Source organism: Mesoplodon densirostris, chromosome 14 (assembly GCF_025265405.1).
Source record: "Mesoplodon densirostris isolate mMesDen1 chromosome 14, mMesDen1 primary haplotype, whole genome shotgun sequence".
NCBI lineage: Eukaryota > Metazoa > Chordata > Mammalia > Artiodactyla > Ziphiidae > Mesoplodon > Mesoplodon densirostris.
In genome coordinates this window covers 30,127,718-30,199,806 of record NC_082674.1, presented here as the reverse complement: position 1 = coordinate 30,199,806, position 72,089 = coordinate 30,127,718, and the positions used below count along the sequence as shown (strand labels likewise).

The 72,089-nt window shown below is 41.1% G+C and overlaps 1 protein-coding gene and 1 long non-coding RNA gene across 2 annotated transcripts; one reads left to right on the top strand and one right to left on the bottom strand.

The window, feature by feature from the left end:
* Nucleotides 1-2,258: 2,258 nt before the first annotated feature.
* LOC132502148 (uncharacterized) lies at nucleotides 2,259-8,130 on the top strand. Its single transcript, XR_009534401.1, has 3 exons — nucleotides 2,259-2,341; nucleotides 6,763-6,888; nucleotides 7,599-8,130. It is a non-coding gene; the product is annotated as an uncharacterized LOC132502148 (long non-coding RNA).
* A 30,748-nt stretch (nucleotides 8,131-38,878) lies between these two features.
* Nucleotides 38,879-66,669, bottom strand: QPCT (glutaminyl-peptide cyclotransferase). The gene is made up of 7 exons (XM_060117263.1): nucleotides 66,435-66,669; nucleotides 58,367-58,513; nucleotides 51,759-52,037; nucleotides 46,595-46,771; nucleotides 44,303-44,402; nucleotides 40,997-41,113; nucleotides 38,879-39,517 (listed from the first exon to the last, which is right to left on the bottom strand). Exons 1-7 carry the CDS (start codon nucleotides 66,552-66,554, stop codon nucleotides 39,372-39,374), a joined length of 1,086 nt encoding a protein of 361 aa, XP_059973246.1. The 5' UTR covers nucleotides 66,555-66,669; the 3' UTR covers nucleotides 38,879-39,371.
* Between the last annotated feature and the right edge of the window lie 5,420 nt (nucleotides 66,670-72,089).

The window sequence follows — 72,089 nt, the reverse complement described above, 5'->3', positions numbered from 1 at the left end:
AGGAGTCCACATCTGAAAAAAGGCAGTGTCACTTACTGGTTTTGCCAATGGAAGCAGGCACCCAACACCTGGGAAATACCTCCATCCCTACCACAGTACACACACACACACACACACACACACACACACACACACACCACCCCTACAGCAAGCTTAAGAACAAGGAGCAATTTACTTCTCTTCTCTAGGTCTCAGCTTCTCTATCTCCAAAATAAGGTGGTTCTACCTGAAATGATCTCTAATGTCCCAGCCATTCCTGACATTCTGTGCTGAAATAAGCATTCTTTGAAGCAGAGGGTTAAAGCCGGACATAGAGTTACTCCTGTGGAAAACTACACAACTGGGCTTCCCTGGTGGTGCGGTGGTTGAGAGTCCGCCTGCCGATGCAGGGGACGCGGGTTCGTGCCCCAGTCCGGGAAGATCCCACATGCCGTGGAGCGGCTAGGCCCATGAGCCATGGCCGCTGAGCCTGTGCGTCCGGAGCCTGTGCTCCGCAACGGGAGGGGCCACAGCAGTGAGAGGCCTGCGTACTGCAAAAAAAAATAATAATAATAAGAAGAAAACTACACAACTGTAGGACAGCCCGTGCCCCATCTTGTGCCTCCACTGGCTGGAGTGAAGACAGAGCCCCAGGATCTGCACTGGCTTCTTCTCTCTGTTTACACTCACCACCTTGGTGATCTCATCAGGCTTGTAACTGTACATACCTCCTCTCTTTGGCAAAGCATAAATTATCTCTAGCCCAGACCTGTCCCCTGAACTCCAGACTTGTATAAAATAGCCATCACCACTTAGATGTCAAATAAACGTCTCGAACTAACACGTGCTGAGCTAAGCTTCTGCTATTTGCCCCCAAGGCTGCTCCTCCACATTCTTCCCCATGTCAGTTAACATCCATTCAGCAACTTACAAAATGTATCCAGAATCCAACTGTTTGTCACCACCTCCACTGCTACCACCTTGGTCCAAGTCACCATCGTCTGCCATTCGGGGTATTACCATAAGCTTCTAAGTTATCTCCTTACTTCTGCCCTGGACCCCCTCTGCTCTTTTCTCAGCAGAGCACGTAGCTTTATTCTCCTAAGACAAAAGTCAGAACATGTCATTCCCCTGCCCAAATCTTACAATTGCTCCCTTAGGAAAAGCCAAGGTCAATCTGGCCTCTCTGACCTCACCTCCCTCCGTTTGCCTCTCCTCACTCTCCCCTGTGCAGTGCCCTCCAGGATCCTTCTTGAATATGCTAAACAAGCCCTGCCTCAATGCCTTTGCGCTTTGCCCTTCCCTCAACTCTTCCCCAAATGAATCACCTCCATGAGGTGTCTCGCTATTGAAAACTGCAACCTCACACCTACCCAGAGCCATCCTCTCCCCCTCCCCCTCTTGTCCTTTTTAAATTTTCTACATCACACTTATCATCTAACATACTAGACATTTAACTGACTGAATGATCGATTCTGTCTCTCTTACACTCATACACACACACACACACACGAATGTAAGCTCCACAGTGGCTTGCATTTTTTTAAAAAGAACACTTTACTGAGATATAATTGACGCGTACAATGGCTTACATTTTAGCTCATTGCTATAGCTCCAGTACCTAGAGCTGTGCCTGACACATAACAGGTTTATAATACTTGCTAAATGAATTACTTGAGATGAGCAGTATACTTCCAAATTATGGGTAATAAGTTGGGAGAAGTGAGTAACTACCCAAGTGTCTGATAACAATATGCATATCCAGTGTGTACTTACAGGTCTTCTTGATTGAACATCTCTGTGATTGGCAGCTAGACACATTGTTCTAGATTGCATGTGGCTGACCTGTCCAGTCACTGGTCCCTGTGAACTCTAAGGGAGAGGTTGCATTCACACCAAGTCTCTGAGAACACTACTCCTGAGTCACCGTGGGTCTAGGGTAATTCATTTGGGCCACTATAGAAGGCTAGGTGGATAAGCTAAGCCCAGCTCATCTGGGAACTCTGTAGCTGGGGGAGCCAAATCCTGTTGGCTCCCCAGGGATCCTCATATCTGGCACAGAACAGGGACTCCAGATCCAGGGTTACTTGAGGTTGAATCCACCAGGGTGTGAGTAGCTCCTCCTCTATGTCTCTCCAACACTGGAGGCAGCCAAGAATGTGGTGTGAGCCTTGCGTGTTACTGGGAGTATGTGTGGGTTTGGTTTGCACGCAGATTTGATTTCCTCATCTGGGCCATTTTCACACAGCCTAGAAACACCACCAGGATATTGACTCTGAATGAAGACTAAGCAGCCGAGATTCAGTACAATGTGTTCTGGAAGAGCTGGTGCCTCTAGCCTGTGAGTTCTCAGGAGTGAGAGGTGGGTGTGAATTGGATGGGATGCGGGTATTAAACAGGATTTCAAGTTTATTTATCACACAAAGTGTAGCTCTTTGTTTTCATGTATTTGTCATGATCATGATCTCCTGCAGAACAGGGACTGGGCCTGGCTTATTTTTCCTTCCTCGGCACCTGGTCCTGTGCCTGGCACATGGCACAGCTCAGTAAATCTGCTGCACCACACTTAACTGCACACAGCTCTCGGAAGGAATCCTCTTCCCCTTTTGAAATTAGGAATAATAACCATGTGCATATTCTTTGTGCTTATCATTTCAAAATTGGTTACAACAAACAAGGATTGATTTTTCACTAAGGAAGAAAAAAGTCGTTGTTTTTGCCTCTTTCTTTGACAGCATAGTTCAGCCTCTGTTTCTCTCCGGCGCAGCAAATGTCATCAGACAACTGAAGTTTTTTGTAGCATAAGGAAGTATGTGGTGTGGTAGAAATGAATTACAGAGGCAAAATATTAAAAGTACAATTTCATGATAGTCATCTTAACTGAGTTTTAAAGTACTGCTTCTGAAGCAAGAAACTATTCTGAGAGCCACTCTCAGGGAATAAAGCACAACGGCTAGGAGTCAGCCTGTGGCATTAGCCAATGTGGTTCCAAACCCTGGCCCTGATGCTTTCGAGCTGTGTGATCCTCAAAAAGTTACTTAACCTCCCCGAGCCTCAGCGTCTTCATCCCAGAAGTGGAGATAAAAAATGGTGCCCAGGGCTTCCCTGGTGGCGCAGTGGTTGAGAGTCCGCCTGCCAATGCGCAGGGGACACGGGTTCATGCCCCGGTCCGGGAAGATCCCACATGCCGCGGAGCGGCTGGGCTCGTGAGCCATGGCCGCTGAGCCTGCGCGTCCGGAGCCTGTGCTCCACAACGGGAGAGGCCACAACAGTGAGAGGCCCACGTACCGCAAAAAAAAAAAAAAAAGAAAAAAGTGGTGCCCACTGTGTTGGGTTGTTAAGGAAAGTAAATAAAATAATGACTGTAAAGGGCTTACTTAACACAGTAGAGTAGGTGCTTAATAAGTAACAGTTACTAGTGGCATTATTGTTGTTAACCGGACCCTCACACATTTAACCTTAGTCTTCTCCTTAGATCTAGCTCCTATTCAATCTCACAGGATGATGGTCTTTTTTTTTTTTTTTTTTTTGGTGATGGTCTTTTTTGATGCCAGATGCAAGTTCTCTTCTCCAAATGCACTGACTTTGTTGCCCTCCCAGCTTCCTTGATCCAGTGGAAATTCTGACCACCGTTACATTTTCTCTCCTGCCAAGAGTATGTTCTACTTTCTCTCTTCAAGGCGCTGAGAAACTTCTCTCCTTCTTTCTTTCCACCTTCCACTCAACTAGACTTAACTTGTTAGCTCTAGACAGGGGCTCTTTGCTTTCCCACAAGCTTCTCTTTCCTTCTTCTCCTTCTGTCTCCTTCTTTCTTTTCTTCCTCTTCTCCTTCTTTTTCTTCTCTCTCTCTCTCCCTCTATCTGTCTCTTTAACTAATAGACTCTATTGGAGAGGATGTTTTAGGTTTACAGAAAAATTGGAGAAAAGTACAGAGTTCCCACATACCTGCCTCCCCTGTTTTCCCTATTATTAACTTTTTGCATACATTTGTTCCTACAGATAAACCCATACTGATACACAGTTTAAAGCAGACCTCACTCCTGGAGGTGTACATTCTTCCCTCACCTCTCTTTTACCTGTTCTTTCCACAGATCTCTCTAATTCCTGACCTAGTCCCTCTTGCACTTGAAGGCCCTGCCCTGCTCCATCATTTGCCAAAACTACGTCAAGTCCCTAATGCCTTTGCCTCATCCCCTCTGCTTCACAGTACAGTCGCTGTTTTCCAAGCAATGTCTTTCTACATTTTAAAATAGTTAGGTGGCCATGGCAAGTACATTTAACACAAGCCTTCCTTGTCCCAGCTGATACTCTCTCCCCTCTCAGAGGGAATCTTCCCTCTGCAGACCCACCCACGGATTCCCAGTCCACCAGCCTACACTTGTTGCCCAAGTCCAGGGAAGAAACCATCAGGGGAGAGTGAAAGACACTGCTTTCCTCACTCCGCCCTAAGATGTGGGGTCCCTGGCCACTTACCACCAGTCCTGCCCTCAGCAGACCAGAAAAAAAAGAAAATGAAATGAATACCTAGAGCCTCTGGCCCCCACCTTCCTTCCTTCCCAGAGCCCCTTAATTAGCATAACTAATTAGTTTATGAGAGAACATGTGTTAAACTCCCTGGGCTTGAAAGGAAAGGCCCATAGTATAAGGTGCCGGTGGTGGTGCTATCACCAGAAGCTGACCTCCCATTCTTCTCAATTTCTCTGCCATACCTGGTTATTAACACTCCAGGAGTCCACCCTCAGGCTCAGAGATGTCCTCCTAGCAACAGCCCTATTGGCAACACTTAACTCGGGTTTGTCACCAACACCAACAAAACCAGAAACTCAATACCTACTGGAGTCATAATAAGAAGCTGATATTTGGAGAATGCATATTGCTTTATTAAAGACTTTCACATCCAATTTACTGACTGAGTTTCAGACCAATGGCGCATTTAGGCTGCATCAATATAAATCAGTTTGACTGAATTCAGAGAAATATGTGTGCATATAATTCAATCAGATACCTGCATTTTCTTAATTCCCATGATACTGGTGATGGATTTTTCACTCTTTAATCAGTTGGGGGTTTTTTATTATTATTATTTTATTTATTTATTTGTGGCTGTGTTGGGTCTTTGTTGCTGCCTGCGGGCTTTCTCTAGTTGTAGTGAGCAGGGGCTCCTCTTTGTAGTAGTGTGCATGCTTCTCATTGCAGTGGCTTCTTTTGTTGTAGGGCACAGGCTCTAGGCTCACGGGCTTCAGTAGTTGTGGCACGTGGGCTCAGTAGTTGTGATGCACGGGCTTAGTTGCTCCGCAGCATGTGGGATCTTCCCGGACCAGGGCTCGAACCCATGTCTCCTGCATTGGCAGGTGAATTCTTAACCACTGCAACACCAAGGAAACCCTAATCAGTTTTTTTGACAAGTGTACTTATAGATTAAGCTCCCATTTTGTTTTTCCGTTTTATAGGAGCTAGGTTAGAAAAAAAGAAATCTTTTGGCGCAATTTTTAAAATGGTATTTTCAAATCACAGAGGGGATTTGCCATTTCCTCACAAACTAAAATGTCTTTAGGATGCGTATTTAACTGCATTCTCACCCCATCGTGCACTGCACAGAACTTACAAGCCCCGGTGGAGAGTTTGGGGCCAATTTTATCTTTAAATAAGCTCTGGAATGCCCCAGGCAGGATCGTTAACTTGTCTCCACTACAGACTAAATGTCCAAATAGCCACCTCCCTTCTGTGGGCTCCCACAGGGCTCTGGGTGTGCTCCATAGTCCACCCCCTGGCATGAGGAGACAATTGGGCCATTATATTGGTACCAAGAACAAGCAGCCAGCTCAGTTCAGCTCTATACACAGGGATGCCAAAAAAAAAAAAAAAAGGCACCATACATAGAGCACTGGGACAATTTGTCTTAAGAGTGTTTAAGACACACAAGCAAGCCCCAGAAGGTTATAAATGGTCAGCTTTGTACAATTACCACACAAGTCTGAAGAGTATTCTATGTGGATTCTGCTTAGAAACCCTGTAGTGGGTCACACCACGTAGGTGGCCACGACAAGAGTCTACTCTTTTCATCCAAGAAAACCCGGGAGATGACTTCCCTGGTGGTGCAGTGGTTGAGAATCTGCCTGCTAATTCAGGGGACACGGGTTCGAGCCCTGGTCTGGGAAGATCCCACATATCGTGGAGAACTAGGCCCGTGAGCCACAGCTACTGAGCCTGTGCGTCTGGAGCCTGTGCTCTGCAACAAGATCGCGCACTGCGATGAAGAGTGGCCCCCGCTTGCCACAACTAGAGAAAGCCCTTGCACAGAAACGAAGACCCAACACAGCAAAAATAATAAACTCCTACCCCCAACATCTAAAAAAAAAAAAAGAAAAAAAAAAGAAAACCCGGGAGATTAAAGACCCCCCCATACACCCTTCTCCACTTTGTGCTTTTAAAGATTTGTGTCATTGTCTTACTCAAAAAGTCAGTTTGAAATTTCCATTTTTTCCCAAAAACAAAATGTTAGAATTAACAAGAGTCTTAAAACTTCCAAAAGTTCTTCTTGTCCAAATCTCTAATTTTCAGAAAAGAAACTGGCAGCCAGAATTGTTCATACACCAGTTGAGCCAGCCCTATTCTAATTCTAGCTTTACTACCAACTCACAGTCCAATGTTTTTTTGGGTTACAAAGGTCAGCAAAACTGTTGACTGTAACTGAAATACATACCTGTGTGCCTACAAGCCTATTAGGGAAAAAAAAAAAAAAAGGAAGATTTAAAGTCTGGTTTTCTCATTCCTAATTTATAGATAGAAACACTGGAGGCTCCCCTTCATTGCCCCAGAACCCACTCCTCTCCATCAGAGAGCACCCATTCATCCACAATTCCTGAGGATTTCAACTAACTGGCCTGCCCCTCATCCTCTCCTGGAAAGGTAAACGTGCCACCTCTCCCTGCAGGTCAGCAGTGTATGTTGCAGAAGAGACTCCTGAGACAGTATCATAACCCACCCTAGGAGGAGGTATCCACGGCTCTACCAAACTTTGAATTTCTGGATCACTGTCAGAGTGAAGTCTCCATGCAAAGGCAGCTACTGATGACGACAAAGATGGGGTGGGATGGGAATAAGCGTAAAGGTTGCCTGAGTGACAGCTGTGAGCCTCTCTCTTGAAGACAAGCAGCTAAGGGATAGAACACTAGACAGAGTAAAACAAATTCATACAAACACAGGAATAAGATTATAAGATCATTCAGTGCTGTGTGTCCAGTACTGCCATGGACAAAACAAAAGCAAGGGTGGTAGAAAGGAACCCAAAGCACCTGCCCCTTCCAGGAAGGGATTGCTGCCACCCACTGTTGACCAGGCAGTTCCAAAGCCAGGATGACTCAAACAGGGTTACACTTTTTTGTTCAAGCTGCCCCATCTACCCCAGCTTGCTCTACCCAGCACCCAAAATGAAGGCAATCTCCAATCAGTCCATGACCTAAGCTAGGGTCAAGGTGGCCGTAGCCCACAAGGACCTGGTGATAGGAGGGTCTGCCACCTAGCAGCCTTCTACTTTCCCTCTGTGTTAAGATCCCCTCCTTGTGTCCCCACCAAAAAGCCCCACCTCTTCCTCTTTCTTCCCTCATGGCCCTTTTCAGATGCTGATCCTACAAAACAAAGAATGGGAAAACTCTGGACCAGAAGAATGAACACCAAGTCTAAGCATCTCCTTGAGCCAGCTGGGACCCAGGACAAGTCCCTTAACTGGTCTGACCTCTGTCTGTTGGATCCTCATTTGTCAAGTTGGGATAATAACCAGTAAGCATAGTTTATAGTTCAACCCTTTTATACTTAAGGGGTCGGAGCTCTGGGCTCAGAGACCTTGAGTTTAAATTACAGCTCAGCTGCTTACTAGGTGGGTAACTGGGGATAAGTTCCTTGACTTCTCTATGCTTCTGTTTCCTCATCTGCAAAATGGGGATAACAACACTGTTGTGTCAATGAACTGAGACAATGTACATGGGAACTAAATTTAATAAAGTACATAAATTTTTTATCGTGAAGCAAAGTAAAAACACAATAAATGTTAACCATTTGCATTGCCATCATCACCATCCTCTGGTGAAACAGTAAATGGCAAAACAGTATTCCTGTCTCCCTGAAAGGAATCAAGTGCTACACTTATTATTATCCTTATCATAGGGAGTCTGTTTTGCCATTTCCTTCCGTCTATTTCACTAGGTCAAATGAAGGGCAAAACCACTCTTTTTTCACTTTGGGGAGATAATGGGATCTGAGAAATGGATATTTTGCCCTCAGTTTTCAATGGATTTAGAACAAAAGGAACCTGCAAAACTCAGATAAACCTGGAACAAAAAAATCATCTAGCTCTGCTCTCTCTAACTTCCTTGAGTCTTGTGCATCTCCTAGTGGTGATCTCCCAGAATAACTCAGAAAACTCATCCTTCACAAAGAGTAAAGGAGAAACCAGAGGAGTCATTCAGATGTCTAGGGTAGTCTGAGCAACACATCAAGACACTTCACTGGGTTTTTTTGTTTGGTTGGTTCGTTAGTTAGGGGATTTTCTCCAGATTTATTGAGATATAAGTGACATACTGTGTCAGTTTAAGGTGTACAATGTGACAACTTGATACATGTATAGATTGCATAACGTTTACCACAGTAATACATACTTCACCTCACATAATTACCATTTTGTTGTTATTGTTATGGTGAGAACATGAAAGCTCTACTCTCATAGTAGCTTTCAGGTATACAATACAGTATTGTTAACTAAAGCACCATGCTATACATTAGATCCCTGGAACTTATTCATCTTATAATCAAAAGTTTGTACATTTTGATCAGCATCTCCCCTTTTCCCCTACTCCTCAGCCCCTGACAACCACCATTCCACTCTCTGTTTCTATGAGTCCAATATTTTTAGGTTCCAAACATAAGTGAGATCGTATAGTTATCTGTCTTTCTCTTTCTAACTTATTTCACTTAGCATAATGCCCTCAAGGTCCATCTATGTTGTCACCAATGGCAGGATTTCCTTTTTTATGGCTGAATAATATTCCTTTGTGTGTGTGTGTGTGTGTGTGTGTGTGTGTGTGTGTGTGTGTGTGTGTATCTCACATCTTTTTCTATCATCCATTGTTGGACACTTAGGTTGTTTCCAAGTCTTGGCTATTGTAAATAATATTGCAATGTCAAGGAGCATATTCTCTACGTTTTTTTCCTAGGAGTTTTATGGTCTCAGGTCTTATGTTCAAGTCTTTAATTCATTTTCAGTTGAAATTTGTGTATGGTGTATCATAGGGGTACAGTTTCATTCTTTTGCATGAGAATATCCAGTTTTCCCAACACCATTTATTGAAGAGACTATTCTTTCCCTGCTGAGTGAATACTCCCTAGTCAATGTTAGTAAACCATATATGTATGGGTTTATTTCTGGACTCTCAATTGTGTTCCATTGGTCTACATGTCTATTTCTATGCCAGTACCTTACTGTTCTGATTACTGTAGTTTTGTAGTATAGTTTGAAATCAGGAATTGTGATGTCTCCAGCTTTGTTCTTCTTTCCCAGGATTGCTTTGGCTATTTGGTGTCTTCTGTGGTTCCATATGAATTTCAGTATTCTTTTTCCTATTTCTATAAATAATGCCATTGGAATTTTGATAAGGATTGCATTGAATCTATGGATGGTTTGGGATGGTATAGACAGTTTAAGAATACTAACTCTTCTAATCCTATGAACATGGGATATCTTTCCATTTATTTGTGTCTTCTTCAATTTCTTTCACCAATCCAAGACACTTCCCTGTTAAAGGGACAGATAGTAAGTATAGCCTCCTATAAAGAGGTATCAAGGAAATTGAGGGCCACTGAAATCTCACCTCCGGCCTTCTGAGTACAAGAGCCACAAGACACAGTGTGTTTTGTGTGACCCCTATTAAAACTGAAAGAAAATGTTGGTGACTAGTAAACAGTCTCTAGTTCCAGTTTCCTGCCTCTCACCCTAATCCATCCCCAGGTCCCTTCCCAGGCAGGATCAGAGCCCTGAGAAACTTTACCTCTGAAAGTGCTAAGGAACTAGTCTTCACATGTGGGCTCTACCCCACAGTTGGTGTATCCCCTAAGCGACAATGTCTCTCAACATAGATGTATATATTGCCATCAAGTTCTCCAATTATCCCATCTACACTGCACAAGGATGTCCTTGACAGTGTCCACAATTTTGTTTGATGGCAAAATAGGAAAGCAGTTATGTAAGCTATCACACACTCACATAATGGAATATTATGTACCCAGTAGAATGTTTATAAAGAACTTGCTGTAACATGGAAAATGTTTATGCTATAACAAAGTTTATAAGGCAGGAAAAAATTCTGTGTATGCAGTATAATCACAACTATATTAACAATGCAAAGAAAGAAGTCTGGCAAGAAATATACCAAACCATTAAATGTAGTTTTTTATGGATGATAATACTTAGAGTAATTATTTTCTATTTTTCAAGCTTCAAAAATTTCTCTAATTGCAATGTATTAATTTTATAATAAAAATAATAAAATAATAAAAATAAAAGATTCAGAATTTAATAGGAACCAAGATGACAACACAGGAGGCTCCTGAAATTCCCTCCTCCCATGAACACAACCAAATTTACAGCTACACATGGAGGAATTCCCTCAGAGAAAAGTCCAAAAACAAGCAATGGTATGAAACTAGAAATCAATCCTAAGAAGAAAACTGAAAAATTCACAAATATGTCGAGATTAAACAGCACACTCCTGAACAACCAATGGGGTAAAGAAGAAATCAACGTGAAAATCAAAAAACATCTTGATTCAAGTGAAAACAGAAATACAACCTACCAAAACTTAGGGAATGCAGCAAAAGCAGTTCTAAGAAGGAAGTTTATCACAGTAAATGTCTACATTAAAAAAAAAAGAAAAAACCCTCAGACATCTTAACTTTACACCTCAAAGAACTAGAAAAAGAAGAACAAACTAAACCCAGAGTTGGTAGAAGGAAGGAGGTCTAATTTTAAAATAAATTCTAGGGCTTCCCTGGTGGCGCAGTGGTTGAGAGTCCACCTGCCGATGCAGGGGACACGGGTTCACACCCCGGTCCAGGAGGGTCCCACATGCCGCGGAGCGGCTGGGCCCGTGAGCCATGGCCGCTGAGCCTGCGTGTCCGGAGCCTGTGCTCCACAACAGTGAGAGGCCCGCGTATTGCAAAAAAAATAATAAATAAATAAAATAAAATAAATTCTATTAACTCAGAAGCATAAAGATCTTACATGAAATTATACTGGTAAAAATATTATTAAATCAAGCCAATGGGTCTTTTTTTCCCATTGGAAACTAGGTCAGTTTGCCACTGAAGGATAGAAAAACAGGAAGGAAATCAAGAATGGCCCTGGCTTCTCCCAAGTTGCTTGCCTCTGGCGGTAGTATGTGTGAGCATGCCCAAGTGCCATGGTCCCCATGAGGAGAAAATAGCCATATCCTTGCCTGCCAGTTGGCCAGGTGAATTCCAAGCTAAGAAAGCATCCATGAATTAGGGCACTCATCCCAGCTACCCTGACTAAGAGCCTGGAGGACACTCTAGGAAAGGTCAGGCCTGGAGTAAAATAATTTCCCAAATAGAAACAACTCCCTTCCAGTGTTAACCCAGCATGCATGTGCCTGATCCCAAACTCTCCTGCCCACAGCAGGGCCTCCAGCCCTCCCATTGGATAATAAGTACATTCAAATTGCATTATGTAAAAATTAAAATAAAAAATATTAATAGGGCCTCCCTGGTGGCGCAGTGGTTAAGAGTCCGCCTGCCGATGCAGGGGATACGGGTTCGTGCCCCGGTCTGGGAGGATCCCATATGCCGCGGAGCGGCTGGGCCCGTGAGCCATGGCCGCTGGGCCTGCGCATCCGGAGCCTGTGCTCCGCAACGGGAGAGGCCACAACAGTGAGAGGCCCGCATACCGCAAAAAAAAAAAAAAAAAAATATTAATAAAATTTTAAAATAAAAGAAATTAACCTGTTCTCCCATCAAACTACTATAACCTTCCTTTTACCACCAATTTCTTAAAAAAATTTTCTGTGCTGACTCCTCTTCCTCGCTACTTAGAGTGATAATTTATTTAAATAGCTCTTCCCAGGGGTGGTATTTAAAAGATATAACAACTGAAATAGCATCAATCCAAATGGAACACGCACCAAACAGACTGGGCAGCAGACGTGGAGAGGGAGTGTGGCTATGCGGGGGCCACCGGTGAATGGCAGCCCCCACTCAGCTACTCACCCACTTGCAAACAAACCTTCCAGGGCTCCACAAGGTCAGTGAACAAAAACATCCAACTTAATATTAACTTGATGGCTGGTAATGAATGTGGGCAAATTCTCTCTTCCCTAATTCCCCACAGTACTTTTCAGGTTTGCAAGTTCATGTCCTGACTTAGAATGTCTAAGGATCGTCATCCCCACTCCATTCTCATGTTTTATAGTTCACCTCCCACCCACAGCCTAGAAATCCAGAATCACTGCACAATCCCTCCCTCTCTCCTCCCAAGAAACTACAGGACACTCAACAGCTATTATGGGTTGGATTTTGTCCCCCACCCCCCAAAAGATGTATTGAAGTCCTGACACCCAATACTTCAGGATGACTTTATTTGGAAACAGGGTCATCGCAGGTGTAATTAGTTAAGGTGAGGTCACATTGCAGTAGAGTGGACCTCTGATCCAATATAACTGATATCTTTATAAGAAGAGTGAAATTTGAAGAGAGACAGAGGGAAGATAGGAGACAGAGATTGGAGCAATGCTTCCATAAGTCAAGGAACACCTGGGGCTACCAGAAGTTTCAAGAGGCAATGAAGGATCTCTCCATGGAGAGTTCCGATGGAGTATGGCTCTACCAACACCTTGATTTCAGACTTCCAGCCTCCAGAACTTTGAGAGACTAGATTTCCATTGTTTTAAGCCACTCAGCTTGTGGTCCTTTGTTATAGCAGCCCTAGGAAACTAACATAGCAACCGCTGTGAATTCTCTCACACTGCAGAGCCTTTTAAAATTTCACAAAAAGCGTTGAAACTCAGTTCCTTTTCTTCCTTTTATGGCTGGCTTCTTCCCCCTAAACCTACAGAGTTACCTTTTCTCTCCAATGGGAATCACCTCCAGTCTCCCTTGGGTCCTCCCTTCCCCACTTAAAAAGTTGAGATTTATGTTACTCAACATCTTGACCTCAAATAGTGTTTGTTTTGGGTTCTTAGGTGTGAAAGGCAACTTTTGCCCTTCTAAAAAGTAACAGACACTGTAAGTTTTGCATCTCATGTTTGCTTTAAATCAGCTAATAGAAAAAATGTACTGTATATTCATGCAAATAAATTAAGAAGTGAGTCTGAAAAAAAAAAGCTTAAAAGAGAGAACACCTCTTTTGCATAATGAAGACCAAAGTAATCTTTTAAATGAAAGTCTATTTTTAAATTAGGATGCGACATTTGAAAGTTCTATGTGAACCTGTTAGACATTTGAAAGTTCTACGTGAACCTGTTAGAAACACATTTCATACCACGTTGGGATACTTCATTTTAGGGAATAAGTCTTAACAAACCAAAAGTTGTTATTTCTCCTTTGAAATTTAGCTAATATCTCTGAAGAGATTTAGTCCTATCTCATTTCTACTTATGTTTTATTCAGCTTATTTATTCCTACCAAACAATTTAGACATGTTCTGGACATGATTTTACAAAAAACAAAACAAAAATTTGAGTAATAGCTGTTACCAGATATAAATGATATGTAATCTTTGGATCTTATTACTAAAGATGAGTTTTGCCTTTATTAATATACTAGAGTTGATAATGATTAACTCTGCAAGTATAATCTATACCAGTGGTCTCTAAAATTGTTTTAATTACTCTCCCATCAGTTAAAAAAAAAAGTATGTTATGTACTCACAGTACCTGTATTATTTATACAATATATATATATGGATACTGTACTTTAAAATACACTAAATTTAGAATTTTTAAAGGAAGAAATTAAAAACTAAATATAAATAGTAGTTCTTTTGTTTTCACATAGACCATCTTGAGAGCTTCACTTTGGACATAATAGTGCATAAGATATAGGTAAACAGTAAAATCCTGAGTTACTTCAGCAGTAGTATAAGGATGCTTGGAGGTATTTGAGGGGTATCATAGAACTGGGTTAAGGGGAATCCTTTTCAGACTGTATTACTCTTCTCTCACTCATACAAAACCCTTCCCACCATCATAGCAAAAGTTATCAGGTTAACAAAGTATAAGACAGTCAGAACAGAGAATTCACCAAAAGATAGTATATGCAGCCAAGGATAATTGAAGAAGAGCAAACTTAAATTTCAACATGATATGGATCTGCACAAATAGAAATTATAGTAATATAGCCATACACTGGGAGGAAATATAATTGTTAAGGTTCTGGTGTTAGACAAAATTGAGAGGAAGGGGGTGAGTCAAGAATGTTGAAAGTCATCTCTTGATTTTAATTTCTAAAAACAGTGAGTGTATATGATTTGTAATATGCCATACAAAATCCTATGTAAATATCCCTTCGGTCTTTTCTAGATACCAGTGAGCCAGTAATGCACTTACCTCATGAGAGGTTACATTCTAAAGTAATAAGTCTTCATTACAGCTCCGATTTATTGAGTGCTTGATAAGTACCTTACAGACATTATCCCACCCAACTTCTCAAGGTCGGTGTCCTCATCTACAAACAGGAATAACTATCTCCAATAAGTAACTCCAGGGTTGTACAGCCATTAGGTCCCAGAGACAGGATTTTAGGCTAGGGCCAACCAATGCCAGTGGGCTTCAACACTCCTATACTACCTATCAAGAAGAAAGACCTCCTCATTCTACTTGTCATAGAAAAGACATCAAATTGTCTTTTCAACAATGCTAGTTACTCCATTAAATCTTTCCTACTAAGCAAATCAGATAGAGCAAAAAAATCATTAAGCAATTGGTTACCCCATTCCTGCTTTTTTCCTTATCAGCCTTAAATAGGGGAACACATGATAGAGCATCTGAGGAGCATCCAGAATGTCCTCTGCTATCAAAAGAGACATCCTTGAACTCCTCTGCTTGAGTTCAAGACTGACCTCATTGTTGCTGATAACACCCTCCAAACTGATTATATTTTTGATCTTATTTTATTTTATTGCAAGGACACTACTAGACCGTTTCTGGGAGGAGTGAGCCATTGAATGAGGAATGAGCTTGGAGTGCTAAAGATTTTCTCTCAGTTTCATGATTTAAAACTTGGGCTGGGAAATGGGGGGTGGGGTGGGAAGGAAGTCATTTTAAATGTCCTGAGACTGGGCTTCCCTGGTGGCGCAGTGGTTGAGAGTCCGCCTGCTGATGCAGGGGACGCGGGTTCGTGCCCCAGTCCGGGAGGATCCCACATGCCACAGAGTGGCTGGGCCTGTGAGCCATGGCTACTGAGCCTACGCGTCCAGAGCCTGTGCTCCACAACGGGAGAGGCCACAACAGTGAGAGGCCCATGTAACGTGCAAAAAAAAAAAAAAAAAAAATGTCCTGAGACTAACCAAATAATAAAAAAGGATTTATTCTTATCCAATGTTATTATACTGTTGGGTAATATACTTATGAAAAAAACTGTTTGGAGTTTCACACTCTCTCCTCTGCCAGAGTTCTAAATTAATAGAGAGAGACAAAGGAGTAAAGCACATGGAGAGCATATTAACACCTCTATTATTAATAAAGGCTCTGTTGAACAATGACAGTTTTGCCCCCAGAAGGCTCTAAAATAGGCCCTAGGAGTCCACCAAGTAAACTGATCCCAATGCACTTTTCTTTCCTTTCTTTTTTTTTCTACTTTAATTTAATTAATTTATTTATACAGCAAGTTCTTGTTAGTTATTTATTTCATACATATTAGTGTATATATGTCAATCCCAATCTCCCAATTCATCCCACCACCACCACCCCACTCCCCCCTCTTCCCATGCCACTTTTCATCCAAGGGCGAACATTCATACCTTATTCTATTTTCCACTTTAAGCTAGTCCATCCACAGTGTCCAAAATATCTTATCAGCTGTTTTGCAAATAAATAAATAAATAAATAAATAAATAAATAAATAAACACCCTATGTATAAATTTAAGCCTGCTTACCATCATGTTCCTAGAAAGAAATTTAAATCCTCAAATGAAATCTCTTTACAAATTTAAGGTTTAAAAAAGGAAAACTCCAAAGAAATTCACGTTTAATATCAAATTCACATTCCTTTGTATGTTAAAAATTCAAAGCAACCCAGGGAGATTGGTTCAAGATGGCAGAGTAGAAGAATGTGTGCTCACTCCCTCTTGCAAGAGCACCAGAATCACAACTAACTGCTGAACAATCATCAACAGGAAGACACTGGAACTAAACAAAATAGATGATACGCTACATCCAAAGACAAAGGAGAAGCCGCAATGAGACGGTAAGAGGGGTGAAATCACAATAAAATTAAAACCCATAACTGCTGGGTGGGTGACTCAAACTGGAGAACAATTATACCACAGAAGTCCACCCACTGGAGTGAACGTTCTGAGCCCCATGTCAGGCTTCCCAACCTGGGGTTCTGGCAAGAGGAGGAGGAATTCCCAGAGAATCAGACTTTGAAGACTAACAGGATTTGACTGCAGGACATTGTCCTTTGAGTCCACTCTTAGAGGGCACACACAAAGTAGTGGGCACATCAGGACCCAGGAGAAAGGAACAGTGACTCCATAGGAGACTGAACCAGACCTACCTGCTAGCGTTGGAGGGTCTCCTGCAGAGGCAGGAGTGGCTGTGGCTCACCACAGGGGCAAGGACACTGGCAGCAGAACTTCTGGGAAGTACTCCTTGGCATGAGTCCTCCCTGAGTCCACCATTAGCCCCACCAAGGAGCCTGTGGGCTCTGGTGGTGGGTCGCCTCAGGCCAAACAACCAACAGAGTGGGAACTTTGCCCCACCCATCAGCAGACAAGCAGATTAAAGTTTTACTGAGCTCTGCCTGCCAGAGCAACACCCAGCTCTACCCACCACCAGTCCCTCCCATCAGGAAGCTTGCACAAGCCTCCTAGATAGCCTCGTCCACCAGAGGGCAGACAGCAGAAGCAAGGAGAACTACAATCCTGCAGCCTGTGGAATGAAAACCACATTCACAGAAAGACAGACAAAATGAAAAGGCAGAGGGCTAAATACCAGATGAAGGAACAAGATAAAACCCCAGAAAAACAATTAAATGAAGTGGAGATAGGAAACCTTCCAGAAAAAGAATTCAGAATAATGATAGTGAAAATGATCCAGGACCTCAGAAAAAGAATGGAAGCAAAGATCGAGAAGATGCAAGAAATGTTTAAAAAAGACCTAGAAGAATTAAAGAACAAACAAACAGAGATGAACAGTACAATAACTGAAATGAAAACTACACTAGAAGGAATCAATAGCAGAATAACTGAGGCAGAAGAATGGATATGTGACCTGGAAGAGAGAATGGTAGAATTCACTGCTGCAGAACAGAATAAAGAAAAAAGAATGAAAAGAAATGAAGACTGCCTGAGAGACCTCTGGGACAACATTAAACACACCAACATTCACATTATAGGGTTCCCAGAAGGATAAGAGAGAGAGAAAGGACCCAAGAAAATATCTGAAGAGATTATAGTCAAAAACTTCCCTAACATAGGAAAGGAAATAGCCACCCAAGTCCAGGAAGAGCAGAGAGACCCAGGCAGGATAAATCCAAGGAGAAACACACTGAGACACATAGTAATCAAACTGACAAAAATTAAAGACAAAGAAAAATTATTAAAAGCAACAAGGGGAAAAATGACAAATAACATACAAGGGAACTCCCATAAGGTTAAAAGCTGATTTCTCAGCAGAAACTCTACAAGCCAGAAGGGAGTGGCATGGTATATTTAAAGTGATGAAAGGGAAGAAGCTACAACCAAGATTACTCTACATGGCAAGGATCTCATTCTAAGTGGGAAACAGAAGAGAAGAAAAGGACCTACAAAAACTAACCCAAAACAATTAAGAAAATGGTAATAGGAACATACATATAGAAAATCACCTTAAATGTGAATGGATTAAATGCTCCAACCAAAACACACAGGCTTGCTGAATGGATACAAAAACAAGATCCATATATATGCTGTCTACAAGAGACCGAGTTCAGACCTAGGGATACATACAGACTGAAAGTGAGGGGATGGAAAAAGATACTCCATGCAAATGGAAATCAAAAGAAAGCTGGAGTCGCAATACTCATATCAGATAAAATAAACTTTAAAATAAAGAATATTACAAGAGAGGAGGAAGGACACTACATAATGATCAAGGGATCAATCCAAGAAGAAGATATAACAATTGTAAATATTTATGCACCCAACATAGGAGCACCTCAATACATAGGCAAATGTTAACAGCTGTAAAAGAGGAAATTGACAATAACACAATAATAGTGGGGGACTTTAACACCTCACTTCACCAATGGACAGATCATCCAGACAGAAAAGTAATAAGGAAACACAAGCTTTAAATGACACAACAGACCAGATAGATCTAATTGATATTTATAGGACATTCCATCCAAAAACAGCAGATTACACTTCTCAAGTGCACACAGAACATTCTCCAGGATAGATCACATCTTGGGTCACAAATCAAGCCTTGGTAAATTTAAGACAATTGAAATCATATCAAGCACCTTTTCTGACCACAACGCTATGATATTAGAAATAAATTACAGGGAAAAAAACATAAAAAACACAAACACAGGAGGCTAAACAATTTGTTACTAAATAACCAAGAAATCACTGAAAAATCAAAGAGGAAATCAAACAATACCTAGAGAAAAGTGACAATGAAAACACGACGATCCAAAACCTATAGGATGCAGCAAAAGCAGTTCTAAGAGGGAAGTTTATAGCAATACAATCCTACCTCAAGAAACAAGAAAAATCTCAAATAAACAATCTAATCTTACACCTAAAGGAACTAGAGAAAGAAGAACAAACAAAACCCAAAGTTAATATAAGGAAAGAGGCCATAAAGATCAGAGCAGAAATAAATGAAACAGAAACAAAGAAAGCAACAGCAGAGATCAATAAAACTAAAAGCTGGTTCTTTGAGAAGATAAACAAAATTGATAAACCTTTAGCCAAACTCACCAAGAAAAAGAGGGAGAGGACTCAAATCAATAAAATTAGAAATGAAAAAGGAGAAGTTACAACAGACACTGCAGAAATACCAAGCATCATAAGAGACTACTACAAGCAACCCTATGCCAATAAAATGGACAACCTGGAAGAAATGGACAAATTCTTAGAAAAGCACAACCTTCCTAGACTGAACCAGGAAGAAATACAAAACATGAACAGACCAATCACAAGTAATGAAATTGAAGCTGTAATTAAAAATCTTCCAAGAAACAAAAGTCCAGGACCAGATGGCTTCACAGGTGAATTCTATCAAACATTTAGAGAAGAGCTAACGCCCATCCTTCTCAAACTCTTCCAAAAAATTGCAGCAAACTCACTCTATGAGGCCACCATCACCCTAATACCAAAACCAGACAAAGATACTACAAAAAAAGAAAATTACAGACCAATATCACTGATGAATATAGATGTAAAAATCCTCAACAAAATATCAGCAAACAGAATCCAGCAACACATTAAAAGGATCATATACCATGATCAAGTGGGATTTATCCCAGGGATGCAAGGAGTCTTCAACATATGCAAATCAATCAATGTGATACACCATATTAACAAATTGAAGAATAAAAACCATATGATCATCTCAATAGATGCAGAAAAAGTTCTGACAAAATTCAACACCCATTTATGATAAAAACTCTCCATGGGCCTCCCTGGTGGCGCAAGTGGTTGAGAGTCCGCCTGCCGATGCAGGGGATACGGGTTCGTGCCCCGGTCTGGGAGGATCCCATATGCCGCGGAGCGGCTGGGCCCGTGAGCCATGGCCGCTGAGCCTGCGCGTCTGGAGCCTGCGCGTCCAGAGCCTGTGCTCCGCAACGGGGGAGGCCACAACAGTGAGAGGCCCGCATACCGCAAAAAAAAAAAAAAAAAAAAAACTCTCCAGAAAGTTGGCATAGAGGGAACCTACCTCAACATAATAAAGGCCATATACGACAAACCCACAGCAAACATCATTCTCAATGGTGAAAAACCGAAAGCATTTCCTCTAAGATCAGGAACAAAACAAGGATGTCCACTCTTGCCAGTATTATTCAACATTGTTTTGGAAGTCCTAGCCACAGCAATCAGAGAAGAAAAAGAAATAAAAGGAATACAAATCAGAAAAGAAAAAGTAAAACTGTCACTGTTTGCAGATGACATGATACTATACATACATAATCCTTAAGTTGCCACCAGAAAACTACTAGAGCTAATCAATGAATTTGATAAAGTTGCAGGATACAAAATTAATGCACAGAAATCCCTTGCATTCCTATACACTAACAACGAAAGATCAGAAGGAGAAATTAAGGAAACAATCCCATTCACCATTGCAACAAAAAGAATAAAATACCTAGGACTAAGCCTACCTAAGGAAGTGAAAGATCTGTACTCAGAAAACTATAAGACAATGATGAAAGAAATCAAAGATGACACAAACAATTGGAGAGATACACCATGTTCTTGGATTGGAAGAATCAACATTGTGAAAATGACTATACTACCCTAAGCAATCTACAGCGTCAATGCAATCCCTATCAAATTACCAATGGCATGTTTTACAGAACTAGAACAAAAAATCTTAAAATTTGTGTGGAGACACAAAAGACCCTGAATAGCCAAAAACAGTCTTGAGGGAAAAAAACGGAGCTGGAGGAATCAGGCTCCCTGACTTCAGACTATACTACAAAGCTACAGTAATCAAGACAATATGGTACTGCCACAAAAACAGAAATACAGATCAATGGAACAGGATAGAAAGCCCAGACATAAACCCACACACCTACAGTCAACTAATCTATGACACAGGAGGCAAGGATATACAATGGAGAAAAGACAGTCTCTTCAGTAAGTGGTGCTGGGAAAACTGGACAGCTACATGTAAAAGAATGAAATTAGAACACTCCCTAACACCATACATAAAAATAAACTCAAAATGGATTAAAGGCCTAAATGTAAGACCAGACACTCTAAAACTCTTAGAGGAAAACATAGGAAGAACATTCTTTGACATAAATCACAGCAAGATCTCTTTTGCCCCCCCCCCTTAGAGTAATGGAAATAAAAGCAAAAATAAACAAATGTGACCTAATGAAACTTAAAAGCTTTGGCACAGCAAAGGAAACTATAAACAAGATGAAAAGACAACCCTCAGAATGTGAGAAAATATTTGCAAATGAATCAATGGACAAAGGATTAATCTTCAACATATATAAACAGCTCATGCAGCTCAATATTAAAAAATCAAACCACCCAATCCAAAAATGGGCAGAAGACCTAAATAGACATTTCTACAAAGAAGACATACAGATGGGCAAGAGGCACATGAAAAGCTGCTCAACATCACTAATCATTAGAGAAATGCAAATCAAAACTACAATGAGGTATCACCTCACACCAGTTAGAATGGGCATCATCAGAAAATCTACAAACAATAAATGCTAGAGAGGGTATGGAGAAAAGGGAACCTCTTGCACTGTTGGTGGAATGTAAATTAATACAGCCACTATGGAGAACACTATGGAGGTTCCTTAAAAAACTAAAAATAGAATTACCATATGACCCAGCAATCCCACTACTGGGCATATACCCTGAGAAAACCATAATTCAAAAAGAGTCATGTACCACAATGTTCACTGCAGCTCTATTTACAATAGCCAGGACATGGAAGAAACCTAAGTGTCCATCGACAGATGAATGGCTAAAGAAGATGTGGCACAAATATACAATGGAATATTATTCAGCCATAAAAAGGAATAAAATTGGGTCATTTGTAGAGACATGGATGGATCTAGAGACTGTCCTACAGAGTGAAGTAAGTCAGAAAGAGAAAAACAAATACTGTATGCTAACACATATATATGCAATCTAAAAAAAAATGGTTCTGATGAACCTAGGAGCAGGGCAGGAATAAAGTATGGCAGTTCCTCAAAAAATTAAAAATAGGTACCCAGCAGAACTCAAAAGTTATGTCTATACAAAGTCTTATTCCCAAATTTTCATAACAGCATTATTAATAATAGACAAAAAGTAGAAACAACTGAAATGTCCATCAGTTGATGAATGGATAAACAAAAAATTGAATATTCACACAATGGAATATTATTTAGTCATAAAAAGGAATAAAGTACTGATACATGCTACAACATGAATGAACATTGAAAACATTATAGTAAGTGAAAGGAGCTAGTCATGAAAAGCCACATATTGTATGATTCCATTTATAGGAAATGTCCAGAATAGGCAAGTCCGTAAAGTCAAAAAATAGATTTGTATTTGCCAAGGACTAGAGAAGGAGGGAATGGGAAATGATCCTGATGGGTATGGGATTTCCTTTTGTGCTGATGAAAATATTCTTAATTTGTATAGTGGTGATGGTTACATGACTCTATAAATACCACTGAATTGTACAGTTTAAAAGGATGAATTTTTAGTATGTGCACCATATCTCAATAAAACTGTTATTTAAGAAGATAAAAGAGAGCCTAATCAAGCTGTCAGTTGCTAAAAAATTCAAAATATTTTAAATAATATCTAAAATATTTTAATATTATTGGTTGAAGTAGATAAAAGGACCAAAGTCCTGGAAATGAAAGTGGACCATTTCCACACATTTATGCATAAGAAGGGGGTAGCTTTTGCATAGCATCTAGATAAAGACAGGGGACTTGAATCTTAAGTCTTATGTTGATATGCAATCTGAAAATAGTATATATTGAAGATTTTTATACACTTCAACATTTTCTGTGTAAGGCCTTTACATTCTTAGTTATAGGCAAGAGCCCAAGTTTTCTGAGATTCCATAGCCAAACCATCAGTGAAAGAGGAGGAAAAATAATAGCCTATACATTGGGAAGAGTTCAAGAAATTGAGTGACTTGCATATAACAATACTTGATCCACTCTTCTATTTATTTATATGAATAAAGTTTCTTAGCATTTAAAAGTTATAAACATTTGCTCCTTCAAAAAAACTTTATTAATAAAGCCACAAATTAGGAGGGGAAATATTTGCAAATTGTATATCTGGTAAAGGATTTGTGTCTAGGATATGTAGAGAATTCGTAGAACTCAATAAGACAAACAGCTCAATTTCCCCAATTTTTAAATGGGGAAAAGATTTCAGTGGACATTTTGCTAAAGAAAATATACAAATTGCTAAAAAGCACATGAAAAGATAATCAATATTGTTAGTCATTAGAGAAATGAAAATTAAAACCAGAATATAATACCTGTACAAACCCACTGGAATAGCTATAATCAAAAAAAAAAAAAGACAATAACAAATATTGGTGAGATTTTGGAGAAAATACTGGAGTCACGAATGTATAAGCAAAATATAGAATATCCATATAATGGAATTTTATCCACCAGTAAAAAGTAAAGAACTACTGACACACACTACAACATGGGTGAACCTCAAAAACATTATGCTAAGAAGCCAGACAGTAAACACTACATATGGTATGATCTCATTTATATGAAATGTCCAGAAATGGAAAACCTATGGAGACAGAAAGCAGATCAGTAGTTGCCTGAGGCTGGGGGTAACTGATGGAAACAGCAAACAGGTGCGAGGGAATGCTTTGGGGTGATGGAAGCAGTCAAAATCTGGGTTATGGCAATGGTTGCACAACTCAATAAATTTACTAAAAATTATCAAATTATACACTTACAATGGGTGAATTCTCTGGTATGGATGTAAATATACCTCAGTAAAGCTGTTTTTAAATAGCTAGAAAAAAAGTCAGCTATCTATGTTTAAAATAACTTTTTTTTCCTCTCCCTGTTATTTAATCAAATGGTTATATTTTTCCCCTGTTATTTTCTGGTCACCTATTATGAGACAAGTGCTAGTTATCTCACCTCTACTGTTAGTAACATTTAATATTCACTTCAAGTCTATGAAGTCGGTGTAAATACACCCATTTTTCAGACTTCAAGCTTAAGTCACTTGGCCAGGATCAGACAGATCATCAGTAGCAGAGCTAGAATGCAAATCTAAACCTGTTTGAATTAGATGCACAGGCCCAGTCCGTAAGCCACGCTGCTGATCTGCTAAGGAATGCAAAGAGTTTCAAAGAAACTTTTTAGCAAAAGAAAGAAGAGTGGTTGCCCAAGCAATAAAGTTCTCAATTTCAAAGCATATCCTATGCTCTGAGCCAAGCCACCCTAGAGTATTTCAAGACCTTTGCTGCTGACATAAAATGGGGACTGCACAAGTGACTCAAGACTCAGACCACCAAAGGTCAACCCAGCCTCTCTAGTCATGGCTTCTGGTTGGTTCAGTTGGTCACTGAACAGATGAAATGGGCATTTCCCTTTACTGCCCATACAAATCTCCCAAGGAGGTCATTTAAATGCAAAGTCTAAGCCCCTGGGCCCAGATATTCTGGTCCAATAAGCTTGGGACGGGGCTTAGAATCTATATTTTTTAACTAGAATAGGAAAATTGTTAAAATTACAGGCTTCAGAAATAAATGTACCTGGGTTTGAATGCTGCCTTAGGCCATTAACTAGTCATGGCCCCTTGGCCAAGGTAGCATCTCTGAGCCTCAGTTTCCATATCTAAAATAGGGTGTTGATAATCATTATCTTTTTAAATTGTTGTGAATTTTTAATTAACCCCATGCTTTTAGAAAGCAGTCAATAAGCAGTAGCGCTTTTTCTACACTTTTGTGTGTTTTTTCCCCTAGAGAGTCTAAAAGGGTGGCGCTTTGCCAACAATCCAGATTGCAAGCTTTTTCTTAGAATCAGGTCAGAAGCAAACATGCTGCTGGGTTGGATGAAATGAACCCAACAGAGAAAACAAAATAACCAGGCCTGCAGCCCTCAAGGCTGTTGATTTGTGTCTCTTGTGGGAGACTTTAATATTTGGAGTTGAACTCCATTGACTCACAAATGTATTCTATTCCTGGCCTTCAAAAACAATCCTGAGAAAAATAGGTAAGAGCAGAAACCATGAGGCAAAGGTGACACCTACTGGCAGAGCAAGGCCCCTGCAGAAGCCCTTTCTGTTGCTCAGCTGCTTCCCACAAGGATTAATCCTTCCTATTCATCCTGCCGCCCTCTTACACAGGAAGCATTGTCAATGAAATAAACAGAGATGTGGACAAAGGTTTACGTTCAAAAGTTTTCATCAGGTATTATTTATAAAATGAAATGCTGGAAAGAGTTAGTCCAACATTTGGGAAATGGGTTAAATACATTTTGGTATATGCATATAATGGGCCATTAATCATCCATTTTAAGCTGTTTTCAAACCATTTTAATGACATGAGGAAACGCTCACATAAAGATTTTAAATGCAAAAGTAAGATTATAAAACAAACATATATAGAATATTGATTAAGTAAGATTGATGTATTGATATTTGCTCATAGGAGAAATCTAGCTTGAAATGTAAAAATGTTAATAGCGGTCGTTTCTTAGGTTAGTATTTTCTTCTTTATATATTTATGTATTTTTCAACATTTCTGCAATAAGCACGTATTACCTTAGTGAATAGAAAGCAAAGGAATAAAAATTATTTTTTAATTTTTCCAGCTTTATAGAGATATAATTGACCTATAACATTGTGTAGGTTTAAGGTGTATAACTTAATGATTTTATACACATATATTGCAAAATGATTACCACAATAAGGTTAGTTAACACTTCCATCACTCACATAGTTGCAATTTGTGTGTGGGGGGGTATGTTGTGAGAACATTAAAGATCTACTCTCTTTTAAAAGTATTTTTTTAAAAAGAAAAAGACTCTCAATGCCATTTTAAGTGAGAAGAGGGGCCCCAGAAGAGATACAGATGGAAAAGTGGCGAAGATCAGAGGTGAAGAGTTGAGTCTCAGAACTCGGGGACTATGATCAGAGAGGCTGATGAGAAACAGTCTGATCCCCATGATGACATTAGCAACATCCGATACTGCAATGTGTCAGGACAGTGGAACAGCAGAAGGAGAGAACGGGGCTATTTCATTGTCTGAAAAGTAGAAAATATTTTGTTCTCCCTGACCTCGTCTTCAGGTTTTTTACAACTGGCTCTCCTTTGATATCATCTCTGGGGAATTTTCTTACATAAATGACTGTGATTGAAGATCTGTCCTGCTGGGTAGGTGAGTACAGCTCCGCCTCCTCGATGAATGCCTGACCGATGCACTTCTTGCTTCCCCACCATACCTGGCAAGGCCCTGGTACTGTCACAGACCAGCTCTGTGAAATCACCTGACTTCTCTGCATTTCACTCCTCTCATTGATAAAATACAGATGACAATAGCCACCTTGCTAATGTCCCACAGCTGTGAGCTTTGCATGAGATCATGTGTTTTGAAAGCAACCCCATGCAAATCACAACCAAGATCATAGTAGCCGACATCCCCCATTGAGTGATCATGTGTCAGACACCCCACAAGGTGTTTTATCACGTTTCATTGAGTCATCATAAAAAGCTTGAGTGAGTGTGAAACCCATTTTACCCACAAGAAAACTGAGTTTATAACCTGCTCAAAATCGAATGCCTTTTACATTGCAGAGCCAGGATTTGGATTCAATTCCATCTCCAAAGGCCGGGCTCTTAAACACTATGCTGTACTACTGCATAGAATCTTAGCAGTCGAAGGGACCCAATAGATCATTAGGTTAAATCCCTATAGTTTACAGAAGAGGACACCAAGGCCCAGAGAGGGGGCATGACTTACCCACATGACCAACAAAAATGCCACAAACCTCACAGAACACCAAGATCCTCTGCACAATCTGTGAGCCAGTGTGGTTCCTGGTCACCCAAGCCCAGGGAGTGGGCTGAGGCTTCTGTTCTCAGTTAGCCCTGCTTCTCTATTGCTGGTAACTGGAAACTTTTGGATCCACCCTGTTATTCAATGGCCAAATTACATATTCTTAACTGAGTGAAATTTTGAATTTCTGGAGAAAGTGAACTTCCACACAATCAAGTTTTCACCACAGCAAAAGCCAATGGGAGGGGGCATAGGGTCAAGGGGCAGAGAGGCCACAAGTGAAGGCTCCAAGGTTACCAGGCAATCTGAGCTCTAGATGTAGGATGTTCCCCCAAATTATCATCTTAAGTAAGTCCCTTGAGAGTGGAAGGGGATGCTACTGATAATTACAGTGACCATATCCACAGGGTAAAGCAGAACTGAGTTGAAGGAGAAGCTAGCAAGGGACAGAATACCAGAAATCAAAGGGTCTGAGACTAGAGGCAGAAAGATGAAGCTGGGTTTGGGCATCCCTCTAAGTTGTCCTGAAACAATCAGATGATTTGCTGTTCATCGATACATCATGTCACTTCTCTGGTGCTATGCCCTAGCCCATAGGCTGTGATAGAAGTAGCTGTAGTATATGCAGAGACCACAAACAACTTAAAAGTCAACTTATACACCAAGTACATATGGGAATCAAATTCACCACAAAAAAATTTCAATTTAGTTTACTCCAGCTCCAATTCTATGAATGCAGCATTTCCCTCTGAAACCTTCACTTTCCCTTCCATCTTGTATGTCTGTGTGAAAGTGAGAATACATAGCAAGTATCCATTTCCATATCCTAATCAAGAATCGTATTAGATTATTTTGCATCATGAAGTATGATGCAGCTTTCCAATAACCAAGGTGAGGAGAAAGACTAATTTACAAGTCATGTCTCTACATGGGAACTAACTAGTAGGATGACTGATTTTGCTTTTAGTCAATTGGCTTATTATCAATGACCATGAAGCAGACCTCAGAGGGCTCCTGAATTGACCATTCTAGCCCATAGCATTGTCTCCAATTACAACCTTGAATCTTTCTAGTCCTCAACCATACCTGGCCACAACTTAAACTCCTGTGTTCTGTGGCCTCTACTGCTCACTTTTCATTTGGCTGCCTTGTAAGACTGTTCTTGCTTCATTCATTCATTTAACAAACCCACCATATGCCAGGTACTGTCCAAATGAACAAAGATCCCTGCCTTTGTGGAGATAACATTTTTTTTTTTTTTTTTTTTTTGCGGTATGTGGGCCTCTCACTGTTGTGGCCTCTCCTGTTGCGGAGCACAGGCTCCGAACGCACAGGCCCAGTGGCCATGGCTCACGGGCCCAGCCGCTCCGCGGCATGTGGGATCTTCCCAGACCGGGGCACGAAGCCGTTTCCCCTGCATCGGCAGGCGGACTCTCAACCACTGCGCCACCAGGGAAGCCCTGGAGATAACATTTTAAAAGAGGAAAGCAGACAATAAAAATCAAACATAGTATATAAATTGTACATTATGTTAGAGGGTGATCAAAGAAAATATAGAACAGAACAAGATTAAAATTTTAAATAGAGGGGTCAAAGAAGACTTCACTGAAAAGTTACATTTTAGCAAAGCTTGGAAGAACATAAAGAAATGAACCATGAAGGTATCTGGGGAAAAGTACTCCAGGCAGAGGGAACAGCTCATGTACAAGTCCTGAGATAGAATCCAGTCTAACATGTTCCAGAAACATCTAGGAGACCGGTGTTATTGAAGCAAAGTGAGCAAAGGGGAAAACTGGTCAGAGATGAGGTCAGAGTGGTGTTAGGGCACAGATCACAGGGGGTCAAGCAGGCCACTGTAAGGATGTTAACATTAACTTTTTTTTTTTTTTTTTTTCGGTACGCGAGCCTCTCACTGTTGTGGAGCCTCCCATTGCGGAGCACAGGCTCCAGACGCGCAGGCTCAGCGGCCATGGCTCACGGGCCCAGCCGCTCCGCGGCATGTGGGATCTTCCCAGACCGGGGCACGAACCCGCATCCGTTGCATCAGCAGGCGGACTCTCAACCACTGCGCCACCAGGGAAGCCCTAACATTAACTTTTGAGTGAAACAAGAAACTGTTGTAGAGTTTTGAGCAGAAGAGTGACACGATCTGACCTACTTCCTTAAAGGATCACTCTTGCTGCTACACTGAGAATAGATGGCTAGGGTAGAAGCAGGTAGGCTTGACGAGAGCATCTTACAGTCATCGAGACAAGGGGTAATGATGGCTTGAACCAGTGCAGCAACAATGCAGGTGGTAAAAGGTGACTGGATTCTGGATGACTTTGAAAGTAGATTTGATCTGGCTATTTCCTGACTCACTGGATGTGGTATGTGAAAGCAGGTGAGAAATCAAGAGTGACACCGGTGGTTTTGGCTCAGCCACAGGAAGAATGAGGCTACTGGAAGAAGGCCATAGGTGGAGCATGTATGTGGGGAGAAGACCAGGAGCTCACGGAAGGCATGTTGAGTAAGCCCTCCAAAAGGAACTGTTCAATAGGCAGTTGGGTACATGAGACCGGAAGGCAAGTGAGAGCCCTGGAAGTCATCAATAAGTAGGTAAAGACTTGGAGCTGGATGAGGTCAAGAATGGACGAAGAGAGATAGAGAAGAAAAGAGGACCAACAACTGAACCCTGGGCCCTTCAATATTAACCAGACTGGAGATGAAGAGGAACCAGCAAAAGAACATGGGAAAGATCCATCTGGGGTGGAGGAGAACCAAGAAAGCACAGTAAGACAAATTCCAGTTTCAATGGGCACACAGGCCAGGAATATTCTGTTCTCCAATAACTTTTTTCTTTAGTTCCCTGAACCAATGCAAATAAATTCCACACTTCTGAGTGCTTTTTCTTTTGCACTTGATGCCCAACCATTTCAAGCCCTCTCCGCATGATTACTGTGGAGGTCTGAGAGCAGCCACAGCAGTAGCCCTGATGTCAGAAAAATGGCTCAGACAGGCAACCTGTCTGCTGCTTTGATACGACCCGTGTCCAGAGGGAGAACCGCCAATCCAAACAGATCCCACGGATTGTGCCCTAACCAACGCTGTCAAAACACAGCATGAGAGAAACTCAAGCCAGCCTGCCTGGGGCAAACTGTCAGGTTGTCACGCAGCTTGTGGGAGCTCAACTGCATATAAAAGGTGAGGCACTGAATTCAGAGAAGGAGACAGATAGACTCAGGGGCCCAGAGCGTCCTACAACTTGAGCCTTGTAGCCTATTGCCTCTGCAAGGGTCCTGCCTTTTATCTTTGTGGGTAAGATGCTGAAGTTGCCCTAAGGAGGAAACAATGTCTAGGAATTCACGTCTGCAATTCTGAGGACGTGGAAGTATCTTTAAAGCGTCAACTCTACGATCTGATTTATACACTGACTCATATATGAAATTCTACTGTTATCAGAGTTTAATCTCTTGATTTAAAAATGTTTTCAATAAACACTGCTATCCATCACTCTCAGCTCAAGATGGAAACAGAGTTTGGTAGAGAGGAACGGGAAGAAGGGAGAGGGCATGGGATCATGAGGATGCAGGACGCCCCCTCCACTTCCACCCCACCTCCCAGGGAGGAACGTTGTCCAGAACAGGGAGGTAGGAAACAACCTCATCCCTGGAGTTTTCCCTGTTGGCAGATGTAGGAGGGAGTCACAGGGATAAGTCAGAAACTTTTCAGTTGATGCTTTAGTGTTGCCTATGCAAATTTTCTTGGGCCTTCTTTACGACCACAAAGGAACAACCTAGGCCCAGAGGCCTTGCTAGTACACAGAAGCCTAACGGAGATGGAGTATGATTATTCTGAGGATCTGAGGACAGGTTTCTCACTTAAAGCCTAAAGGAACCTCAACTGTCCCTTCCTCTCTTTTTCCCTCTATCATCTTCTGGTCTTTTGCTCTCCACCCAAGTATCATCCAAAAAACATGACCCAATGCTGAAAAATACACAATACTGTGATTCTTCATTCCACTTTATTTATATCCCATATTTCTCATATCTCTTCCCTGGGCTTTCTTAAAATATCCATCTTTTTTTGTTTGTTTGTTTGTTTTTGCGGTATGCGGGCCTCTCACTGTTGTGGCCTCTCCCGTTGCGGAGCACAGGCTCCAGACGCGCAGGCTCAGCGGCCATGGCTCACGGGCCCAGCCGCTCCGCGGCATGTGGGATCTTCCCGGACCAGGGCACAAACCCGCGTCCCCTGCATCGGCAGGTGGACTCTCAACCACTGCGCCACCAGGGAAGCCCAAAATATCCATCTTTTGAAGGAGAAAAGGGAAGGGAGGCAAGAGACAGACCTAGGGAGTTTTCTGGACCCATTGAGAATTCTCTGGACACATTGAAACTTGTTGCTGTTCTGTTTCTAAGTCAGCCTCATCTCTAAGGGCAGCAATCTCAGAATCTGCTGGAAACTAATGGCCACAGCCCAGCATTGAGCCCAGAACCTCTTCAGTTGGCCCTGGGAAATAAGACCAGGTGCAGACCGCTCACAACCCAGCTTCAGGCTCCTGGCTGGTGAGACTTCATTTATTGCTACATCTGCTCCCCAAGTGATTCAGGAATATGCCCAGCTTGTTTAGGACAAGCCAGGAAGTCAGTGTGACCAGGGTGAAATGAGTGAGGAAGAAAGTGGTAGGAGGTGAGATCAAAAAGGTAAAAGAGGTCAGGTCCTGTGGGGCTTGGACAGCCCCACAAGAAGGCACTGGATTCTCTTTCAAGTGAAAGGAGAAGCCATTGGAGGGTTTGAAGTAGAGCAGTAACGTGACATGACTGTAATTTGAGAGGATGGCTCTGGCTCCTGTGTGGAGAAGTGAAAAAGGAAACAAGGAGGGGGCAGGGAGGCCAGGTGACAGAGGGATGATGGTGGCCTGACCCAGAGTGGGAGCAGTACTCAAAAACGGACAGATTTGGGACATGGTAGAAAGAGAGTCAACAGGATTTGCTAACGTGCTGAACTGAGAGAAAGAGGAGTCAGTAATGGGTCAAAATTTTCCAGTTACTGAGTTGAATCAATCGCCAGTGGCCAATGATTTAATCAATCGTGCCTATGTAGTGAAACCCCTAAAGGACAGCGTTCGAGAGCTTTCTGGTTGGTGATGAACACATGGGGACTTGGAGAGAGCAGCATGCTCAGAGAGGGTATGGAAGCTCCGCACTCCTTCCTGCATGCCTTGCTCTATGCATCTCTCCCATCTGGCTGTCCTGGGCTATACCGTTTTATAAGATATTTGTAATCTAGTAAGTGAAATGTTTGTCTGAGTTCTGTGAGCTGCTCCAGCAAATCAATGGAACCCAAGGAGGGGGTAGTGGGATCCTTTGATATATAGCCAGCTGGTCAGAAGTCCAGGTAACAACCTGGACTTGTGATTGGCATTCTGAGTTGGAGGGTGTCATTGGAACTTCCAATCTACTGCCAGGGGGTCAGAAACACAAGTGATGATATGGGCTTTAGACTGGCATCTGAAGTGGGGAGAAAGGGGGCCAGTTTGTGAGACTGAGCCCTTGATTTGATGCTACCTCCAGGAAGATCGTGTCAGAACTGAGTCGAATTGTAAGATACTCAGCTGGTGTGCAGAGCATTGCTTGGTTGTGTGGGAAGCTCCCCTTTCACCCCTGCACATTGGAATTGGGTCCAGAATCCCAAATAGTAAGTGATCAGCCAAGTCATTATTTCTGAGAACTGAGTCAAAGAAGACTGAGAATGAAGTCAGAGTTCCAAGCTATGTTCTGCAGAGCCCTAGGTTTCATGGAGTCCCTGTGGGGTTAAGTAGAGATGTTGGGGGAGGCAGGTGGTTACTGAACAAGGCTTAGCCGACAAGGTTCCAGGACTCTCTCCCTGCTTCAGTCAGACCTGCTCTTTTAGCTTTGGGGTTCCATGTGAGATCTCCTCTGAAGAAAGTGTTCTACTGTTTCATACACAAACTTTAAAATCTGTTGGAGCCCATTCTACCACTGAGACGGGGCAAGAATGTGGAGAGGAGCTCTTTCTGCGGTACCACCTGCAGGGAAAAATCTAAAGCTGAGGGCGAAAAAACAGAGAGTAGATGATTCCTATGGCCTTTTCAGCTCTAAAAGATTTGAATTCTACTCTCTTATTCCCAACCCCTGAACAACAATCTCAGTTCAGACTCCACTCATGCCCTGGTCTGATAATGACTTTGATGGAGACATATGACCTGGCTAGCCCTAATACATGGGTCTGATAACATTTACGGGCCTTTGAGGAGAGGTATAAGAAACATCTATTTGGGGCTTCCCTGGTGGCGCAGTGGTTGAGAGTCTACCTGCCGATGCAGGGGACACGGGTTCGTGCCCCAGTCCGGGAAGATCCCACATTCTGCGGAGCGGCTAGGCCCGTGAGCCATGGCCGCTGAGCCTGCGCGTCCGGAGCCTGTGCTCCGCAACAGGAGAGGCCACAACAGTGTAGAGGCCCGCATACCGCAAAAAAAAAAAAAAAAAGAAAAAGAAACATCTATTTGATCAAAGTTCCTTGAACCTTTTGATTTTGAGAACTGCTGGACTAAAACATTAATTGTGAGTTAACAAACCCTTCCTTCTGCCGCCCCTGATCTTCATCAGTTTCACAGTCTTTAGGGCCTCAGGCAGTGTCTGGACAAGGTCTCATCCATGACTGCCAGCCTCCTACAGCAGAGAAGTTTACCTTTCCTGGTCAGTTTCTCAGTACTCTCAATTTTTCTTGGTTTCTCAGATAATGTCATTTCTCTGTCTTTTGCCTAGAGGAAGTGTTAACAAATTTAGGTATCCAAAGATGCTCTTCCCTTGAATGTAACCTTCTAAGCTCTACCAACTTGCAGTATAGGTCTGGGGAAGAAACACAATGATCTTGAAGAAAATCTGATTTTAGGGAAAGCAACTTTGTTTTCCTATGACAAACTCTCATTTCCAACTCTAGGGTCCAATTGCAAAGAAATGAAGCATGAGCAGCTGGATTCAGGAATCTTCTAAATCCAGATGTTCAAAGCCTGAGGTGAAAGCATGCTGCATAGAGTTAACAGAAGCTGATAACTATAGAAATTCTTGAGCTTGTCTTACAGAACAACAGATAAAGGAACAGTTTGTTAAAACCCCTTGGCTTATAAACTGCCTTCATTGATTAAGCTCGCTTTAGTTATTTTCCTTTCTTTCTTTCTTTCTTTTTGCTTTAATTACATACCTTCCCAGCTTCACACAGCTCAGTTGTTTTATAGGAACTTGGAGTCAACGCTTGTCCAGTGCAAGGCAGTTGGAACTGGTTGGGACCACCGACCCTAAAACAGGGTCCTGTCAGACATCAGCAGGCTGGAAAACTCCACCCTCCCATCAAGCTAAGTGCCTCTATTTTGAACATGCAAAAGCACGTAAACCAGATGCACCTGCACAAAACACCAATTACCTCATCTTTTCCTGACCTCCAATCACCTTTCCCCGTGCCTAAGACACTCTGCTTATCCAATAAATATCCCAACACCCTTGCCTTCCAGGAGGCAGATCTGAGACTTATTCTTCAGTCTCCCAATTGGCTGCTTTGTGAATAAACACTTTCTCAGCTGTAAACCTCAACATCTCAGCATTTGGCTTGCTGTGCATCAGGCAAATGGAACTGGTTTGATAACAGAGCCATAAGATACTCATAACACCTGTGCTCCTCTTCCAAGATTTTCACCCTATATTTTAAGAACTTTGATGGAGGATCAAGTACATCTTCATTCTAGGGGAACATTATAATGCCACATCCGTTGTAAGATAAGAGAAAGGCAGAATTGTGCATAAGTCACCCAACTCACTTGCCCACCATGGTGAACATATGTTGCTCTTATCTGTACAGCACCATTATTTTTCTAGACCTCTTTAATTACATCGCCAGAAAGAGCGATTGGCTTAAGAGATGGGGAGGCATGCATTCATTTTTTACAAACAAATGAGTTTTACTACTTTCCAAGTGTTACTGCAAGGATGACTAGACAATAACAATGAAATTGATGGCTGGAAGCCTGCTAGGCTCATCCACTTCTCCACGCTAATCTCTTAGCTCAGATAATTTACTGCATGTCATTCTTTGTTCACCAAAACCACAAATGTTAAATCCTTGACTGCCAAGGACCTCTTGTACCCTGTAGTAATCTGTAAATATAATAGTACAAAGTTTTTAGTACTATTTATAATTTATCAGCTTTAAAATCTATTTTTAATGTTACCTTTGTGATCTTTGTAGGGTTTATTTTGTTTGGTTGGTTGGTTGGTTGGTTGGGTTCTTTGTTTGCTTGCTTGTCTGTTTTTTGCTTTAAGTCATGGTCTTTTTTTTCTCTTCTTGACAATTCTGTGCTCTTAATATTAATTCTCAAACAAATGGTCTAAATTCTCCCTGGCAAATTTGGATGTGTTGGGAGAGTGGGCTACGTTCCATGTGTAGCCTTTGAAATATGGGCACAGTAAGATGACTTCACATCGTGTGAGCACACCAACCAAATTCAGGCTGAGGGCTACAGCCATGACACAGGCCTTTCATATCAGCCATCTTCAAAACTGCCATAAATTATTGCTGCTGGATGTAGTGCCAGGATCCTGGGGCCCATTTTCATGTTTAAGAGGATTTGAGGGGTGTCCCATACCACCCTACTGGCTCGACTAGCTAATGACGTCTCCTCTCCACCTCAGTCCTTCCGTGAAATATGGCGGTGACTTTGCACAGTGGGACCTGCTCCTTGCAACAGAGCAGTAGGTTAGCTATTTGAAGGCTGAGAAAGATGTAGCATAGACGACAGAGAAGGGAGACAGAAGGGAGAAGGGGAGGCTATTAAACCACTTCAAAATGACTTTTAGAGTTTCAGACTGCATAGAAAGTGGCTCTGAAACTCAGAGTGAAACCTCAATCTTTCGTACATTCATCTTTGAAGCCAAAAGTTGGTGAAAAGACTGGCTATGAAAGCAAGCCCCATACTTTCATAAACAGCAAATTTAAGTAATTTCCCCAAATTTCCTATGTTAGCTTTGCTTTAAATTACTATGGCTGCCATAAATAGTCTCCCTCATCTTCTCTTTATATCCTTTATCCCCACACCTTCATTCCTCAGATTTAGGGCTTACAAAGAAACTGAGATTTCATTTTCAGCAGAATGTATCATGACCAAGCCTCATGTAGGGCTGTCTGTACATCAGAGAAATAGAAATGTCTTACGGCTTGTCCTTCCCTCCTTTATAAGACGTAATCACCTCCAGCTGAGCCAAGTTGAGCAAATGCTCAGTTTTCACATGATTTTGCTACAGCATCATAATGAATGCACCTCTTTGATGGAAGAAAGAAGCTCCATGGAAAAAACAATTTAAGGATTTGGAGTTGGAGCTGAAAACATGGGCTGCTTTGTTCTTATGACAACGGTTTCACCATCTAAAAAATTTCTCCAGTTTGAAGGATCTGTCTTTCCCAGCCACAACCCTCAAGCTACAATAACAGACTCATGATTTTTTTAGATGCCAAGGTTATGAACACTCTTTTATGAATATTTTCCTTTGAACTCATTTCTTTGAAGAAGAAAAATAGCCCTGTGTGTTGCAGGGTTGACAGTAACAGACAAAACATACAAATTGTTCTCTTAGGGGCAGTAAAATGCTCCAAAATGCATATAGAAAAATTCCAAATACAGCATAATGTTTATGGAGCCCTGCCTTTGTAGCTATAATTTTTAAAGTAATATTTCTGACTGGCATTTTTATACAGAACATATTTCAGGGATTAATATCAAGATTAATGCCTTAAACTGTCTCCCTTTCCAGTATCATGATTGCTTTTCCCATATTAGTACAAACTCTTAGTGAGTAGAATTTTAGAATGTGCCACTTGGAAGGAAACTTTCATTGAGTTAATCTGCTTATGTTTTTATTTTTCCTTTTATCTCATTTCAACATATCCTCCAACTTCTTCCTCTAAAAATAATTCAACTAATGTCAACCCAACAGATTATAGTAGATCTATTTATTTCATTCCGCCTCAAAAAGAATTTATTGTTTAGGCTTATAATTATATATGTAGTACTGTCAACTAATTTTAAGGCTCCTTATTAAAACTTCTTTTCAGTCTGTTTTTTTTTTTGTGTGTGTGTGTGTGTGATACGTGGGCCTCTCACTGTTGTGGCCTCTCCCACTGCGGAGCACAGGCTCTGGACGCGCAGGCTCAGCAGCCATGGCTCACGGGCCCAGCTGCTCTGCGGCATGTGGGATCCTTCCGGACCGGGGCACAAACCCATGTCCCCTGCATCGGCAGGCGGACTCTCAACCACTGAACCACCAGGGAAGCCCTCATTCTGTTTTAATATCATCAATTAAATCATTTCTTTTCTGGTGTTTAAAAAAAATGTTTTCCCTGAACCCCTTTCAAATTTTTTCAGTCATCCAAAAATTAATCCAGAAAACTCAGCCTCTTTTAATCCTGCTTTGTGGCTTAGATTCTTTAGCCCTGGAACCATTCGCGTTGATTTCTGTTATAAGCATGCTTATGTAAAAATAGCCTTTGATATGGCAGAGAAATAATTCTATTACAAATGACATGCCTCTGAAGCCTAACATTGTCAGGTGAACCCTGGCAGCAGTGATTTAAGAATGCTCTCCCAGACTGGGTGAATGACCTATAAAAATTTCAAGACACAATTGTTGCTTTGCGCTTGGCATTAAGAACTTTCTGCAAAGGTCTTTTCATGTAAAGAGGCAGTACTCTAAAGTGCTTCAGAGGATGAGCTTTAGAACCAGACTGGTTGGGTTCTAAACCCAGCACTGCCACTTACTAGCTTCATGATCTTGAAGAAGAGACTTAACCATTCTGAGCATCATAAAATGGGGCTAATAATACCCCTTACCCCTTAGGATTGTTGTGAGGATTAAGTTGGTAAAAACATATAAAGCACCTATGACACTGACACTGAGTTAGCACTCAATAAGTGTTAGCTGTTAATATTACTTAACTCACAAAAGCATGACTTCCCTTTATATAATTTTAGAAGAAACCTATAAAAATCTAGTTCTATAACATTTACCATATAGACAGATATTGTTAGATATAATTGTCTATAACTCTGGCTATTCTTTTATAAAATTGTATCAATTCATATAGATAAAATTATATTGATCCCTTTTTTTAACCTGGAAAGTTTGTTTTCATAAGTAAATTCCTTTTCCAAAGACTTTCTTTGTTATTGAACTGAAGGTTGCCATTGCTTTCCCACTCAGCTTGTCTATCTCACTCCCTACCCAGCCTCAGCACATTAATTCAGCGAGGTTTATTAAATGTCTGCTCAGAACAGATAGCACATGAAAAACAACAGCCCCCAGCTAACTTCATCTATATAGCAGGATCAATTTCCTAATTGTTTAACTGATCAAGTTTGTATTTTTAGATAACTGTTTCCTACAGCCAAAGAAAAATCCATGAATTCCTATGTGTTTCCAGCCCAAACAATTCTACTTCCATGAATCTCCTGAAAGAAATAGGCTATAAGTAATTAAACTAACTTGAATACCATATAATTTACCTACACAAAAATGATCCTAATTTCTGTCCTGCCAGTGTGTTACCTTCATATTGACTCTGGAGGACACACTCAACAGTCTCTGTCTTCATCTCAACCCAAGATCAAAACAGCAAATAAATGTCTGGTAATTATGTCATTTAATAGCAAAAAGGCCAAAAACGTGTAGGTAGAGTTTCATTATAACGACATAAAAACTGCATTGAAAATATGTGAGGGAAAACTAGAGTAAATGGTTACTCTGCTAATGTAATGAAATTATAGGGGTTTTTTCTTTTCTCCATTTTCTACATTTTTGGTACTGACTATATTATTTTATGATAAAAATGTTAAATTTGTAAAACTATAAAAATTGAGCTATACTTTAAGTTATACAATTTTTCATTCATATATTAAAAAAGACATTCGCAACATGGCATTTAATTCTGATTTAACTTCCATGAAATAAACCGTACAAAGATTTCTCAAAGAAATTGAGTCTTCAAACTGCATCTCTGTTTTGTATTATATGCAATAGATTCCCAAGTATAAGAAAATCATAAAACTAAGGCTGTACTTTGCACATGACCATCATATTTAAGTACTATTTAGAAAAACGTGATACTGACTATACACATCTGATTTAGCTTCATAGTTTCTTATCTAAAGAAGTTTTTTAAAGATATTTACCTTCAGTTTTTCTTACATTTCCCTTTCTTTATCACTAGATGAAAATGAATAAGCAATTTGGACATGACATAAATCTAGGATATTCAAAGATACCTATAGAATGAATCTATAGGATAGAAGTTTCCACACAGAAGTTTCCACACAGCATCTGGAGTCAGATTAATTTAAAGGGTGCCTTGACTTTTGAATATAATACTAGATGCAATTATCATAAACTAAACCAGAATATTACAAATGAAGATATTCTAACACAAAGACTTTTAGGATTTTGTTTAGATTATCAATGGTTGTTTTATCCAAATTTTCTTCATTGTCATCCATGGTGTGCCAGACTTCAGGGAAAGGAGATGGTATCAGATGCAAAACTGGAACACCTAACAAGATGAAACAACTTGTAATTAAGTGCATATTTCCCATGAGTAAACTAGAAAGTATCATTCTTCAAGGAAATCTGAGTAGGACTATACTATATACTGTACTATTCTATACTATATAAACACAGCTGATAGTTCATCAGCTTCTGTGTATTTCCCTGTATCTTACCCTTATACTTCAAAGTCATTCATTCGTTAAACAAATGTTAAGTAATTCAGTAAATAATTATAAAGCACTTACTATGTACCAGCCCCTATTTTAGGAATTGAGGGTTCATCAGTGAAAAGGCAAAGCCCTGCTCATATGGAGCTTACATTCTACTAGAGAAAGAAACAAATAAACAAATACAAAAAATAATTTTAGAAAGTGAGAAGGCTTATAAAGAATAGTAAAACAAGGTAAGGGAATAGAGAATGAGAGGCAGACAGTAGGGCCAATAAAGAGGTATTTAAAATCAGGGAAGGCCTCTTTGAGAAACTAACATTTAAATAGATGTAACAAAGGAGAAAGCAAGCTGTGTGAAGATCTGGGGACGAGCATTCCAGGCAGCAGTATTAGCAAGTGCAAAGGTCCTGAGGTAGGAGTGTGCTTGGCCTGCTTGAGGAACGGCAATGTGTTCCTCAAGCAATGTGGCTGGATCAGAGCAATAATTAGAGAGAGAGGTAGGAGGTGATGGCAAGGGAGAAAAGAGTTATAAAATGGAGGCCCTTGTAGGTCATGATAAAGACTTTGGGTTGTTTTCTACTTGATGGCAAGCTACCAGAGCTTTAGAGTAGGGAAGTAACATAATTTGATTGACATTTTTTAAAGATAACTCTTGCTCCTACATAAAGAATAGGGAGGCGGAACTTCTCTAGTGGTGCAGTGGTAAAGAATCCGCCTGCCAATGCAGGGGGCATGGGTTCGAGCCCTGGTTTGGGAAAATCCCACATGCCACAAAGCAACTAAGCCCATGCACTTCAACTACTGAGCCTGCGTGCCTAGAGCCTGTGCTCCATAATGAGAAGCCCCTGCTATGAGAAGCCCATGCACCGCAACCAAGAGTGGGCCCTGCTCGCCACAACTAGAGAAAGCCCGCGCGCATCAACGAAGACCCAACGCAGCCAAAAATAAATAAATTTTTAAAAAGAAAAAGAATATTGCTTCTTTATTAGCAGGAAAACACCAGAGTTACACAAACTATAAGAATACAATCTAGCTCTATGAAAGGGAAGTCAGGATGTCAGAGGTATATGAGATTTGATAAATATTCTATGTGTAGGAAAAAATATAAAAGTGTCCTCAGGGATTTGGAATGACTTTCATAAAAAAAAATAGAAGCCGTGAGATGATTGGTGAATGATTTACTTAATCAGTTATTAAATTGAATGGTTCTTCACACTTCTAGACTGTTGCAAATGCACATAAAATACAATAAATACAATAGGTAAAAAACACACATGTGCAGGCATGCATACATATATACACTCATACATTACCTTTTCTTAAAAATGGAATATGGTCATCCTGAATCACACCTCCATAACCATAATTCTGGAAATACTGCCTCTCCCAAGAGTGATCCTTGAGCAAACCTAATTCATGGAGTTCATTTTCTGCAGATGATAATTAGACAGCAGATGAACATATATTTTTATCTGATCAACAGTCAGATGCATAAGGAGTTTGAAATCTTGACACTTGGTTTTAAAACATTATGCAGTAGTACACCCATGGCAACAACCTCTGAGCTGCAGGAGTCAGGCCTCCCCAGAGGGCCCACGGCCTCTGCCCTCACTGCCCTGGAGGTGGGCGGTGAGACCCCAGGACAGGAACCCAGCCTCTGGCTCCAAAGAAGAATCAGGCCCTAAAAGAGAGCCCTAGCAAAATTAGACAATGGTTCTCCTCTGGTTCGTGATTTTAAAGCTGATTTTGCTGCCACGTTTGGCAAAGCAAGGGCCACTCTGTTCTCCCAGCAGTTCCAAGTCTGGGCCACACACCTGCTTTTGAGGAGGAGAGACCCTACGGGAGCAAAGACGCCCCCAGGCCACACAGCAGGTCGTCAGGGCCGTCACCACCTTGTCCCCTGAGGGCAGGCTGCTTCTCGTTTACAACCAAAGATGGTCAAAAGCATCATTTGTATCTTCAATCAAATCAAGCACTCAAAGGCACAGTAATATTTTGGTAACATTTAAATATTCAAAGCACATGATGAATACGAGTTCACTGTCAGAAATCCTCACAGCATCTCACATGCCTTTCATTCTACAGATGACGCAGCAGGGAGAACATTTCAACCGAGATTTTTAAAAGCCTTTGTCTTTGGTGTCTGTTTTTTTTAAGTTTTCAAACTGTAAATGTTGGGCTTTGTATTTTGATGTAAACTCAGAAGAGTGGCATTTGGGGCCAGTGACCAAAAACCAAACCAAACTTGTAACTGACCATGGATCTTAATAAACCTGTTCTTGGTAAAAAGAAAAAAAAAAAACCCTCTGAGCTGAACTTGGGTGTGGACATTTTGGAGTCCTTCTAAGAGTCACACATGATTCTAGCTTTACAGGTGAGAACCTCCTTAGAATCAGAAACTCAGCAGAACAATGGAGAGATGGAGAATGAGAAAGCTAGAGGAAAATGGAGAGAAAAAACACAGGTGTAGATACTTACAGATCCTCAATCCTGTATGAAGAATGCCTTACGAGGAGACGCAGAGCTTGAAAGGGGAATCCTTAGAGAGAATAGGTATGAAGTACTATACTGAGTGACCACTCTTTGGGAAAGGGATACCTATTATGACTTGCATCAGTGGTTCTCAAAGTGGTCTCTGATCAGCTGCATCAGCACCACCTGGGAACTTGTTAGAAATGCAAATGATCTGGTCCCACCTCAGACCAACTGAATTAGAAATTCTGGGGGTGGGGTCCAGCGATCTGTGGTGTAACAAGCCCCCCGGGTGATTCTAATGCACACTAAACTTTGAGAACCATTGGCCTACATTTCGTCAGTCCTGTCATCTTGCAACATAGAACCTATGTATTACAGGATTACATATAACATGAGCCTATGTTACAAGATGATAAGAGATCACAAGAAGAGTTTAAGACAACTGAATGAAACTTTCCAGGATTGGTTATTTTAATTACTAAATTTAAAGGGTAAAATTAGACCGAGTGGTAAGCATTCATATGTAATGTGATTTTAGGAACATCAAGAAAGCCCTACTATGACCAAAACAATATTCCCATCTGTTTATTGATTATTATAATTCCTTTACCTTAGGATACAACTTTTCCTTATACAATTAGAGATATGGTTTGAAGTGTAAGGATCACCCGGTGGGTTATACAATGGGTTAAAATTGTATTAAGATGTGAGTTACTGATATACATTCATTCCAGTGGAGGAAATAAGAGAAGGGAATCAAATCCTTGACAGAAGGCCAAACCCAATTTCTTGAGGCTACTCAAAGTAAGGAAAACATGCTGTAAGGAAGTGCCCCCAAGAAGCTTACATTAATAATACCATAATAGCAATTCTTTCAAACTAGAAATTTAAATTTGCCATAGATAAGCATCTGAGGTAAAAGTTTCTTTCATAATATTCTAGACCTGGATATTAAGCACGTTCTGAACTCATGGCAAAAGCATGAGTTGAGATGGCAGCATTTTCCCCACTGCTGAGAAGAAAGTACAACCCTATCCTGCTCCAAGAAGTTTGTGTGGCTAGAAAGGAATTCTTAGCCTGATGTTCTTGCCTCAAAGCAGGGCTCCTGGCCTGGATTCTATAATAAAATTCTATCACATGTTCACCTCTCCCTGATGCCAATTTTTTGTGCTTTGTTGTGTTTTGTTTTGGGGTGTTTGTGTGTATGTATGTGGAGAGGGAGGGGTGTATGGAGTGGAGGTACAAAAGAAAGCAGTTATTCTCCTTTTCCTTCTGCAAGCCCCAAGCCTCTCTCCTGAGCCATAGATATCTTTGTTTCCTTGGCTGGTTTGGCCTAACCTTATCTGGTCTCTTCCACTCTCATTTATTTGACACTGAACCTTCTCTTAAATGACTCTTGAAGGATTTTGGCTTGCTGTTGCATCGCCATCTCTTACTCCTTTGGAAAATAAGCAGAGATTGTACTAGATTTTTTTTTTTTTTTTTGCTATACGCGGGCCTCTCACTGTTGTGGCCTCTCCCGTTGCGGAGCACAGGCTCCGGACGTGCAGGCTCAGCGGCCACGGCTCACGGGCCCAGCCGCTCTGCAGCACGTGGGATCTTCCCAGACCGGGGCACGAACACGTGTCCCCTGCATCGGCAGGCGGACTCTCAACCACTGCGCCACCAGGGAAGCCCTGTACTAGATTTAAAAGAAAATCACATCTGCATAAAGCAGAAAATAGAAGATGACAAAGACAGAGATGGAAAAGAAACATTAAAAAATATCTTTTGGTATCATTATGAGGACATAACATTCATCATTATCCAACATGCTTTGCTGAGTTTTCCCTAAAAATGCATTCCATATGCTTCAAACAGGACTCTCAGAAAATATTTCCAAGCCACTTCTAAGGATATGCAAATATGAAATGTAGTATTTTATGTTTCCATTTCAAAATTCAGTTTCATGCAGGAAAATAAAGTTGGCCTTCTAAAAGAGATGAATAGGAATAATAAACTAATCAATAAAGCAAGAAAAAAAGCCAGTAAAGTATATTGTATACTCAAATCGCACACTTAAATCATAAATTCTGAATTTTAAAACTCAGTGTTTGTCAGTGGGAAGAAACCAGGTTTGACTCTTGAATAACAGTGGTGCTTACCAATTGCTTGAAGTCTATGAAACCATCTGGCAGTGTCTGGGAAAAAGTTGGGAAATGTTGGGTTTGGAGCTCCAATTAAATCCAGTAAGATCAATAAGTCCTAAGGGAGAAAAAATATTGTATAATTACTGTCACCAAAATACATTTCATACTCATCAATGGAAAAAAAAATCAGTCAAAACTAACTACACTTTAATAACTGAGAATAAAATGGGGAGCTGTATAAATAAACAAAAGGTTTAATAACATTGTAAGTGAATCCTTTGGGGGAAATTTTTAAATCTTGCTTATGCAATGTGGACAAATGGCAAATTGTAGATTCTTTTTGTCTGTAACCCCAGAAGGATATCACTAAGGATAAATTAGAAGGAGGACATTTGGATAAATATTTCATAAGAAAAAAAAAGAATACATTTGCTTTATTTCAGGTGGGCATGCAAGCCTGTCTGATCTTCTATTCCATTCTAATTAGCCATTTTATCCCCAGTCTATAATAACACCACTGCCAAAGGAGAGCATTTGGATAGTAACTATTTATTCCTTAAAGCAGCATATAAGAAAATTTCCTTGACTAGAAGCTCTATGAGCTTAGTCCCTGGATCTCCTTTTCCTTTTCTATCAAACAAGAAGCTCAAGTTTGCTGACCTCTAAAGGTCCTTTCTGGCTATAAGCCTCTATAATAAACCAGTGTTTCTTAACTTATTTGAGCCATAAAACATCAGCAGGCTTGAGGACTCCCTGAAGACTAACCCAAGATTAAGAACTCCTGATTTATATAAGTGAGGTAAGGTATGGGTAAATATCTAGCATTGATCCTGACGTGTAATAGATAAATATTTTCAGAGTCTATATGACTCTAAAGACATAGTATCTACTAACTCATGAATGATGATTAAATATACTCACTGGGAAAAAATAGTCTTGTTTGAAATAGGAGTATATTCACAAGGTTGGATAAGCTCCTAAGAGTTTGTTTCTGGGGGAAAAAATGGTCTAACTATCACTATGGATTCATATATTTGGACTGGTAAACAAATAACTTTGTTCCTCCTGCCGATGGATCAGGTCTCTTCTCCTCTGAACCCTTTTTAGCCACTTGAGCAAAAGTGATTAAATGAGATACCAGTTATGTTCTCCTAACCCCTTATGAGCTGCCAGTAGGCAATGAGACAGACAGAAAGCCAACATGAGATGTGCTGGATTCACAGAGGACACTGAATGTGGTCATTTGGACTCATAGGGTGAAGGTCAGTGATAGGGCAAAGACAGGGATGAACGGAGAGGGTTAGAAACAGGCTATCAGTTCACAGATAGGGTGAGGGCCAGGGATGGATGGAGCCACAGGGAAGAATGAAGTCTCAGGGGTTCCATGCTGCAGTTAGTGAGGACTCAAATACTGAGTGAAAGTCAAATATGGGAAGGGAGCCAGAATAGGAAGGAAATTCAAAGGTGGGGTAAGGGACTAGGTATGGGCTGTGGGGTCAGAATGGGGGATGAGGAGGGGGCCATAAGCTGCACCCATTACTTGGTAATAGGATCAGGGTTTTAAGGCAGCACTGAAATCTCTCCACCACCATGTCAAAGCACCACGTCAAAACTGACACATCAGGGGCTTCCCTGGTGGCGCAGTGGTTGAGAGTCCGCCTGCCGATGCAGGGGACATGGGTTCATGCCCCGGTCCAGGGGGATCCCACATGCCGCAGAGCGGCTGGGCCCGTGAGCCATGGCCGCTGAGCCTGCGCGTCCGGAGCCTGTGTTCTGCAACGGGAGAGGCCACGGCAGTGAGAGGGCCGCGTACCGCAAAAAAAAAAAAAAAAAAAACTGACACATCAAAATGTCCTATACACACTTGGAGTCACTATAATGCTTTGAAGCCACCGAGGAAATTCTTCACTCTCATCCCCATACTATGTTCCACTCTTACTCCATTTCCCAAGACCCCAGCCTCCTCTGGCTTGACAGAGGCCTCAAAGATGGGATTTGCTCTCTCCACCTCTATACTTACTGGGGGAATGTGCTCCCGTGAGACTGAAATGAATCTGATGTTTCCTTATTCTGAATTTTTACATCATTTTAATTGAGCTCAGTCAACTTCTAACCTAGAATCATTCTTTTTTAGCTCTGGGATTCCTCAAAAACCCAACGCCTGCCAAAAAAATGTTCTATTATAAACACTCTGCTCCAAGAATGCTGTGGCATTTTTAGGTCTTTAATTGGCTTCCCCTCCCTGCCACAGGCTTCCTTTGAATCAGAGTCTGTAGCTGCAGGACCGTGAAAATTACCTGGACTCACCATGCCGTGCAATTGGTTGGTGTCCGTCGCTCCAGGTGGATGTGCAGTTGATGCCATCTTGGAAGCTAAGTGCCGAGACCCATACAGAGAATCTTGAGGAGACCAGTGAAGAAAAGCCTCTTCTCCATCAAAGAAAATTAGCTGGAGTGAGAGATCTGGCTTCGAGTCTGAAGCATCCTGATTTAAAACAAAAACAGTAGAAAAAGAGCAAAAATATGAGAACTAAAAAATAGCACGTTTTCCTATTAACTGGACAAAAAGACAGATGTGCCGTGAAGAAAAGGAAGAAGCCAAAGCAAGTGGAATATGCCAAAATTTATTTTGCACCATTTCCTCTCTGAAAATCATCACGGGTCCCACAGTCTGCAGCCACAGAAATCTCACCTTCTTCACTCCCTCTGAAAATAGAAGTCTTACACTTTTTTCTTACTCCTTAGAGAACACTGGAACTATGGAACTGCAGTGGCAGACACTGTGACACAACACCCAGGTCCCTTTCAGAAGGGTGCATTTTCCCTGTTGCCAGTAGAGGTGTCCGCAGAAGGCCTTCAGTTGTTAGTCCCTTTAAGGATTTTGTCAGCCATGGGGGTTCCTACATCCAGTGACTGGCCTAAGCAGGTGCTGGGGGCTCCAGAGCTCCCCAGGGGTTGACTGAGGCTGTTGTTGAACCTGCATGGCAGCCCGGCTTCTTCCTCTGCCTACTCCCATCTCTTTCCCCTCCCTGCCACAGGTGTTGAGCCAAGGCCACTCCCTACGACGTGATTGAAATGCTAACCTCCACGTCAGAGTGCGCCTCCCAGGGAATCCAACCTGAAACAACGCAAATCTATCTTGCTTCTCACCTTATGTAAGTCTGCAGTGTTGTACTGAGCCTAGGTTCAAGAATCTGCCCTTGGAATGCAACAGAGACCCAAAGAATGGTAATTACAGTCTCTCCCTCAGAGGAACCTACACTTTAGTTGGGTTAGGGAAAGATGAAACAAATACACGGATATGGCAAAATGTACTAGGGGTCACAACTATAACACAGAACTCCTCTGGAAATTGGATAGATTGAGAAGTGGAATCCTTGGAGTGTCAAGGAAGACCTCATGAAAGAGACAGTCACTGAGTGGAAGTTAGGAGGGTGAGTAGGATTCTGATTGATTTTATACTTTCCACTGTCTGACAACTCTCACCTTTCAGATTAGTCCTTCTGGTACCCTATCCCCACAATCCTTCAACCCCATTGGAATCCATAATCTTTTGAAATGTTCACCTTTTCCCAGTCTTTCCTTTACCCTTATGATGTCCTCACTTCACCATATATTCAGCTTAAATTCCAGAGTCAATCATTCTAATTGCTCCCTGCGTACACACTCAACTCCTGTGCCTCTCTCTGCCTTGGTCAAACTCACGTGGCAAAAACATAATATTAAGTCCAACTCTCTGCCTGCTTTGTGCCTGCACTCAGGCAGCTGAACATGGATGAAGAAAAATACACCACCATTTGCTCTCTCCGCCCCTGTGCAGTCCTGGGGAATGTGCTCCCGTTGGAGGAACTGAATCTGATGTTTCCTTAATCTGTTACGGATAACACTTCTCCTCTTATCTAAGGATATTAAAAGAGTGTTCTTTAAGTTATTTTCTGCTCCTGTACACTATTTCTTCTGAGTTCATTTTTCAACTTGTATTATTTGTTTTGCTTCTTTCTTTCATGCTGGAGACGGTCCTCAAATATCTGATCATCCTTTGTGTTCATTTGCATTAAGCAATAAGATACTAAAACACTGATTAGAGACACAGATTGGTTGGCCCCACTGCAGGGCAATCTGATGCCCAGTGAGTGTTTTCACTGAGGATCCCCAAATGTCACTGTCTGTGGGTCTTTTCTATGAGGTGGTTCACATTTTCCAGAGAAGGATCCTCCAGGTTCCTGTCTGATGGGTGTGAGCTAGCTGCTGTCTTTCTCGTGCCGGAAGTGAGGGAAGGTTAGGGAATCTCACTGCTCAGTGTGTAGTCTTTCCCCTAATCTCACTGATTTCCATGAGGCACCTCATTACTGCCCTCCTTTATATCTGGTGTCCCAACATCCAAAACCTCCCTGGTTCAATTTCTCCAGAAAAATATCCTGTCACCTCCTACAAGGGTACAGGTGGAATACTCACCTACCTGCCAACTGTGGGGTAGAAATCTTATATACCTAAGTGCTCCTTATACAGACTTAAAACACTCTCCTCGTCCGCCCTCTGCCTCACTTCTGCCTTCCTTACTGTCCCCTCCCATCCCTGAGCCAGTCAGGATTTTTCAGGGGACCACTGGCTTCCTTTTTCCCCTCTGGGGAATGTGACATCTCTGTACTCTGATATGTCATCTGCCTTTTCTCCATTCACCTTCTGTCTTCATATGGTGGTTTCCAGATGTTCACTGGATTCTTCAAAGATGGAATTTTTCTTGATCGTTTTAGGGTGATTTCATCAGAAGGAGGAAAATGTCTTTATCAAGTGAAAAGTAAGTTATCTTTGTATGGTAATCATTTCAATTGTCTTAATATTACTCCTTAATTAGGCCCCAAGAAAAGGACAGTTTATTGTATTTTGAGTCTCTCATAACTCCTGACAGTACTAAGCACAGGATGTGTCTATCTGTATACTATATATGCACTCAGGGTTTAATAAGAACTCAGTAATGAAACAGATTGTCTCACTGGCAACACGTGTATAGTGCATACATTTGTGAAGACAGTCTAAGTTTCCAGTTGTTTAAAGGGACTTGACTGGTTCCAAAGTTCTAACTCCAAATCAAACAGAACACCAGGGCAGAATAAGACTGCTTGGGACCGGAGACATTCTGTTCATGCCCAGGGCAGAAGCAAAAGGAGGCAGTCTTCATATTCCGCAAGTTTGAAGGTTCGGGTGCCTCAGAAATGTCAACAGCTTGGCGACTCCAGTGTTCAGTGCGATGACTTCCTTTCATTCTCTTCTCTTAGCACCATTTCATTTAGATAGGCATAGACCGTTTTGGACAATTACTCTGAGTCCTGTGAGGCAACGTGCTCTTTTTACTTCTTTTTAGGATTGGCAGAAAAATAACTGTGGCCTTCAACTTCTAATAACTCAGCCTAGTATCTCGGAGCTAGAAAATCTGCATGGCTAGATTTTCTTGTAGTCATTCTTCCTGGCAATATGACAAATGCCTAGTAACCATTGTTAACAGGGTCAGTATGTTACCTGCAGTCTTTCCCCAACCAAGGCTGTATCAGCTAATGCCACAACACTAAGGTGTAAAAACCACCTGAAACTCAGTGGCTTAAAACAACAATCATGAGTTCTGTGGGGTCTGCAGGTCAACTGGGGACAACTGGTCTAGGCTGGAGAAGCTCTGCTTCACCCTGCAGTCATCTAGCTTGCTTCTGCTCCACAAGCCTCTTAGCCTCCTCCTGGGACTGGCAGGCCAGCCAAGGCACGCTCTCCCCATGACAATGGCAAAGACATGACAGAGCAAGTCCAATTGCACAAGCACATTTCCAGCCTCTGTTTGTGTCATCTACTAGCATCTCATTGGCCAAAGCAAGTCAAATAACCAACTCCAGAGACAAGGAATGAGGAAGTACCACCTGCTAAAGTGGAAGGGTACAGCAAAGTTACAAGACAAAAGAGGTGAATGTATAATTACAATCTTATTGCTAGAAGAGGAAGACTGAAAAGAATTGGAACCATCATCCAATCTCCTATCCAGTCTTCTCCCAGGTCACATTCTTCCACCCCTTACCCAACCCATGACGGCTGAAGGACATAAAATATCTCCTTAATACAAATCAAGTTAAAGTACAACTGGAAGAATAAAACTGATACTCTCAAAGTTTGCATTCAAAACCAGTCTTTATTTTTAATTGTCCACATCACTGCTTACCTCTATTAGAAAAGATAATTAAAAGAATGTATGTGTATTTTGTTAATGGAGATCCCCACTCAACAACTCATTCAGTCCTTTCTATTTCTGTTCACCAAAAGCAGGTGTGAATTACATGGAAAAAGGTAAAGGAGCTCACCAAGAGATTGTGAACCCACCACACAGATTGTGTCTTTAAGTCATTCTTCACCTCACTTCATGTCCTTACACTAGAAATGCAAATACGAAAAATTAACCTTTTATATCAGCTTCTGAACTCTCTCACCCAGTTGCTGGGAAAGGATGCTAGTTAAAAGCAGGACAGAGCATGGGACAAAGACATTATAGAAGGTTCAGAAAACAAAACAAAATGAAAAAACAGTGAAAAAGATACTGAGAGGTTATAAACAATTCTTGCTTTCTTCAAATTCAGCATCTAAAGCAAAAATAGAACCAAATATCTCTATTACTTCCATTACAAGATAAATCTTTTACTTCTTTACCCCCCTTGTATCAAAAGCTGGCCCCTTCATAAAGCTTTGAGGGGAAAAGAAGGTATTTGTTGCCTGCGAACAAAGTTTTTTGTTTCTGCTTTGTTGTGTTTACTTGGTTATGAGTGATATCTGAACAAAATGTCTTCATCTAGCTTAGCACTTTTTTTCAATATACACTTAAGAACACAGAGACTGAAATAACATCTGAGAGTCCCAGAAGTATTCTGAGCTGAGAATGTAACAAAAGCTTTGCTATGCTGCACAAAATTGAGCCAAGATTCACAGATAATAACAATAATGTATTTCTGCTTCATGCTTTTCATCTTGATGTGTCTGAATTACCCACTGTCTACTTCAGAACCACTAGCAGAAACTCCCTCCTTGACTCAAGGCCGCCACATCTCAGTATGGAAGGCTGTGATGTTCCATGACTATATAAACAAGAAGAAGTAAACATAATTCTCCTACACATGCCTGTACCAACCTTCCACCTTCTTCATTTTTTGCAAAAAGAAAACAATGGTTTTTTTAAATTTGATGTGTATTCATAACTAAGAAATCAAGTGCCAATGAATGAATATACTGTCATGTACTTATTGCCCATGGTGGACATTTTAAATAATATAATCTTCCAATTAATATTATTTCAACTTCATTTCATTTTGCAACAAATTAGTACAAAATGTACAGAAAGCCTACACTTCTAAATGGCTTTCTCACTCACCCAAGGATTCTAGAATTCACTCTGAATTACTGCTAACATGTTTTATCTCAGGAATCTACAAGAGGGAAACAGATACCTTCAACGAAAGGAGTTGCTTGTCTACGGCCCGGGCAAGTTCCAGTATCATCGCACATGGCACAGCTGAATCAGTGGCTCCCACAAACACTCTGTTGTCCCAATGAGGAAAATACTTGGAGTCATAGTGACAGGCGAGGACCAAGTGTCGTTTAGCAGTGGGATTGAGGGTGCTGATAATATTTGAGAAAGACCGGTACCCATAGGGTGTCTGACTCAAGAAGGTATCCACTTCCAAGACCCAGTCAGCTTGAAGTCTCTGAATTCTCTGCATGATGTGCTGATCAAAACAAAAAACAAAATTTCAGCTCTAGACAGTTAAATTTTATGTAATGCCTTTCAAGTTAAAAATGCAATCCATGCTTATTATATGAAGCAAGGATGTTTAAAGGAAAAGCTAATCCTCTCCCTCTCCCTTAACCTCCGCCTGCCAATCCAACTCAACCAACTGTTAACATTACCAATGTTAAGAGTCTGCTGTATATCTTTCCACACTCCTTGTTTATACAAACATGTACTAGCACTCAAACACGTATACTTGGCCGAGGGATGTATATTCTTATAGGAACAGAATCCTACTCTATATCTGCTCTGCTCCTTGCCCCTCTCACTTAACAGTGTATCATGGACATCTCTGCACATCAGGAGAGAGAGCTCCAGTTCAGTATATATTAAAGCCCACTTTTAATATTTCTAGGAGGATAACAAGACAGGTTTGAGAAATTACATATACTAGGTGGGTCGTACAGGTCATAACTTCTACTCTAAGCTCTTTGAGGGTGAGAATTGCACACGGCAGCTCTTTTTGTCCGAAGCACTTAGTATGTGCCTCCAGTCAGCAAATATTTCATAATGTAACAAACACTAACAAAAAATACTAATGCTCACCTGTTAAGGATAATTCACAGAGAGTCCCGTTACAAGGGGATGGTTGGGGGATATTTGAGGCTCTGCCCGCTCTAAGAATCAACAAGCAACTCTGAACCATAATGACATATCAAGCAGTTTTCCCTTTCCATTCAAGGCAGGTCCAGACCTACTGCAAATGCTGGTGAAAATAAGAAAGAATCTATTTTCCTATCTCTCCTGGTCATCTTGGGCTTTGTGAGCAACACGGTGACTGACAGGGAAAAGCAGCAGATGGAAAAGAAACACCTCTTCAGGGACTGGAGGTGTCTTCTTAAAGAATCTAGGGCTTCCCTGGTGGCACAGTGGCTAAGAATCCGCCTGCCAATGCAGGGGACACGGGTTCAAGCCCTTGTCTGGGAAGATCCCACATGCTGCAGATCAGCTGAGCCCGTGAGCCACAACTACTGAGCCCGCGTGCCACAACTACTGAAGCCCGCGCACCTAGGGCCCGTGCTCCACAACAAAAGAAGCCACCGCAATGAGAACCCTGCACACCGCAGTGAAAAGTAGCCCCTGCTCGCCACAACTAGAGAGCCCGCACACAGCAAAAAAGACCCAATGCAGCCAAAAATAAATAAAATAAATAAATGTATTAAAAAAATAAAAAGAATCTAGAGTTTGTGGTGTGAAAAGGTACAGGTGAGTTCATTGCTGTTCCATTTGCCCTTTCCTATCTTTATTTTCCCTTTGCTTTATTTTCCTCACTATGGTCCATTTATTTCATTTTGAAATATTATACAGATTTTTGTAAGTTGCCTTAAAAAATTATTTTTAAGTCACACAACAAACTAACCATCAACACATCCGGCGGGGATGGACCTTGAGGTGATAAACAAATAACTTATAATGACTGGAAAAGAATGGGAGATTCCCCTCCACACACGACTTTCTAGTCTAGCCAAGTCTTGTGTGACCTGCCCTAACTAATGTGACATGACACGTAGGCAAGGGCCTTGGAACAACTGTGGCAGGAAGCTTCCAGGAAGAGGAAAACTAAGCCAGAGGGAGGACAGTGATTCTACAGTCAGTCCTGCAAAAGCCAAATAAACAAACAGTTTCCCAGATATTCACTCCTTGCTCTCTGTCAGGAGGTGGACTTTGGCCTAAAGAGCATGTATACACAGTACCTTACCTTTTCTATTACACATTTACAGGTTGTCTTTTCATATAAAAATAATTTTTAAAACTTTATAACCTTTTTGAAATTATCACTCATATCTCATTTATTTTGTTATTCTCCACAATTCTTAGTGCTGAGCTTTGTACACAGTAGGCTATCAGTAAATATGGGTTGATTATAACAAATAAGTTATTCTCAATGAGAGTATATAAAATTATATGATATGGAACATTAATAGTTTGACTAGAGAGAAATCACTGCATCTAAGACAAGTTTTCCAGAGAATGTGAAAATAAGTTATCCTCAGACTTTGGCGAAAAGAAAGTTTTCCATGAAAGGGGTCAATCTTAAAAAAAAATAAAAAGCACATCCTCCAGAACATCTGGTATCCAGATGATGAACTGCTCCATAAAATGTGTTCAATACCAATAGCTGCCTGCATGCTTACAAAATGAATTGGGATTTTAAAAAATATATCTGTTAGCTTTGCTCAGCTGAAGTCTCACACACAAACTCATTCCTCATCCAGTGAACAGGTTTTGGCCATAATTTCTGATATCTGTGTTGACACTAAAATCCACAAAAGCATCAGCAAAAAGAGTTCTGCCTGAACTAACATCTTTTATTCAGTATAAATATTTTTATTTATCTTAGCAACTAATTTCTTTATAAACAATCAAATTGGCTGCATAATCTAATTAGGTCACCAATATCCTTTATTGTTGAGCTTTTGGCTTGCAGACTTAGTCTGCAAGTTCCCACTATAATTCTCAAGAGTAGGCTCCAAAAGCTACTGCTCTTCTCACTAGAGTGCCCCTAAACAGGGAGTGCTTGGCTATGAGAGGGCATCTAAAGCAGCTGTATTTCTCTAACTACAGGTAGCAAAAGCCTCTGCCTACCAGGCATGCTAAAATGCAATTTAGAATACAGACTGTATTTTGGATTTCTATACATCTATCTTTTTACATAGGGAAGGGAGAAAAGAGACAAAGGGAGATGGATAGATTGAGACAGAGAGAGATGGAGATTGAAAAGAGAGACAAAGAAAAGGATATGAAAATAGAGGGGGAGACAAGGAGAGAGAGACAGAGACAGGCCAAGAGTGGCAGTGGAGAGACAGAGAGGAAGAGAAAGATAAAAGTAAACATGGCATTCTACTTCCTGGGGAGGAAGGCCCCAGGGGATTTTAGGTTAACACTGGTGAATGATCCTGGGCCAAATTAATTAAACTTACATTCTCATTTCCAAGTTCTGAGAAACACTGTCATTAGTAGACCAGATTTGTTTGGAGGAAGCAGATCCTGTGATATTTGCAGTAAGTCTGCAAACAGACCAATGTCTGGATGCTGAACCCTGCCACTGGGGACTTCAGGTTCCTCCTTCCTCTTGGGTGGACCATATATTAGTCTCTCAGGCTCCAAGCTGAAGGCCCTCCACCCAGAGCCCTCCATTCAGGGATACACATACCTTTCAATGAAGAAGCCTAGCTTTAGCTACTCAGATGCACTGGACATACATAGGGGATTTTAACCACCAAGTTTCTAGCTTGCCTCTTTTAGACAAAGTTTCTGGCTTGCTCCTTAGTGAGACTTTACCACCCTGATTTTTTAAATTTATTTTTTATTCCTCTCTCAGCTAGAAATCACTGAAATCCTCTAAAATTTAATACTTTCCAAGTATTAAATTTACAAATAAAGTATCTTCTCAAATAAAAATATTCTAAAAATCCAACAGGCAGCTTTAGGCCCATTGATCAGAGACAATAAAAATGCAGACTATGGGATATTGTTCCCATATTATCTTCTGAAAGGGAATTCAGAGCAATGCACATCTTTATTGATAACTGCTAAAACTTAAATCACTAACCAATTTTATATCAAGTCCACACTTTGTTTAGATTTTAGAGTCTTCTTTAATTATAACGCTGAAACTCTATGAATTATAAAACATCTGATCTAGTGCTCAAAAATGCCTTAGGAGAAAAAAATAATTTTCCACCAATCTTGTCAAAATGGAGTTCAGAGTAAAAGGTACTAATCCTAGTCAAATTAAAGCCATTAAGTGGAGTTCCCTCATAATAACTCAGTGTCATCTACCTCATCTTCAAAAGAGGAAACCATTTATCTTCCACAGCTTAGGGGACAGCTTTCCTAAAACTCATGGTAATTTTCTTTCCCCAAAATTATAAAATCAAATCTCTTAAGTGAGATTTCTAACACAACCATCCTGTTAGGACTACTACTCTGTCAGCCAGCCCATGGGCAGGTAGCCCAGCTATTCCCAGCACATTCCAAAGTACCGTCAATAAATTTCTCACTTGCCTCCACCCCACATGACATGGAAGATGTTATTATGGATTCTGTAACACTTTTAAATGAATATGAATTTTTAAAACCACCACAGAACCTATGTGTATTATTTGTGAAATCTATTCTGTTGAAGTTAAATATCAAATAGCAATATTTGTTGTCTTTATGGCTTTCTAGAGGTCACAGGCAAGGAACCTCAAGTCTGAAGTATGCACATACATTTCTCGGTATATACTTGGCCTTCTGAGCAAATGGTATGGGGAAATGAAAAAAGTGGAGATAAGTGAGCACTACAGACCTAGATTTTCTCTAATGAGGAACTGAGGATTTGGGGAAGACCCAGTAAGTGCCCTGAACTTCTTTTAAAAAATGCTTGGGAGACGAGGCCCAGGGGAGGTCACTGAAAAGCATGGTATGCGCCTCACTCTCTGACCAGGGCCTGAGAAGATACAGAGCTGGACACATTTGTAAGCACACACCACAGAGCTGGTCTCTCCCTGCTACCACTCTCCAGGGATTGGATGGAGAGGTCAAGCAGATACCAGTCCGGGTTCTGGCCTCATCACTGCTACGTGTACAACCTTGAGCAAGTTAATTTGCATACTTAAGCCTCAGGTCTTTTTTTTTTTTAATTTATTTAATTTTATTTATTTTTGGCTGCATTGGGTCTTCGTTGCTGCACGTAGGCTTTTCTCTAGTTGCGGCGAGCAGGGGCTACTCTTCGTTGTGGTGCGCAGGCTTATTGTCGTGGCTTCTCTTGTTGCGGAGCACAGGCTCTAGGTGCACGGGCTTCAGTAGTTGTGGCTCGCGGGCTCTAGAGCGCAGGCTCAGTAGTTGTGGCGCACAGGTTAGTTGCTCCGCGGCATGTGGGATCTTCCCAGACCAGGGCTCGAACCCGTGTCTCCTGCATTGGAGGGCGGATTCCTAACCACTGCGCCACCACAGTAGCCCCCTCAGGTCTTTTTTAATCTGTAGCACTGGGAGAACAATTGTACCCACAATTATTGTGTGGACGGAATGAGCTGATCCATGCAAAGACCTCTGTAAAGTGCCTGACCTGAAAAAAGTGCCAGATGAACATCAGCCATCATCAGCATTATTCCTCACTCTGCCTAGAGCTTAGAAAGAACTAAGGTGCTCTTTGGGTCTCTGCCACCTAAGTCCTTAGGGGAAGCAAGAGCTGTTTGGATAGAAGACAAGAGGCTAATGGGGCAACAGACAATGGCATCTGGGCTCAACTTGAAAAGCAGAAGCCAAATACTAGATAGAAAGGAAGAGCCCACCAGCTGTGCTGCCAGGCCTTGCAGGTGTCACTCTGTCACAGCAGCGGAGTGCCAAGGTGTTTGCCTGAAGTGTTAGGGCAGGTGGGCTACTCTCAGAGGAGGATATGAGAGGCCAGCCTCACCCCATTCCTTCCCAAGTTGCCCCTTAAAATGGGGCTACTTTGAAAAAATAGTCATTCAGAGCTGGGGTTTCAGATTGCTTAAGAGGACTGACACTAAGGAGACAGAGAGACATTCAGGTCTAGCCCACCTTATGGCTTAATTTACCCTCTATAACAGTGCCTTTCAAACTGCAGTGTGCAAATCAGTGTGCCTTGAAAACAGATTAGTGGGTCATGACCAGCTTTTAAAAAATAATAATAATAAATAGTAAAATAGAATTAATATCAGGGTAGATTGCAGGTAATAGGGGTATTTTTCATGAAACTTTTGTATCAGTTAACTCTATGTTTGTGTGTATAAAATGTAAAATATATATATTTGTTTACCATGGGTCAGAGTCAGAAGCCTGAGAAGCATTGTACTGGACAGAGTAGCTTATCACTGATCTTGACTCTCCCTCCTGGGATAATACAATTTCCCAAAGGGGAATAAAGGCTTGTTAGGACAGTAACTCACTCTTGACCCAGAGCGGTTAAGAAAGAAATGTCCAAGCCTGTTGATATTGGGTGTTTAGGGTCCAAGAACACTCGGTTGGGTACCTGGGGTTGTGTTATAGAAATGATCAAGACTTGAGTACTTAGTACACTGTCTGATGTTGCACCCCAGACAGAGATTTCACACATAAATTGATTTAGGTTAACATGCATCTTTTAATTCAGAACAGATATTTGCTCTCAGTTGTTTGGTTTTCTGGGTGCTTATTTTAGTGAAAAAGATGAGATGACAGATCTGAATATCAGACAGCTCAGCACTTCAGGCATAATGTTATCTCTCATGTGAAAGCAAAGTGTTCGACAACCTTCAGGTTTGTGTGCTGTTTTCTCACCTGGCGAGCAGCATAGCTTCCAGGGGATCCAGGATATCGCTCAATCAGCAACGGTCGTAAGTCATTTTGCCACATTTCAGAAATACTGGTGCCTTCTGCAACTTGTCGAAGAGATGATAAATTCAAAAGGGCTGGTTGGTGATAATTCTGAGGATCAAATAAAATTATTTAACTGGCTATCATTTCATAATATGTTTAAGACTTATCCTGAGACACTTTCAATTGTAAAATATTCGCTTTGAACCTCAAAATAAAGGGATAGCTCTTACGTTATACAAAGTAAATTAAACTACTCAACTTTAAAATTGGCCCCTTAGATCTAGAACTTAAACTGTTTTGGCAGCTTGTTTTTAAAACAGAATTAATATAATGCTTTGAACCTGAGAATTAATATTTAACACTTATAGCCTGTGTAATTTTAATAATTTTTGTACAATTGCTTTGTAAAACTAAGGTTTACAAATAACAATTGATATCCTAGTCTTAAGAAAACTTAATATTTCAAAAACTACTGCCAAAAAACAATATAATTTGTTAGCATAATTGCTTTATAAAAGCCAATGAGGTCTTACAGAATAAGTATATTCTTGGGGTGAGAGAAACTAGATTCAAAGTTTCTGGCTGCCATTTATAGGTTGTATGACCTTGGGCAGGTCCCTTAAATTCACATTCCCCTCAAAATACCAATAAAGGAATTTGAGCTAAATCTGCACTGTCCAATGTGGTAGCCACAGGCCACATGTGCCCATTAAGCTCCTGAAATGTAGACAGTCAATATGTGTAATACACATATTGAATTTCAAAGACCTAGCATGAAAAAAATGTAAAAGATCTCGCTAATAATTTTTATAGTGATTACACGTTGAAATGAAAATTTTTGATATATTGAGTTAAATAAAATATAGTATTAAAATTGGTTTCACCTATTGTCTTTTACTTTTTTAATAGAGCTACTAGAAAAATTTAAATTACATATGTGCTTCACATTATATGTTGCTATTGAATAGCACTAACCTAGATGATTGCTGCAATTCTTTTCAGCCAGAGCTTGATGATTCTATAACCCACTAAATAGTACACTTTTTGCCTTCAGTGAAAATTATTTTAATATTCTATTAATGCTCACACTCTTTGGTACACTTATGTATTAATTAAGTGAACCTTAATTTAAGCAGCTGAACAAACATAACATTCAAATTTGTATTTTGGATATGACTTTACATGTGATACGAGTAATGATGAATCATTCATTCATTACATGTTTATCAGGTACTCAATGATGGAATGTGTTACTCCTTCCCATAGGGAACAGTGTGATTCGTTGATCAGAGGATTTCTTCCCTAAGGGGAATGTTGAAGGTAACATAAATTCTTTGCAATGCAAAACAGAGCTCAGGGGAGCCCTGTCTATTTTACAGCTTTTTCCAAGACCAGTGTAAATTGACTATGTCTAAGTTATCACATGGCTATCTTCACTCCATGGGACACTGTGGAATTAGAGAATGCTTGTTGCCTAATTACTTTATACCCATCTACACTTTGCTATGCTTCAGCATCACTCTCAGGTATTATCATGCAAAGAGTGTGGGCTGTGGGTCCAGGCAGCCCCCCTTCAACTCAGCCTCTCAACTCAACTCTCCACCACTTACTAGCTGGCCAGGTTACTTAACCTCATTAAGGCTTAACATTCTCATCTGTAAAAGGGAGGTAATAACACCTACTTCCTAGGGTAATTACAATTAAGTGAGCTAATACATGTAAACTGCCTCAGTAACTATTCAGAAAGTTTTATTAGTTCTATTACCTTTCATTAGTTCTATTACCGTCTACCAAACATTAAGAGGGATAGAATAGAATTCCAAGCTGGAAAGGCTGCTGAGAGATGATTATCATCCAATCTCTTTGCTTTCTGTCAGTGGAAACTGAGTCAGAGAAACCAACTGATTTTCCCAAGGTTGTAGAAGAGTTACAGGTAAGTTCGAGAGGAAGGATCCTGGTCCTGTAGCTTCCCCATCCCGTGCTAGTTCTCCTCTGCCTTCCTACACTGCCTGTGCACTTCCACTGTAAAACACAGTGTATCGATGCTGTATCTGGAACATCTTAAGGTTTGTGTTTATTTACTGGTAATACATTTTAAAATATATTTCCTTAGTAAATTTGTTGCTGCAGCCTTTAAACTCCTTGGTACCTCAGATCTAAGTCCTCCTGTTAACTCTCAAACAGCACTTTGAGAAGAAAGAAGGAGCTGAAAGACAACAATACAAATGTGAGAAGTGAAAAGAGAATGGAGGCAAGAAGTTGGAAACTTACATGGTTAATTATTACTTAACACGGCCAACAAGAGCCTGCGGTCTCTCCTGCCTCACAAGCCCCATGCAGGGCCACTCGCCCTGGCTCACCATGCTTCAGTCACCTGGCATTCTTCCAGGACCCAAAGCAGTGTGAGCCTCAGGCCTCCCAGGGCCTTTGCATTGTGGTGCCTTCTACCTTGAAGGCTTTCCCCTTCCTCTTCACCTGGCTAACTCCTGCTCAGTTCAGGTTGTAGCTCAGAGGCCTTGTGTGTTTACTTGTTTAATGTCTGATTTCATGCAAGAGGTCAACTCCAGGAGGACAGGAACTCTCTCTCTTATTTTCCACTCTCTCCCCAGAACCACACAGTACCCAGCTCACGTGGCACACTCAATAAATACTGGATGAATTCATCAAATGTGGAATTGACAGATGAACTATTTTTCTAAAATAGTTCAACTTCACTAAGATTATGTTTACATAATAATAAAGTAAAATGGGCATGTTTGCCATCATATATACCAAATCAGTTGAATGAACAGAAATTATAAAGTCAGGAAAGACAAGTGGCTGCCTGCTGCAAAGGGCCAGGAAGTACTGTGGGTCAATGTTGGTGGGCTTTGTTCTTTTTGAATCTCTGAGAGTCGATGCTTGTGATAATTTAGAGTTGAGTTGGCCCAGTAGTCATTGTGACAATCAAGAACTGTTGTGTCAAAGGCTGTTTGGCCAGGGGCTCCTTTTCTATGTACTATCTATTACTCCATCCCAGAACCTACCTGGTCACTGTGGTCCTTCACTCCATGTCCACAGTGAAAGGAAATCAAGCTGATGTGTAAATGGGCAATTTATATTAAAGATTGCTGCCATGACCCCCCCCTACTGCCCACCTGCCCAGTGGGGTGGAGTGTCACTCCAGGACCCTTTGTTTTGGACCTGTAAGATCCCCCTGTCCAATAAATCATTGATGTCTCTGTCACTGTCACCGGGCTCTTTCTCTGGCCTTGAAACTAGGCAACTACAAGGCTTGCAGGCCTGCGGGATACAGTCCAACAATTGGTGAGCCAAACAGGAGGCCAAGGAAATTCCCGTGAGCCCCAAGATGTTGGGAAATAAGGATGGGGAGGAAGAAGATAGATATATAAATAGGTGATTTATGGAGGCTTGAAAGAGTTCTTAAGAGATTTAAGAAAAAATGGGAGCAAAATAAATAACCCTCCAGCATCTCTACCTGTAACAGATATCGTGGATGAAACGTAGTTGACAAATAGCACCAAAAAATGCTTAATGGATGAATAAAGGGTAAGCTCAGCAGAGAGGCCCATCAGTGCTCCTGAATACAGACACTTACCTGTGTTGATCCTCAATCTCCTGGGCTTACCCACTTAATGAACATACTTCAGTAAAGTGCCCTCCTTCACCCTGCCTCCCTGGGAATAAAGATGCCCCTGTGAAATCATTGGGAAAAGCTTCCCAATCAGTGATGGATAGAGAAGGGGAAACAGTCACACTCAGTTAATTACTTAAGCCTTTCTATTGATAATTATTAAAGCCCTGAATGGAAAAGCATTCACTTTTTCCAAACTAAATGGCATCCATTCTATTTTTATGGAGGCTGACTCTCAGAATCCAATAAATCTAAACATTTATGTGGGGCTGAGAGGAAGGAGGAAGAGGGGACACCTGGAAAGAAAGTGTGGGCTGGGCATGAGGAGAGTAAACAAATGAGGCAAAACTATGTTGAGCCCAATGTTAAATGCCAACCCCCAATTATTCTAGGTGTATTTCAGTTAAAAGGCATGTAGACAATTTTCTATTTGTACAGGCATTCTCAGAGGAATGAGTCTCTATTACAGCCCCTGCCTTGTCTTTCATCCAGGCAGAAAGGACAATAAGTCTGCTCTGGGTGACAAGAATCTTTCAGCTAAAAAAGTGTGACCCAGATATCCTACAGCATCTCCTCTGGACTAATCACATGGTGCCAGGCCAAAGAGGAGTTTAATTACATAATTTGTAGAGCTGGCCCAGCTTGCAGAGGTATTTGAGGTCTCAAACCATTGAATTAAAGGGAGAACATTACAGAAGCATAGCCAATTCAATTCTAGTTTCCATCCCATATGAGCGTCTCCCAGACAGCACTCTGATTAACACCTGTGTCTACTGCAAATTCAACCCAGCCAGCATTTACTGAACTCTTTCTGTGTCAGATGCCACTGATATTACAAATGTAGTTGTGGAACAGTTGGGAAGTGAATAAGATAAAGTTCTGTCTTCTTTAAAGGCTAGCAGCCCTCTATCTAAAAGCAAAGTAGTACAGGCTTTGAAAACAATAATTTAGGGCCAAATCGCAGCTCCCTCACTTACTAGCTGTGACTAGGAAAAGCTTCCTTATCTGTATAATGGATGTCATAGTACTTACCTGCCAGATGGTAGAAGCTGAAAAATGGCACATTTTCTTTCTCCCTCTACCACCAATACCCAGGCTACCACTGGTCCCCTGTCCCTTCCTTGGAGTCTCCATTGCTGCTTCATGATTCATAAGAATCATGATGGGTAGAGGGGTAGATGGCTAAGAACTTTTAGAACCATGGAGGAGGGGAACCCTAAGATTTTTTAGAATATATGTGGCTCCAGAAGCAGAAGAATGTGAAATGCTGTGAAAGCAGTAATTGTCCTCCAGAACTACCCTGGAGGAGGACTGTTAGGTGGGGCCAACTTTCCTTTTCAAGGTTCCTCTGTTCAAAAAATCTGTCCCTCCACCCTCAATATGACTCGAATAATAAAGGAAAATTCTACCAATTAAAATATGTTGGGTCCCAGCTTTATGATAAAGTTTGGAAACAACCTAACTATCCGATAATAAAGGGATAGTTAAACTAAGGAAAGATGAGGGCTCTTCAGTTTGCTGCTGTAATGGTGGTCAAGTTTCCTCATCTGTAAATTGGGGATGAACGTACCCTCCTCACAGGGGCACAGTGAGATTCAAGTCAGATGCTTATATATAGAATCCTGGTACCCAGATGCCAATGCCCCTAAATATATACCTGTGGGCCCACCTGTGAATCTAACAACTTATAGTATTACTTCTATGGAAAACAATGTTTATAAGTTTCAAATAAGCAAATCACAGTCTTCTAAACACAACCAAAAATTAGGGTTGAACTGTTTTTACATATTAGATCCCACTGTTAGAGACACACCTTTATTTCAAAGCAAAGAAAATGGATTTCATAATCAATGCTTCCTTTACCACACCTCACCTTTCAGCAGACCAGTGTGCCAAGGGCACATCCCACATGACTAATAGCTAAATGCCATTCAGAGCAGGAAGGCTTGTATTTTAGTGTGGATTAATTCATTTCCCAGGCTGCAAACTGTACGTGACATCTGGAAGACTTTATGAAAGCCTGGAGAGTAAGGGAGGGCAGGGGGAACCAGAAATCAGGAATTGTCATGGTTGATTTTGTCATTTGCTTCATTAGCTTGCACCACTTTAAAGGAAACAATTTCCCAATAGAAAAGCGACCAGAAGTTTCTTCAATATAAAAGGGATTCGTGCTTTAAAAGACATTTCTCAAAAGTTAGAGTCTCATTCATTTAAAACATTGTAAGAATCCAGCACCTTCTCCCACCCACAAATACATCCTGCCTGTAGATGATCCCTTCAGAGCAGCTCCTTCAAACAGTCCCCACCTCATTTAGTCCCATTCATGTCCACGTATCATAGACACATTTGATGGCTCCACATTCCAGTAGTTAATGCCCCTTCCCAATTTCTGGTCAGGAAGGAGAAGATTTAAGTCTGTGCTGAATTCCCATGGGAAGCCTTTCTTTCTTTTTCTTTTTGCTAAGATTTTGCTGATTTATTTTTTTTAATAGAGCTTTATTGTAGTATAATTGCTTCACAATACTGTGTTAGTTTCTGTTGTATAACAACAGAAAGTGAATCAGCCATATGCATACATATGTCCCCATATCCCCTCCCTCTTGAGCCTCCCTCCCACCCTCCCTATCCCATCCCTCCAGGTAATAGCAAAGCACGGAGCTGATCTCCCTGTGCTATGTGGCTGCTTCCCACTAGCTAACTGTTTTACATTAGGTAGTGTATATATGTCGATGCTACTCTCACTTCACAACAGCTTCCCCCCTCCGCCCCCATCAAGTCCATTCTCTACATCTGTGTCTTTATTCCTGCCCTGCCACTTGGTTCAACAGTACCTTTTTTTTTTTTAGATCCATATATATGTGTTAGTATACAGTATTTGTTTTTCTCTTTCTGACTTACTTCACTCTGTATGACAGACTCTAGGTCCATCCACCTCACTACAAATAACTCAATTTCATTCCTTTTTATGGCTGAGTAATATTCCATTGTATATATGTGCCACATCTTCTTTATCCATTCATCTGTCGATGGACACTTAGGTTGCTTTCATGTCCTGGCTATTTATTGTAAACAGTGCTGCAATGAACATTGTGGTACATGTCCGTTTTGGAATTACGGTTTTTCTCAGGGTATGTGCCCAGTAGTGGGATTGCTGGGTCACATGGTAGTTCTATTTTTAGTTTTTTAAGGAACCTCCATACTGTTCTCCACAGTGATGGAAATAAAAACAAAAATACAAAAAAAAAACCCCAAAATAAACAATTAAACTTAAAAGCTTTTGCACAGCAAAGGAAGCTTTTCTTATAATGAAGTTATTCTTGGGTTGACTACCCTCATCCTCCCCAGGTTCCCTATGGCTAGTGGTGTCCATGTGTAAGTGGGGCATGTTGTGGCCCTTGAATGGTGAAGCTGTAAGTATCACCCAGAGAGCTGAAGTGGGCTATTCATACACATCGCCTGTGGCTGGGCAGGAGGGGCATGTGGACCATGAGAGGGTCTATGCATTCACATTATGTCCTGGATTTCCAAGCTGTGAATCAATACTGGCAGACTGTAAGCATTTAAACGATCTGTTCAACAACACTGTCAAAGTTTATATCCCTTTACGTTGCTGCTTTTCTTAGTATCTTTAAAAGTATACCATTTACTCCAATACCATTAACCTTTGCTTAAGTCCCTAGAAATTTCAGGGTTTCAAAACTGTTACACAAGAAAGGGAAATAATTGTGAACCTATATACTTCACACAAAGGGAACTTGCCAATCACTTTTATCCTAAGTTCCTTATGTGAAATCTCCAACTCTATACATTTCTCTGACAATTGCATTTTACTGTCTTTTGAGAAATATATATATATAAAGTAAAGCATGTCTCCAGTTAAGCTCCTTCGTTCGGAGCTGATCCGCTTAAAAATCTAAAACAGACTGACAGTGACACTGGACCGTGCTGAGACTGCATGAAAACCTCAACGTCGGGAGGGCTTCCTTGGATGCCGCGGCGAGGAAGCGGTGGGCACACCGCCAGACGCGCCCAGCACCCCGGCGGCCGGGAGCGCAGAGACCGCTGGCCTCGCGTGTCCCGAGCGGGCGGCGGCGCGGCGATGCACCCTCACCTCCCGGCTCCGCCACCGCAGGCGAGTCACACTTCCTGTGCCTATCAGTACCCGCATCCGACCGCAGCCGAGCTGAGGCTGGTGACATCACCCAGCTCCCGTGGCATCTCCAAAGCAGCCCCGCGGCCAGCGAGGACGCAGAGCCCCGACTCCTCGGGGCGCAGGGGCCGGGGACCTCGGCTCTGCCCCGCCTCCCATCCTACCTAGGTGGGGGTCACGGGACTCTTGAGTCCCCGCACCCGCAAGAGCCTCCCAGGTACAATCGCCCAGCAGCAGCCCCTCACCTTCTCCTGGGTCCACTCTGCCGCTCCCCGACTGACCCCCCGGGACACCAGGGGCAGGGCGGCCAACAGCAGCAGCAAACGGAGGGTGTCCACGACGCGCAGGTCCCTGCCGCCTGCCATCTCTCCTGGGCTCTCTGGGCGCCGGTTCCCCGAGCCGCAGGCGGTCACGAGCCCGGGAACGCGCGTCCTTCGCCTTCCCCCTTCTCCACCCTTGGGTCGACTGCGCCCGCCTCCCCATCGCCTCCCGGTCGCCGCCCCACTGCGCTGCGCAGGCCGAAGCCGCAGCTCTCCAACACCACCCACCACCTTAGCAACCCGGGGTCTGGGCTGTCCTGAGAGGCACAAGCTTCCGAATCCATGGGAACAGAGACGGCCACTTCCTTGTCTAGGAGAGGAAGAAAGGAAGTAGGGAAGAGACATGGAAGAAGCATTTTTATGATCTCCACTGCCATGACTGGGAATAGAAACGGGAGGGAGGGTTCATCAAACCCTGTGAGGTTAAGAATTCTTTTCCTACAGCTCATTAAGAAGGGGTGGCCAGGGATCGATATTTACCGGATACTTCTGTACCAGCCACTGTCCTAGGTGCTTTTCCTATGTTCCCACATTTACCCTTCCTAACCATGTGAGGTAGGTATTAATCCCATTTAACAGATGAGCAAACAAAGCCTGAACTGGGACCCTCAAAATATTTCCTTTATAACAGTCCATCATATCTTTTCTCTTTTTTTCTCACAGATAGTTACCTTGCCTTATAGGAGACAGACTATCATACTCCCAAGCTGAGAAGTATGGTTGAAGTAACTGTTTGATATACATGAGATCTAAAATGTTCACAGTGGAATCCATGCCTCACAAAGGAAAAGCTAAATACAACTGTATTTACTTTGTAACATCAAAGATCACTGTTACCGCATGGCACAGGGAGATCAGCTAGGTGGTTTGTGACCACCTAGAGGGGTGGGATGGGAAGGGTGGGAGGGAGGGAGACGCAAGAGGGAAGAGGTATGGGAACATATGTATATGTATAACTGATTCACTTTGTTGTAAAGCAGAAACTAACACACCATTGTAAAGCAATTATACTCCAATAAAGATGTTAAAAAAAAAAAGATCACTGTTATCAAGATAATCCTAGAAACAAAACGCTATCTCAGTTTGGTCTGTACCTTTCTAGTCTAAGTTGTCTGGACAATTACTTCACCATCCTCTTTTTCCTCCAAACTAAGGATCAGGGTGTGGCTTGCCATGAGTCATCTAGTAACATATAGATCCCCGAAAAAAACCAAAGGCACTGAAACCGACCTGTTTGACAGACAGAAAAAGTCTGAAGGTAATGCAGTCAGCCTGAAGGCTCACCCACTCTATATTCTTAGGCTTGGCTATAAGAGTAAATTTAGAAAGGGAGAGGGCTGACCTGACCTGAGAATACTGTCAGCCCTCCTCTGGAGCTATGGAGGAAGACAGGATGGAAATACACACTTCCCTGATGTTCAAAATTGCTAATCCTATTCATGTCTAAGAATTTTGAGTAACAATTCAAATCTTCCGGCTCAAACAAAATTAAATAGCTTCTTTAGTACATCCATGGTCAGTTCTGATAATCGGACCACCTCAGAATTTTCCATTGGTATGTATTCAGAACAAAACCACTATCACATCTTCCAATATATTTTTCCTCTTTTGCTGCTTAGGCCAACCTTGAAATTGTGGGTTTCCTGAGTGGCTGGGTAAGAAACAGCATAATTGTTTTTCTTATCCTATTAGCTTTTTATCTTTCCACAGTGTGATTTCTATAAGAAAGGGAAGGTGGAAATAGCAAACCTACATGAAACAAAATGTTAAAGATAGTATGCTAAGTATAAGCAATTCAAAATGAGAAATACAGAAATGCTTGAGTTAAAAGGTTAACACATAATTTTGATAATTAGTTTCCATTGCCTACAGTTCCCCAGTCTTCTCCAATTTTGATTATATTTAAGTCAGTAAGATGCTGTTGCAGTTTGAGATCTATAGGAAGTAGACTCTGAAACAGAGCTTAGCATTCAGGATGTGTATTAGGGAGTGCCCTTGGGACAAACCCCTGTGGGAGGGAGAGAGAGGAACCGGACTGGTCAGAGGGAAGAGTCATCAGGGAAGCGGCCTCCTCCTCCACAGCTCCACCCAGCCCCATGGAGAGCCCTGGAGCTGAAAGTGCCTGTCAGAGTTGTCCCACAGTGACCCCAAATGGCTGAAGCTTTGTACCCTCACCTCAGTGGGGTGACTTCCTATAAGCAGTTCTCTGCAGCCAAAGGAGCTGACAGCTAGAGGCTGTCTGCCAGTGACACTCCAACAGCTGGAGCAGAGTTCTTCACTGAAGGGAATATGAACAGTACATCTCTGTATCCACCACTCATGTATCCGTGTGATGGATCCCATACATCTAAAACATTTTGCATAGTACGTGAAACTGATGATAAATTGTTTTTTACACATGCGGGCTTTTCTGACAACTTTCCATAAATCTACAAATCCAATACAATTCTCTATTTATGTGTCCCTTCCTTCTTTATTTTTATCTTTTCTTATGCCTTATACCCTAAATATTCCCTTCCCCTTTTCTTCATTCATTCTTCTTTTCTCTCCTCCTTCATTCTGGAGACTTTCAGAAATGCCTTCTCTCTGCTATTTTTTTTTCCCTACTACAACTTTTTCTGTCTTCAAACTCTTTATATGGAAGATAACCCATGACTATTACATTTAACTAAACAACCACAGGCCCCATTTTTCATCATGGAAAAAATTATTTGTGTATGCAATGATAGCATTAGTTACAAGTGGAATGGTTATCATCTTTATTATGGTATAGATTCTATACTGTGATTTGAATCACATTAAGGACTCAACTGCTAATTAAGGTCTTACCCATGCAGTTTTGGTGGCAGAATTTTCATATACCTAGTCTTACCTTTAAAGACACACTATTGGACTAAAGCAGAAATAACCAGAAAGTTGTATTAAAACAGTAGTTCTCAAAATGTGATCCATTGGCCCCTGGGGATTCCCAAAGACCCTTTTGGATGTCTGCAAGGTCAAATCAATCTTTACAATAATACAAAAGCAAGTTGTACTTTTTTACTGTATTAAATTTGCACTGATGTTGCTAAAGCAATAGTGGGTAAAACTTCTGGCACCTTAGCACTTATCAAGACAGAACACAAAATTGTACTATTAAAAAAAAAAAAAAAAAACCTACTTCACTGCCCTGCACAGTAAAAAAAAGAAAAAGAAAAAAGAGATAGAAAGACAAAAGAAAAGAAAAAGAGCCAGTCTCACTTAACAATATCATTGATGAAGAATAAAAATTGTGGGTATTATTAAATCTCAACCTTTGAGCACGTCTTTTTTTTTTTAACATCTTTTTTGAGATAGAATTAGAATATGTTAAACTGTGAATATTTAAGGTATACAATCTGATGAGTTTTAACATATGTTTACACCCATTAAACCATCATCACAATCAAGAGAATGAGCATATCTATCTTTACTCATATCCATCTTTACCCATGGGTTATTTAGATTATATTATTTAGTTTCCAAATAGTTGAGGATTTCCCTTATATCTTCTTGCTATTGATTTCAAATTTAATTCCATCATGGTCAGAGAATGGACCTGGTATGGATGAATCCTTTAAAAATTTTTTGAGAATTGTTTTATAGCCCAGAATATGATCCGTCTTGGTAAATGTTCCTTCTGACATGAAAAGAATGTGTATTCTGCTGTTATTGGGTAGAGTGTTGTATAAATATCAGTTAGGTCAAGGTAGCTGATCATGTTCCCCAAATCTTCCATACAATATCTGATTTTCTGTCTACTTGTTCTATATATTACTAAGAGAGTGGTGTCGAAATCTCTAACTATAATTGTGGATTTACCTACTTCTTTCAGCTCCATTAATTTTTATATCATGTACTTCTAAACTTTCTTATTAAGTGCATAAATATTTAGGATTGCAATGTCCTTTTGACAAATTGACCCCTTCGTCATTGTGAAATGACCCATTTTTATTTGGTAACAATTCTTTGCTCTGAAATCTACTTTTTTCCTAATATTAATAAAGCCACTCCAACTTTCTTTTGATCAGCATTAGCATGGTATATCTTTTTCAATCCTTTTTACTTTTAAACTATTTTGTTTTTTACAAATAAAGTAGGCTTCTTATGAGTAGCATACAGTTAGGTCTTGTATTTTTTACCCGATTGGAAAATCTCTGGCTTTTATATGGGGTATTTAGACTATTTATACTTACTGTGGTTATTGATATGGCCAAGTTTAAATGTATCACTCTGCTGTTTGTTTTCTATTTGTCCCATCTGTTCTTTGTTTTTACCACTTTTTCTCATTTATCTTGGATTAATTGATTGTTATTATTCTACTTTATCTCCTTTGTTAGCTTGTAAGCTATACCTCTGTTTTGCTGTTAGTAGTTGTTTTAGGATTTATAGTATACATCTTTAATGTGTCACTATACACCATCAAGAATTATTGTATCATTTAGTGTATAGTACAAGAATGTTAAAATAGTTTACTTCTATTTCCCCTCTTAGTCTTTGTGCTATTGTTGTCAGATATTTTACTTCTAAATATGGTATTTAGATATTTACTTATAAATATGTTATTAACTCCACCATACATTATTATTATCTTTGCATAAAAAATTATCTTTCAAAGAGATTGTTAAAATAAAGGGTTTTTTAAGTCTTCTTTTTTCCGTCCTTTGTGTAGATGCATATGTTCATCTGGTATCATTTTCCTTCTGCATAAAGAATGTCCTTTAACATTTCTTGTAGTGCAGGTATGGTGGTGATTTCTGTATGCTGAAAATAAATTTTTTATTTTGCCTTTGTTTTTTGTTTTGGGGTTTTTTTTTTTGCAGTATGCGGGCCTCTCACTGTTGTGGCCTCTCCTGTTGCGGAGCACAGGCTCCGGACGCATAGGCTCAGCAGCCATGGCTCACAGGCCCAGCCGCTCCGTGGCATGTGGTATCCTACTGGACCGGGGCACGAACCCGTGTCCCCTGCATTGGCAGGTGGACTCTCAACCACTGAGCCACTAGGGAAGCCCTGCCTTTGTTTTTGAGAGATATTTTTTCTCAGCATGGAATTCTATGTTGACAGATTTTTTTCTTTCAGTACTTTAAAGATGTTGCTCCAGTGTCTTCTTGCTTGCTTTGTTTCTGATGAGAAATCAGCTGTCATCCTAATCTTTGTTCCTCTGCATGTAACATGCCTCTGTCTTAAGATTTTCTCTTTATCCCAGTTTTTAAACAATTTGATTATGATGTGCCTTGGTGGAATTTTCTTTATGTTCTTGTGCTTGGGGTTCATAGAATTTCTTGGACCAGTGGGTTTTAAGTTTTCATCAAATTTGGAAAAATTTTAGCCATTATTTCTTCAAGTATTTTTATGCCCCCTCCTGCTTTGGGGACTCCGATTACACACATATTAAGTTGTGTGAAGCTTTTCAACAGTGCACCAGTGCTCTGTTTATTTTTCCTATTTTTTCTTTGTCTATTTCATTTGTATTGTTTCTATTCTTGTGTCTTCCAATTTACTAATATTTTCTTTTGCAGTGTCTAATCTTGCTGTCACCGTTGTTAATTCCATTCAATGTAG

Coding starts and splice junctions, on each gene's coding strand:
- QPCT (XM_060117263.1), bottom strand. CDS start 66,554: ATGGCAGGCGGCAGGGACCTGCGCGTCGTGGACACCCTCCGTTTGCTG. Junction 58,514..66,434: donor CAGAGTGGACCCAGGAGAAG/GTGAGGGGCTGC, acceptor TTTGATCCTCAG/AATTATCACCAACCAGCCCT. Junction 39,518..40,996: donor TATTCCATTTTTAAGAAAAG/GTAATGTATGAG, acceptor TCATCTTGTTAG/GTGTTCCAGTTTTGCATCTG.